Here is a 72,089-nt window from a genome sequence, read left to right as displayed (position 1 = left end):
CATTGCTATTTGGCAGTTAGTTCCTTCTATCTAATGTGGCTTTTATTTCTCCTATTCGCCAAGGTAACATATTACAATTAACAGTCGTAGTTATGGTAGCAAATAAGAAATACCAAAATATCTATAGGGGGAGCATTCATGTTCAAAAACCGATACTAAGACATTTTTATGTCGTATTTTTTTCAGGAAAAATGGTATTGGTTGATATGATTTTACCATACCTCTTGTGTGTAGCATTATTGTCGGAGGGATATTTGACAGAGGTTTCAGGACCTGCTGATCAACCACAAATGAGTAAGGGAGGATTTGATTTTGAACCTCGAAGGAAACCGTTCGCTGCCAAATTCACCAGGAGAAGAGCTGCTGAAGAATTAAATGCACCTCCAATGGCCGGGAAATGATGACTTGTAACAAAAGGAATAAATTATTTCAAAACTGAAAATGTTGATGTTGTTTTGCTGTATATATCTGAGCATATCAAATTTGTTCATATGATTGTTATGTTATTGCTTGAGCACACTAATTACAAAACGTTCGTATGGGGGATATGGCATATACTTACATCCTGAAGGGCTACAAAGTGCTCCTGATTGTTTTCAAAATTACTGTGAACACTGAAAATTAACAGTTAAAACAAATAAGACAAAAATTGTAATTTTTGAAAAACGTGAAAATAGAAGACAGTTTCACTTTACCATATTTGATGAGCAAATACATCGCGAGGATTCTTATCCTTATCTAGGCATACTATTTAACTATAACGGTTCATTTGCTAAAACAAGGACAAAATTAGCTGAACAAGCAAAGAAAGCTTTATTTGCATTGTATACAAAAATAAGAAACATCCCATTATCTATAGACTTACAACTTAAATTGTTCGATTCACTGGTTACCCTGATTCTACTTTATGGCTGCGAAATATGGGGATATGAAAACGTAAGTATAATTGAAAAAAATCATTACAATTTTGTAAGAAAATTTTAAATATAAGAAGTAGTACACCAAATTACATGGTTTATGGCGAACTTGGAAAATCTCCACTTGAAATTGAAAGAAAATTAAGAATGTTAATGTTTTGGCATAAATTAATCACAGGAGGCTTCAAACTTTCTTCTACATTCTACCGCTTAATACTACAAATGCAAGAAAATCAAGTAGCAGATTTTAAATGGCTTAGCTATGTAAAACAAATACTTAATGATACTGGTTTTAACAACATTTGGATATACCAAAACACTTGTACATTAAATAAAACTGTTTTTAAAACATTGCTTAAAAGACGTTTATGTGACCAATTCATTCAAAACTGGTTTTCTACTATCCAATCATCGTTTCGTGGACAATTTTACTCTATCTTTAAAAAACAGTTTAGCATTGAGTCTTATCTATGTAAGCTGTCCCTTTTTGTTGCATTTTTAATAGCGGGCATTGTGGTAGCATAGACACGATTCGATATGTCTTCAAGCAGGCACGGGGCCTCAAAACATTTCTCAGTCTGTTAGCATACATTTTATAATACATATATCGAAATTCCTACGGGTGACCAAGTATGTGTTTGACCTTCATTTTTAGACAGATGTAACAGCAATAGAAATTACATGAGCGAAATTTGTTGTTGTTCTGATTAAAGCAGGTAACTTGTCATCGTGTTCTATTAGATGCAAGATTGGGTAGATTTCTGATCCGTTTTGGAAAACATCACCATATATGTGTTGTGATCAAACACAAATAATCGGGTGTAAAATTAATATGTATTTAATTAGAAACATCAGAGAATACCGACATAATAAAATTACACAATCTATAGTTTTACTGCCGCACCAGATTGAATAGGGGTTTATATAATAGTAGGTATCACAAGCTCATCACTCTCGTGCGCGCGTTTTCTGGTATATACTGGGTGAGTTGATTTGATTAATTGTCTGACTTGACATAATTTGTAGTGAAGCTCTATTCATGTGTCCAAATTATGTAGGTATTAATAGAGTTTACAGTTATATTTTATTACATACTTTTTCATGAACATAATCGGATATTCATTCTTGACCAGTTTTTATGTGCAAATTAGGTCTACCTCTTTGATACGGTTTTACGTTACCTGAGATAATCGGTCATTTTTGATCGCCTTTTGGCCGTGATTTAGGAACGTGTGTCGTCCGTGGTATACCCGTAATTTACATTTCCGACTTCATGGCTAATGGTCAACCAAAATTGTGAATTATATGGTCCCCGCCTCCTCTGGGAGATAGAATAAAAAAGTAGTCAAATAGACTGATATTTCAAAACTCTTTTTATCAGTACCTACATATGGTAGAAGTATTCTTCATATATGAAAGGGTCTTAAGATGCTGTGCAAAAATTGCGAATTTCATGACCATCGGGTCTCCCTTGTGAGATGGTCAGCTTTAATGAAGTTTACGTAATAAGGAAAAACATTTTATCGTCATTTGTTAAGTTGTTCAAACTTAGTTGGTATTATCAGTATGGGCAGGCAATTTGATGGTATGCACATATTGGCCCTGACTGACATCCAGGAGCTAATGGGTGGGGCCGAAATGGGGCAAATTTAATTAAATTTCAACCATCTTCTTTTACATGCCTAGATATATTAGAACAAATATTTTTGTTGTTAAAAGTGTCGAGATCAACTTATATATCAGAATTCTGAATTTCATTACCCCCGGGCTCCATATTCAACCGTAAAGTGGGTGGGGGTATTTATATTGGGAAATGATACTTTTAGGTAAATGTATATTATGTTCAATTCGACCTTGATTCGTACGTATATATCATTTAAATTCTTTATAGATCAAAGGGTTTGCATCCATGTTGTTTGTCAATTTTATCATTACCCGCGTACTTAATGGAATGAAATTACATGTTATATGCCTAAAAAGATACTTAGATTATATGAATAGTTTACTTGAATTATGCCCCAGTCATGCTGGAGCTGTGGGGCGGAACTCAAAATAGTCAGATGTGCTGAAATTTCTACATTTTACTTGTTTAGACACAGATAGTGTTGTTATATATATGCTAGGTTGTAGATAAGGCAGTTGTATTGTTTTGTGACATTAATTTTATATCTCAATAATACGTTTGTTAATGTTTAAAAAAAATAGATAAAATCAATAGATAAAGAAAATATAAAGATAAACTGTCGTAAATATACCATAACTTATGTGGCCGTTAAGGCGCAAGGGCCTCTGGTTATTTCCTCTTTTCGGCAAGATAACACAGATTAGAATTAGCAGTCATGTTTCAATAAACGTATAGAAATAAAATAATATTGTGTATTTTCTTTCAGGATAATGACATTGGCTACTGTCGTCTTGCCTCTCCTCTTGTGTGTAGCGATAGTATCAGAGGGATACTTTGTAGTTCATCATATTGGCGGATGTGATCAGCAGCAAGATGAAGTTGGAGCTCGAAGTTTAAAAGGTGTCAAAGCTATGAATTGGTTTGGAAGAAGGAACAGGGCTGCTGAGGAATTTGTTATGCCTCCACCCGGGAAATAATGACTTGTAACATTACGTGCAACATGTCAAATAACAAAAGAAATAAAATCAATCGCATCGCTGATAATGATATTTTGTTTCTATATTTAGTTTCTCATCCAATCGCAGCATCTCTGTAAAATTCCCGGCAACTCTCGGAAACCGAAAATTTCCCCGAGATGTTGCGATTGACTTCGCCCTATGATTGCTTTGCTATGTAATAAAGACACCCATTACAAAAGTATTCGTATACATGTGAAAGTCACTGTTGAATATATTGTCTTTACAATAAATTGAAAGTATTCGTAATCATGTTCTTAAAATATTTAGATCCGTTTAAAGCAATATCATTACAACTCGGTAGATCCTGTTTCCACTCGTAAACTGAACGATACGTGGACCACAGGGGACTGTCTAGTCTGATATAAAAAAAAATTGCCAGAAATACCTATATATTAATATATAGGTATATCTGGCTATTTTTTAATATAAAACTAGACATGCCCCTGTGCATGGACTCGTCATTTCCACCCACGTCCCTTAATTTGGCATTCTCCCTGTAGTATTTTTTACAAACACCAATTGGGGTAAACAATGTAAAAAAAAACAACCTTAAAACACATATAAAACATGGTTCATGGTATAAGCTCGGGCATTTCAAACCTATTTCGCTATTTATAAGACGAAATCACCGTTTAATGAGTTCACAGGAACAACTCCAATGATCTACGTGTTGTGGTAAAGAAGAAGGATGGAAGAAAAATAAAGACATCAGAATAAGAACATTGTATTGTCATCGTCTTTCAATTTATTGTATTGTAATATATTAAGGTAGACGCGATGCAACAAATTTAAAACGTAATTTAATGAACGCAGAAAAAAATCCCAATTTGACTGCACATTATTGGTATTGTCAACCTATCACTAAACTCAATACAGCCTCACCACAGGAGGGGTGCAACGCCTATGGAGATTTAACATTAGCATATGCCCCGCTTGGAATGTCAAAATGTGATAAATACAAGAAGGTATGGACAAATGAAAGCTTGAATCCGGAAAAGTTAGTTTTCGATTTAACTCTACGGAAAATGGGACCTCCTTGACTAACACCTGTGTGGATATTAAAGGTGCTGTTATTTAATTCCTCCTGGAGTATTTGCATAACACAATTACAATACAATTATTCCATCATTGTGCATTGTTTCACAATATTAACAATGAATATTCCAGCTAACATTTTGGTACCAAATATTACACTATTTCAGGAGAGATTTTCTTCTTCTTCTTCTTCTTCTTCTTCTTCTTTAATGAGAAAATTACCATGTTGGACACTTTAATTTATATACTTCCAAAACCAATATATTTTTTATATTAAAAGTTGGCTACTTATGATATTTGTCTGTGTTATTCCAAATAGCGCCATTCCTCGATCAATCTTCTAGATTCTTAATCTCGTAATAGAAAGATTGCATAAAGAAGATAAAAACAGTATCCGTCAAATTACTTGAATTTAGCTAAAGACGCTTATCATTCCGGACCAACTGTTCTTATTCCCCTTCAGCTTTCCGAGGGTTTATTTATAGATCTTTAAATGCTGATTGGAGCTAGAACTGCGATTTTCTTTACATGTGGGCATTCTTAATGTTTTACTTTATTTCCCATTCTGATGATGCGTTGGTGAGGATATATTTTCTAGAAGCCAACAATATGAAACTTACAACGAATACATTTTCCTCAAACAATAAAACCTAAATAGGAAATCTGATCTCGTATTATTCGTAATCGTTGTCGCATATAATAGTTCATATTCTACCAAAGAACTCAAATAAATGTATATCTGACCGCATGCATCATCTGAAAGCCAGTCTTTCCGTTAACAAAAAATATATACAAATTAAACCTGCATGTTCACGTTGGTTGAATTTTTTTTTTTTTTTTTTAGTGCTCTCTCTCTCGTTGAATTTTCACAAGTTTGATGTTTATTACATTTTTACCAGTGAAATACCAAAAATTATTCATTCTATAAAAGTGATATTTTTCACAAGTGAAAAATATCACTTTTGATGAAATAACCAATCAAATTAATGATTAGAAAATACAAAAATAATTGACCAATCAGAAAGCCCGACATATATGTCATCACCTGGACAGGGGGAACTACTTATTTTGTTAACAAATTATCGCTGTAGGCCTAGTTAGCATACGGGGTAGGTTTTTCGTTGATAAAAAATGTCATAAACAGAATATCTAACAGTGTCTTCATTAATACCAAATATATTTCACTCGTGTTGCTAATATTTTGATATTTTTCACTCGTGCTGCGCACTCGTGAAAAATATCAAAATATTAGCCCCACTCGTGAAATATATTTGGTATTACTGAAGACACTGTTAGATATCCTCTATTTCTTACACAAAAGGTTTACTTTTAATTTCATTCTTTTTTTTAATATTCAATAAAAAATATTTCTTTTGAAGGATATGATTTTAAATCATTTCCTTAATATTAACTTTATTGAATCAACTCATTCCATCCATACACAATACACAATTATACAACAAAAATTCGAATGTGATTTGGAAACAAGTATTAAACCGACAATCGACATATTTAAGTAGGTAGGATAAGTTCATCACATGTGCTGGTGATAGACTCCTGTGTGGACATTTCCAGAATATACTGGGTGAGTAGTTTTCATTCATTATCTTAATGATTGACATCACCTATTTTTGATAAACGAAATGTAGGATTTTTATATGCAAACGTGAACATGAAAATATATCGAACGATGATACTCGATCATGTATACGTTGTTATGTAGCAGTTACTTTCTTCTAGTTAAAGTGACATTGCTTTCTCCTATTTGCTATTCGCTTTGTTAAGATTATGTGGTTTGTATTTCTCCTATTCGCCCAGAAAAAAAAACAGATGAAAATTCACATACCTGATGATGTAAGAAATAAATGAATAGCAAATAATTTACCATGGAGCAGTATACATGTTCAAAAACGTATAACAACAACATTTTTGGTGTTATATTCTTTCAGAACAATTACATTGGTTGCTGTAGTTTTACCTTTCGTCTTCTGTGTAGCAATATTGTCTGATGGATATTTGACAGAGCTTTGTAGTCGACTACAGGTTGGAAACGGAGGATGTGCAGGGATAGTACGTCCGTCACAGACAAAATCATTAGGAGGAGCAGGAATGCTGAAGAATTAGCTATACCTCCAAAATAATGACTTTTAACATCACGTGTAACACGTCAAAAAAAGAATAAATAAATAAAGTAGATTGCTGGGTTTTTTTTTTATTATTATTTAATTCACCAATTGCAAAAGTGTTGGCGTGAATATATGTGACATGACATATAATGACGTCATGAAATGCTAATGAATCGAATGAAAGAAATCACGTTGCAGGTGTGTAAGCATCATCTGCTGTATTGCCGACACGGGTTGTTTGATCTAACAAAATAAAGCCTGTATCGGTGGCGAGTATTATTCATACATTGTGCTAACGTGGCTATAGCAGAAGGACCAAGAGGGCAAAGACTCAACTCAAAACCTTTGTTCCAACGTAGTCTTGTATCAATCACTCATGTCTTGTAATTATTAGTTTAAATCATAGGGTTTGCATTGAACATACCTAGTCTTCCTCTCTACAAATTCACCAACCGGATTCTTCAAGTGACTACAAAACATTGTGGGTCACAGCCATATACTGGTGAAGCAGGTATCTTACATATTTAGAGATAAACATATTAACATTAAGGAAAACAACATCCTCACACTACCGTTCGGCTTTGTTGTAAGCTGTCGATGCTGTGAAGGCATGAAATCTCGTATATATCAATTGTTGTTCATTCCTACGAGTGACCAATTCCCAGACAGCTGTAGAAGCAATAACAATTAACATTTTTGGAAATAAATGATCTGATAAAGCAGCTAGCACGCCTCTGTTCTATTAGATATTCGATAATGTAATACTAATGACACGAATTATTTCGAAAACATAATCATATTTTTGTTGTAAATATAGACACTTTTTAAAACAGCTGTAGATGCTTTACGAATACCAAATTTGGACTTAATTGTCCTCATCAAAGCAAGTAGCATGCAGATAGGATCTGTTAGATGTACGATTGTGCAATATCAATAATGCTATCGCCATATTTGTGTTGTGATCAAAGATAAATAATCGTATGTTAAATCAAACTGAATTTTAACGGTCGTGATCTATGGTTTTACTGCCGTACCAGATGTGAAAATTAGCTTATATAATAATAGGAATGACAAGTTCATCTCATCTACTACTGATTCCTGTGCGGACATTTCTGGAATAATTATACTGGGTGAGTAGTTTTGATTCATTATCTTAATGACATCACCAATTTTTGGTAAAACTTTATTCATTTATCCAAACACTGTAGGAATTTAATAATAACGTATACATTATGTTTCAATTACATACGTGAACATGATAATATATCGAACACTGATTCTCGGTCAAGTATACATTACTATTTGGCAGCTAGTTCCTTCTATCTCATGTGGCTTTTATTTCTCCTATTCGTCAAGGTAACACATATTACAATTAACAGTCGTATTTATGTAAGCAAATAATAAATACCAAAATAAGTATAGGAGCAGTACTCATGTTCAAAACCGATACCAAGACATTTTTATGTTGTATATGTACTTTTTTCAGGAAAAATGGCATTGATTGCTATGATTTTACCATTCCTCTTGTGTGTAGCATTATTGTCGGAAGGATATTTGACAGAGGTTTCAGGACCTGCTGATCAACCACAAGTCAGTAAGGGAGGATTTGATGTTGAACCTCGAAGGATAGTAGATAACAAACCGCTCGATGCCAAAATCACCAGGAGAAGAGCTGCTGAAGAATTAAATGTACCTCCTTCAATAGCCGGGAAATGATGACTTGTAACAAAAGGAATAAATTATCTCAAAACTGAAAACGTTGTTTTGCTGTATATATATAAGCATATCTAATTTGATCATTTGATTGTTATGTTATTGCTTGAGCACACTAATTACAAAACGTTCGTATGGGTAATATAGCATATACTGACATCATCAAAGGCTAATGAATTGACTTCACATACTGACAGATAAAGTGCTGAGGAAAACAAATTCGTAATGATGGTTCATTTCATATTGAGTTTTCAAATGTTGTCGCAAGTTTTTGATTGATGCAAACTGTCGGAATGAGAGATGAATTGAGTAAAACAACTCCTTTGCCAACTGCTGTATATTTCTGTTTGTTGTAACAGGCTAATTTAGGAAATCTAAGGATATTATTAAAAGATTCAAATCATAGGTATTAATGATTGATGGTAGAATCCTCATTAAATAATACTAAATAAAATCAAAAGAAAATAGACGTCTAAACAGATTTGTAATGTGAGTTCCAAACAAGGAGAAAATGATTGAAAGAAATTCAGGAAGAATAAGAATTGATGTTCTAGGAGTATAGGCATATTCTGTTGATTGATCTAGCCAATTAAAGCATATATATTTGGATATCAGGCGTTTACAGTAGGGTCAAACGAAGGCCTTAATTAAGACTTAAACTGATAGCCCTTGTTCCATCAAGATACTGCAGTATAGCCCTAGCAATAAAAACTATATAATCCAGTTATTCAATATTAAGGTCCTATATATTTTGCGTTATTTTATTGAAAAAATGAATTTTAGTGTCAGTTTTTTTCGTTGATGTACAATTTTTATCAATCGCTCCCTTGTAGCAAATACGTTACCAAGTTTTTTAAGAAGGTTGATATAATAGTAGGTGTCACAGGCTCATCACAGCTACTACCGATAGAATCATGCTTCACATTTTCTGTAACACACTTCTGGGGCCGCGGTGGCCGAGTGGTTAAGGTGTCCCGACACTTTAACCCTAGCCCTCCGCCTCTGGGTTGCAAGTTCGAAACCTACGTTGGGCAGTTGCCAGGTACTGACCGTAGGCCGGTGGTTTTTCTCCGGGTACTCCAGCTTTCCTCCACCTCCAAAACCTGGCACGTCCTTAAATGACCCTGGCTGTTAATAGGACGTTAAACAAAAACAAGCAAACCAATTCAACACACTGAGAAAGCCGTTTTATATATTGTGTCTTATTTAGCCTTTGGAAATGGTGTGATTAGACAGCTGGAAATATACTATAACTGATACGAACAGACGTTAAAATAATTATGACTAGATTTTTGGAAACACATATAATATGCCAATCAAAGACAAATTGCCGTATGTTAAATTAAAGTAAGTTTTAATGAGACTGTCCTGTATTTTTACTGCCATGCCAGTTGTTATTAAAGGTTCATGAAATATTCCATTAAAAAAAAAAAATGCGAATGCTTTCTGCGATACACTAAGTAGTTTTACCTATTAACTAACTATCGAACTTATGAATTACTCTTCAAATTGAATTGAACATGCTAGACTATATTTATGAATCAGTCTGTTTAAATAGATTTGAATGGAAGACAACTTTAGCTTTTGAATAGATTGAAAAACTCTATGAAATGCTGGATCATTTAAATGTTTTCTGAAAACATGATATACAGTATTTAAGATGTGAGTTAATTCGTTCTAATAATGATTTATTTTTCCTAGTGCTATTGACCTGTCTTCAATCGGGATATCATAGCGTGTTCTACCCTATAGCAACGGTGTATTTTTTACAGTATCCTTAAATTTATACTGGAATACATTCAGGAATGTAATTTATAACAGAGATTTACTTTATTATCAATATCTTCTTACTCATGGTGGTGTATCCGTCTTCATTGAGCGGAACTACATATTACCTACACCAATAGGAAAAGCATTCTGATCTACAATGTATATAATTTCTCAATAAGCATTGGTTCTCAGGAACCGTTTATAGCTTTTAAGTATGGTTTACATTGCTCCATTTTCATTAAGATATACATGTGCTAGAAATAAACAATAACAAATTATAGAGATCTAGATGGCCAGAATACGTATGGAAATAATATTGTGTTCATATTATTTTTTTTAAATGCATTGATTGCTGTCGTTTTGCCTTTCATCGTGTGTGTATCGCTAATGTCAGAGGAATATTTGGCAGAGGCTTCATGACTTGTTAATCAACTCCACACCATGGTGAGAAAACTGAAATGATGGAGCGTATCGAAAGCAACCGTGAAAGGGTAATTCGGAGAAGCATTAGGGCTGCTGAACAAATGGTCAGACATCCTTGTTGAAAATAACTATCAAGGCTTAGAATACATCGCCTGCGGCATTGATGACCAGCAGCTGAAAACGAAAGTACAACAAAATGAAACGTTTTCGTGTTTTTTTTTTGTTTTTTTTTGCTTGTCACGTGACAAATGAACAAGAAATCAAAAAAGTCTATTCCTAGTTCCATTAGCTGTTTGATAAGATTGATGATTTCCATTTTGCTTATATCTAAAACAATCAATGAAACGATGGCAATATAACAACAAAATACCAGGGAATAAGACCACGTATAAGGTAAGGGTAAGGGGAACCCCTATATCAATATCTAAAATATTATCTAACGTCATCTAATATTATCTAAAAGTCCTGAAATAAACTGAATCCTATAGTTTCGCTGAAACACCAATTGTTTCATTTTAAACGGAAATAAAATTTAATTTCCTTTCAATTAAAATTACTTTTCATGTGATGATGGTTGTGGTATAAACAGAACGTTAAGAACTTTTGCTTCATAAGAAAAAAATTAAAAAAAAGTGTCAATTTCATCCTGCTGATAAGACATACAACGGAAAATTAACGGCATGGTAAATTTAAAAGCCTAAATTTACAAAGATTTGTTTAAGTTTTCCCGTAGTACCCGCTGATTGTTTCCCAAGTCTGCACGTTCTTTTAATATTGCTAATTTTTTGCTTAGTTTGCAAAGGATTAACAATTTTAAATGCTTTGCAGTGTCGAAATTTCAAGTTATTATTATATGTATTCGTTCAAAATCCTTAGGTACTACAAACGGACTGGAATCAATCTCCGATGACGTAGATGTTCATTTCCGTCTCGGTATTCCGTGTGCCAACTTCCACCTGTCTCCCGAACTCTCGGAATGCTTCATGTAATTGCCCGTCGTCATATCATTGTCTTCTCCTTTGCTCAACGACAGCATTTTGATTTTTAATTTTTTTTACACCATATATTGACTTCTATTTCACATACTACGAAACCTGTTCAAATCTATTTTCGTGACAAAATTTAATTGGTGATTCATCTTCATTAAAAGAAGCAAACTAATATATCGGAGATCAAACAATGCGTCCGTCTCCATTTAATTATCTCCCATGACTATTTGCGTCCATCTCTGTTGACATATTGCGCCTATTTCTCTTGAAACCTTGTGTCCATCTTCCTTGACACCTTGCGTCCTCCCTTGACACATAGTGTCCGTCTCCCCCGACACATTAGTCAATCTCCCTTGACACCTTGCGACCCTCCTTGACACATATCGTCCTCCCTTTACACATAGTGTCCGTCTCCCCTGACCCATTAGTCCATCTCCCTTGACACCTTGCGTCCCGTCTTGACACCAACCATCATCCCTTGACACCTTGCGTCCCTCCTTGACACCTTCCGTCCTCCCTCGACAACTTACGCCCCTCTTTGACACCTACCGTCCTCCCTTGACACCTTGCTTCCCTCCTTGACACCTACCGTCCTCCATTGACACCTTGCGTCCCTCCATTGACACTTACCGTCTTCTCCTGACATCTTGCGTCCCTCCTTGACACCTACTGCCTCCCTTGACACCTGGCGCCCCTCCTTGACACCTACCGTCCTACATTGACACCTTGCGTCCCTCATTGACACCTTGCGTTCCTCCTTGACATCTACCGTCCTCCCTTGACACCTTGCTTCCATTCTCCTGTCAGTAGTCTGTATATTTCAGCGAAATCGTGATGCTGGGGACAAACTCCTGAGTATTAAATCATCCGACACACGGATCCGCTATCAGTTGGGTAAGCAGGAATGTTGCTTTACTAAATGGAACATTTATGATTTGGGAATTGCCATCATCGCTCTTATCATATAGCTTGAAAGTAAACTTTCCCTTTTTGTTGCATTGTTAAAAGCGGGAATTGTGGTAGCACGGGGCCTCAAAACTTAACTCAGTCCGTTTGGATACATTTTATAACATATTATGTTCTTGACCTTCATTTTTAGACAGATGTAACAGCAATTAAAATCACATGGGACACGATTCGATATGTCTTCAAACAGGCACGGGGCCTCAAAACATTTCTCAGTCTGTTAGCATACATTTCATAATACATATATCGAAATTCCTACGGGTGACTAAATATGTGCTTGACCTTCATTTTTAGACGGATAGCTGCAATGAACATCACATCAATGTAACAGCAATGAAAATCACATGAACTAAATTTGCAGTTAATTGTTCTGATTAAAGCAGGTAACTTGTCATCGTGTTCTATTAGATGTACGATTCAGTAGATTTCTGATCCATTTTTGGAAAACATCACCATATTTGTGTTGTGATCAAAGACAAATAACCTTGTGTAAAATTAATATGTATTTAATTAGAAACATCAGAGAATACCGACATAATAAAATTACACAATCTATAGTTTTACTGCTGCACCAGATTGAATCGGGGTTTATATAATAGTAGTTATGACAAGCTCATCACAGGTACGACTGATAGACTCTCGTGCGCACGTTTTTTAGAATACACTGGGTGAGTTGATTTGATCTTTTGTCTGACTTGACATAATTTGTAGTGAAACTTTATTCATGTGTCCAAACTATGTGCATTTATATTTTACATACTTTTTCATGAACATAATCGAATATTCATTCTCGACGAGGTTTTATGTCCCAATCAGGTCTACCTGTTTGACACGGTTTTACGTTACCTGAGTTTATTCGGTCTATTTTGATCGCCTTTTGGCCGTTATTGTGGAACGTGTCATCCGTGGTACGCCTGTAATTTACATTTTCGACTTCATAGCCAATGGTCAACCAAAATTGTGAATAATATGGTCCCCGCCTCCTAGAAATCTGGGAGAGGGGATAAAAAAAGTAGTCAAATAGACTGATATTTCAAAACTCTTCTTATCAATACATACATATGGCATAATTAAGTATTCTTCATATATGAACGGGTCTTAAGATGCTGTACAAAAATTGTGAATTTCATGACCATCGGGTCTCGCATTACCCCTGGTGAGATGGTAAACTTTATAAAGTTTACGTAATAGGGAAATCACATTTCATCGTCATTTGTTAAGTTGTTCAAACTTAGTTGGTATTATCAGTATGGGCAGGCAATTTGATGGTGTGCACACACTTTTAAAACATTTTTTTCGCTAACGGATCAGAAATCGGAGATCGCAGTGTGTTACGCGTGCGTGATCGTTTATATATATTAAGCTTCAACTTTCGGCCATATTATTTTTCGATTCGATTAAAACATGTTTTATTTGCATCAATATATACAAACGGATTGGGCAAAGGCTTTCAAACTGATATGAAGCCATTTCCCAATTATATATATATTTTTAGATCAATCCACAAATGACAATCACAACATGGGATCATCGCGAGCATACATTAGAGAAAATTAATTTCATTATTTTCTGTGAAATTAAGATATGAACAGCATCCATTTTCAATCTATTTCTTGTTTAGGCAGCCGCAGAGATATCCTCAAGAAATATGACAAAACCATCTTTTCCAGGCGCGGATCCAGGATTTTCGAAAGGTTGGGGGGGGGGGGGGGGGGGGGGGGTCCAGTAAGTTAGTGATAATGCGAGCGCCACAGGCGCGAGCCGAATTTTTTGGCGAGGGGTCTGGGGGCCGCCAAGGCATTTTTAAGGCTATATTTGTTTTCTCCGAACAAAAGGGTGGGGGGTCTTGACCCCCAGGACCCCCCAGAACCACCCCCACCCCCCTGGATCCGCTAGTGATAGTCAGATGTGCTGAAATTTTTACATTTTACTTGTTTAGACACAGATAGAGTTGTTATATATATGCTAGGTCGCAGATAAGGCAGTTGTATTGTTTTGTGACATCTTATAATTTAATAATACATTTGTTAATGTTTTTAAACAAAATAGATGAAATCAATAGATAAATAAAATATAAACTGTCTTAAATATATCATAACTCAGGTGGCCGTTAAGGCGCATGGGCCTCTAGTTAATTCCCCTTTTCAGCAAGATAACACAGATTAGAATTAGCAGTCATGTTTCATTAAACGTATAGAAATAAAATAATACAGTATTGTGTATTTTCTTTCAGGATAATGACATTGGCTACTATCGTTTTGCCTCTCCTCTTGTGTGTAGCGATAGTGTCAGAGGGATACTTTATAGAGGAGACTTTTGGCAGATCTTCTGATCAGCAACAGCAGGATGAAGATGGAGCTCGAAGTTTAAAAGGTGACAAAACTATGAATGTGTTTGGTAGCAGGAAGAGGGCTGCTGAGGAATTGGTTTCTCCTCCACCCGGGAAATAATGACTTGTAACATTACGTGCAACATGTCACATATAATAAAAGAAATATGATCAATCGCATCGCTTATAGGTGTTTTGTTTATATATCTAACTTCGCCCCCAATCGCAGCATCTCGGGTAAATTCCCGGCAACTCTCGGAGAGTTACCGGAAATTTCCCTGAGATGTTGCAATTGACTTCGCCCGATGATTGCTGTGCTATGTAATAAATACAATACAATAAATTACAAAAGTATTCGTATGCATGTGTATACTGTGGAATTTTAAGGTGCCTACGACTGTGAGAGTCACTGTTGAAAATATTGTCTGTACGAAAATTAAAAGTATTCGTAATCATTTTCTTTAAATATTTAAATCCATGTAAAGCAATACCATTACAGCTCGGTAGATCCTGTTTCCACTCGTAAGCTGAACGTTACGTGGACCACAGGGTCACGACTAGTCTTATATTAAAAAATAGCCAGAAATACCTATAGGTATTTCTAGCTATTTTTTAATCTAAAACTAGACATGCCCCTGTGCGTGGACTCGTCATTTCCACCCACGTCCCTTAATTCTCCGTGTAGTATTTTTAACAAACACCAATTGGGGTAAACAATGTAAAAAAAAACTAAAACATATATAAAACATGGTTCATGGTATAAGCTCGGGCATTTCAAACCTATTTCGCTATTTATAGGACGAAATCACCGTTTAATGAGTTCACAGGAACAACTCCAATGATCTATGTGTTGTGGTAAAGAAGAAGGATGGAAGGAAAATAAAGACATAAGAATAAGAACATTGTATTGTCATCGTCTTTTAATTTATTCAGTCGAAAAGAATCGAAATTACATTCTTCTTCTTCTTCTTCTTTGAAGATTGCAGCCAAAACGCTTGTAAATGAGAAAATTACCATTTTGGACACGTTAATTTATATACTTCCAAAACCAATATATTTTTTCATATTTGCTTAAAAGTTGGCTACCTATGATATTTTTCTGTGTTATTCCAAATAGCTCTGTTCCTAGATCAATCTTCTAGATTCTTAACCTCGTAATAGAAAGATTGCACAAAGAAGATAAAAACAGTGTCCGTCAAATTACTTTAATTTAGCTAAAGACGCTTATCATTCCGGACCAACTGTTCTTATTCCCCTTCAGCTTTCCGAGGGTTGATCTATAGATCTTTAAATGCTGATTGGAGCTAGAACTGCGATTTTCTTTACCTGTGGGGATTTTTAATGTTTCATTCCATTTCCCATTCTGATGATACTTTGGTGAGGATATATTTTCTTGAAGCCAACAATATGAAACTTACAACGATTAATTTTTCCTCAAACAATAAAACCTAAATAGGAAATCTGATCTCGTATTATTCATATTCGTTGTCGCATATGCTAGTTCATATTTTACCAACGAATCCCATTAAATGTATATCTGACCGCATGCGTCATCTAAAAAAACACATACAAATTAGTACCTTGCATCGTTGCGCCATAAGCACGCCTGGCATTTTCAGGGGAAAATATTCTGGTTATGACAGTGAAAAAGAAAACCCTAAAAACCATGTTCACGTGGAATTTTCACAAGTTTGTTGTTTCTATCACAAAAGGTTTTCTTTTCGTTTTTTTTTAATCTTCAATAAAAATATTTCTTTTGAAGGATATGACGTTTAAATATGCCTTTAATAATAACTTTATATGATTAATTCATTCCATCCATACACAATTATACAATCATAATTTGGTTTAAACAGTATTTTATTGTTCAAATATTTACATAGAATATTACACAAACATAGAATAGTAAATAATTCGGAAAGAAGTACTTTCGTACTTATATAAATCCGTCTTCTCTTTGAGACAGGCAGATAACATAATAAGCAGATATCATGGTGAGCTACAGACATACAACTTGTACGTATATAGATCGGCATGACTCTGGCCCGTACGCATATAAATAAAGTAATCTCAGCAGAGAATTTGCAATACTGTCGAAATTAACATACAATGGTAATAAACAGTGATTACATTAATACATAGGTTAAGAAATGATCTCATTAATTACTAATCTATTTGAGTAGTGGGGGAGCGGAAGGGGAGGGGGATGGGGAGGGGGGTAGGTGATGGTAATCATAATTTGAATAGGATTCGGAAACAAGTATTAACCGCCTTATCTTTATAACACATTTAGTAACCGCAACAAGTGGGAGAATAGATAAGTGTGCAATGTAATGCTTGTATAGATGAAAAATGAAGAAAGTGAGAAAAAAAGGAGAGATGAAAAGATTAGAATAAATAAAAAAGAGGATATATTTCCTTTAAAGTTATATAAATGCGAAGTAGAAATAAACAAGAAATATCTTTAAAAAGATAAACGGCATAGTTTTAATGATTATGGTTATAATGTAGAACTGCTGATGAAATAAATTAACGAAGTAATGTGTTGCAGCACGGATAACAAAATTATATCAGTTTGATTCATTTTTGGTGATAATGAGACTGGATTTGAATCAGGAATATAATTTTATTAATGTGTCATTTGAAAAGATACATCTACTTATTCAGCCTTGAATTCAATCTTAACTTTGTTTCGTTTTTAACTGCATCTGCATTTTCTATTTACCGCTACATTGACCAATCACATACTTCATCTTGACCAGTAATGCCAACTGTCGCGTCATATCCGGGCCAAAAGAATATTATACGGCTATGCCGAAAAACTTAGAATTCCTTGTTATAAAGTACTGTATGACAGGGAAATTGGGTAGTTGAATAACACAAATTTAATTGAGTCATGGAAGGGTTGAAACTCTATAAAATATTCCTTTGTGGAACTGCTCCGGTCGAATAAACGAAATTTGAAAGAACCAGCAGGTGTCAGTCCTTTTCTGTGTTTCTCCTGTGACAAATGCAAATTTTATATGTCGTGAATACTAGACTATGTTTTTTTTTTGTTTTTTTTTTTTGTAATCTCTATAGATCTTTGGTGTCACCATTTTTTCGACGAATTACATGAAAGCCAAAGAGTACATATTGGTACGCTGAAGAAACGTAACCTTCATAAAAAATGAATGAAAAATATCTATTTCACACGTATGTCAAAAAGGTACTTCATTCAAGCAGAGACATATATACAGAGAGATTGGCAGCTCTCTATTTGCCCTTGTGTTTACATAGTGGCCCCTGACCTTCCCACAATCCTTTGCGGTCGCTCGGTTCAGTCTTCACTAGACGCCATATTGGAGAAAACTTGAAAACCAGACACATAATTATCGATAATTTCTATTTGAAATCATCACCAAGATCCAATGATGTGCTTTAATTTTATTAATATCAAAGTGCAGAAGTGTCATCAATATGAAATATATCATAATTTGCTGTCCAAGTGTTTGTATTTTGAGTATGAAAGTCAAGCACAACGCAGGAAAGATCGGCGGGAATCTCCAATTTTCGAAAAGTCCCTATGGGGTTTTCGAGAATACGGATAAATGACAACAATGTGCATGATAATCAAGACCACATTCCATAAGTATGATAGTTTTTGGTTAATGTGGTAAATTTTGTAGTGGCCTAGATAAAACAATGTGCTTTTTGTGTGCGTTTAAAATTGACGATGTTTTGGTCGGACGTAATGGCTGCTTAATTACAAAACTTGGACATGTCGAATAGGACCCAATGGATTTTCGAAAATACGGATAAATGGCAACAATATGCATGACCAATAAGACTATATCCCATAAGTTTGATAGGTTTTGGTTAATGTGGTAACTTTTGTAGTGGCCAAAATAAAACGATGTGCTTTTTGTGTGCGTTTAAAATTGACGGTGTTTTGGTCTGACGTAATGGCGGCTATTTACAAACTTGGACATGTCGAATAGGACCCAATGGATTTTAGAAAATACGGATAAATGGCAACAATGTGCATGATCACTAAGACTATATCACATAAGTATGATAGTTTTTGGTTAATGTGGTAACTTTTGTAGTGGCCTAAATAAAACGATGTGCTTTCTGTGTGTATTTAAAATGACGATGTTTTGGTCTGACGTAATGGCGGATTAACCAGAACATGTCGAATAAGTTCCAATACTACGATACACACATGCGCATAGCCCGATTTACCTGCGCTCGCGTGTGTTTGATAGGAGACAGGACGCTCTCGATAAGGGATATGCTTGAGTGGTCACGAATAAAGGGAGCCACTATGTGTACGGGGAAATAGCGATGTTACTAATCTCTCTGTATATATGTCTCTGATTCAAGTAAAATAAAAAGATGAAATAGCATGGCATACTCTTTCTTGAATGGTAAAACATCCACAGGTAACCTCGATGAAACGATATATTGTCTAATAAAAAATGACAAGACAAAAATCATTTAATTTTCTTTAAAAGAAATCATGTGAATGTTTCAACTGGGAAATATTAGATCGAAAATTAATTTTACTGGCACATACATGTAGTTATTATGACTCTCTCTCTCTCTTCCCTTTCGCGACTTTCGACTTATTTGAAACAGACTATGACTTTCATGTATTCCGTTTGTTTCCGTGATCTGACGGAATTTGTCGAGTCTAAACAAAGCACTGACGCGTTCACCGGTATGCGCAGTATCCGGTAGATGAACAAATCCTCCATATTGGATAATGTGTTAGCATATTGTAAGTAACATTGATAGCTGAACGTCACTGTTTCAAGGTGAAGTACCTAAAGCAGCCATTCGAAACTAATTTATTATTCCAATGTTTGATATCATGATTGGGCGACACTGTTTTATGAAAACGCCAGTCACATGCAATTGTGCTAGGGCCTACTGCAGCGTCGGCGAGCATCCCGATGAAAACTGATTCCAGTGTGTGAATTGGAACGCCGTGATTAATTTAAACACATTGTTCAGTTTGAAAAGTAATGAATTATATTCACCAGATGCCTACTATATTGTACATTTGTTTAAAATTCAATTAAATGTTCAGTTCAGAGCTTCGAGATGACCGAAGTCCGTTTCTGTGAAATTAGATAGGCCTGGCTACAAAATCGGGGATCGTATGGGCCAGAGGAAACTTGAGCTCATCGGCAAATGGCCCTAAGTTTCATGAATTTTTAAAAGTAAATTAGTAATGTATCGTATAAGTAATAACCACAACACGTAAAAGCCAGTATTTATTCACATTCAGATTAAAAACCATGGGTACAGATTACTGGTAGCCCCTCCCAATTGTTTTAAGGCTTAATAACTTAAGAATGTATATATAAATACATGCCTTTACGTGTTGTTATTAACTGATGTCATACTGAAACCCCAGAGTATCCAATCAACTTTGACACCTTTATGTCAAGACTTTTCTACCCTCCCCGCAAATGTAATCTAAAAAAAAAAAAAAAAAAACTATTGTCTTTATATTGACTGATTTGTACTATATAAGAGCAAGAAAACTTTATTTATTTGTCAACCTATTCATAACTCCCCTAAACATTATGCTATGAGTTCTATTCCAAGGTTTTGACTAGTCATAATCATTGACTATTTTTGTCTCCGTCACAGAAGCTTCAGGTGAAGCATCTGCGATAGAGGCAAAACTAGTTGACAAATAAATGAGGGCTTTTAATATGTTGGCAAAACCTGTGTCAAATTTGTTTGCATTATTTGTTATTTGCAATAAAGTATGTTTAAATCAAAAACCCTTGGACTGGTAACACTGGAGTATGCTGTGATTGAGTTTTCTTTCTTACTTATAGATCTACTACCTTAATTACTCAGAGACAGTGAAGTGCCCAACTCATCTTATCAGATATCTTTACCTTATGTTGGTCCTCACCCCATAGTTTTAAAGTTCATTAAAAGTGTAATTGTTACTCTGCAATGGAAGGAGTGCTCAAGGAGATGTAGGTAATTTGTCAATTTTGCAATGGGAAAAGGAAAATCCATTCTTTTCCCTGAAACTTGAAAATTTTCATAGACAGATGCTAGTTCCCGTGTCCTCAGCTACACAGCCATTTCCTCTGGTGTTATTAGAAAACAGAGATAGTTTTGCTTTACACTGTGCACAACCCCTTCTTACTCCAGAGGATTTCCCTCATATATCAAGACAGGAAATGAACAGGAATTCCAGTAGACGCTTTTAGTGATTTTGACTCCACAAAATGAGATTTGACAGTACTCCAACCCATTGAATCAAAGTAGCATGTCATTAAATTACATTACCAGATCGGTATAGGTTAGGACTTTTTTTTCATAATTACAGCCAAAAGTGATAACAATTTTAAGATGCTAGATGCAAGCTTACCTGGTACTGCTAACAAAATTGAGTTGAATCAGGAAAACTCCAGTTAGATCTTGTTGAAATAAAGTCAACACATTTGGAAATATTTCTTAATAAGCTATATATGACATTAAAACGTACATCAGATGCATGTCATTTTCATATTCCTCGATCATTACAGCTGGTATCGTAATGCATGTTAAACTGTGTGGTTTGATAAGTACTTACAAACTTAATTTGGTCATCTTGGAATGTTATCAATTTCAAAATTGGTGTTTATACAAAAAAAAAACAGGAAAGTTAACTGTCAATGGATATTAAAATTAAGTTTTGGCTTGAATGTGTATTTAAGTTAAATATCATCATTAAAACTGAAAGAGCAAACAATAGAAGATGCCAGTTTTCTTTTGACAATGCAGACGGGAACCAAGTATATTTTATATTGAATCCTATATTTTTTGCAAATAATATCTATTGTTTAGAAGTTTTTGTGAGTGTTGATTACATACTGTTTTCATATTAATAAGGCTTGTTCTTGAAATAAATTTCATAGCAAGTGTGACTGCAGCTGCCCCATGATAGCTTTGTTAGTAAAAATACACCTGTAGCTATAAATTTTACTCTGGCTTGATCCAAGTTCATAACGATTAAAGACACATTTTTGTTGTACATGTGATGGTTACCAGTATGATAAAATCTTGATTTTTTTAATTAAAAATATTTATTGAAAAATCTTCTCTTTTTTTGTAGGTAAACTTTTCTAAATTCCAGTAAAAAGAATTCACATTTTTGGCCTTCCTAGATCACCTCTGAAGTGTAGGTACACGTTCTATAAATCACATTTTGCATGTTTTAATGACACTAATTAAGGGTACTGTACAAGAAAGTAAGGCTTTATTAATGCATGGTATGTTGGTAGTGGTTGTAGACATGCTTTTTAACTGCAGGCTATAAGGGAACTTAACATATATGATATCAACAGTCTCATCAATTTTATTTAACGGTTATAATATATTGGTGATTTTCTTTAATTGTAACTTGTTCTTGGGTACTATATTAAATATATGGTTTTGGTATTACAGTCAAACCATTTGCATGTCTTGATTTATTTAGTTATTTCATTCTTCATGTCATATTACAAAAGCTGAATGGGTCATCCAGTTTTGAAATTGGAGCATGAATAATACATTCGATTAACTTGTGTATTTTCCTTTGTTATAATTAGCATTTATCCAACTAAATTCAGATAGATATTGTATATTTGAATTTGGGTTTGCGGATTTCCTGTATGTTTTATTTACAACTCAACTGTAAAGCATCCATGTGTATACAATTACATTCATATTTAATATTTAATAGATATAAGAATGTGATGGACTGCATTAAAAATTATGTAGATTTCAGAGTTTTAAGTTGATTAATCAATGCTAACAGATAGCAGAATGCATGGGACTCTTTCTTCTTTTGAATAATCATATTGTTTAGTTTTTTCATAAGATTAATAACCGAAAAGAAGAAATTATTTTCCAAGTGATTTTTGAATGGAGTTGTAGTCCCTGAAGAGACTTCACTGAAAAAAATCATTGTTACCATGTTTTAAAACTATTTTGCATAAGCTATAAGTATGATATATTTCGTGTGACTGGAATGTTCTTGTATTTCCTTGTAGACCCTGATGCCGAGTGATGCAATAGAAAAAGATCGACCTGGCAAAGTATTTGTAGGTGGATTACCAACAGATGTAGACGAAAAGGCTTTAGAAGAAAAATTCTCAAAATTTGGCCGATTAACAGAAAGTAAGTCCAAACTGCTTGAGCTCTGAATTACATTACGACATGAGGATTATTGCTTTTGGCAAAAGCTAATGGTTGTTGATGTTTTGGAATTTCAGTTCAATCTAAGAAAATTTGTCAATAGTTATATATTATCATGCACAAAAATGTTTAGTTACGAATCTGATTTTCGAGGTTTGTCGTTTCTCATATAAAAAAAAACATTCTAAGAAGTGCCATTTGAAACATTTCACACTTTTTGTACTAAGGTTCTACCTGATTGTATACTTTTTTATGATTATATCATTTAGCCATTTAATTTAAATACCTTTTTGTTGAGTTCTAAGGGTGTGTGATCAAAGGCAGTATTACTGATTTTCATTGGAATTATGCACTTAGTATTACAGTACTCTATAGTAGCAATGTTGTTTTATTTTCTGCAGCAATTTTGATCAGAGATAAAGGAAATAATAAATCTAGAGGATTTGGGTTTGTCACATTTGAGAATCCATTGGATGGTGAAGACGCAGTGAAGACTTTGAACGGACAGGTGAATACATTATAAAACATGTAGATATACCTAGTGATTGGACAAGTTAATATATTATGAAACATGTAGATATACATAGTGAAGGGACGGGTAAATATATTATAAAACATGTAGATGTACATAGTGAATGGACAGGTAAATATATTATAAAACATGTGGATGTACATAGTGAAGGGACGGGTAAATATATTATAAAACATGTAGATGTACATAGTGAAGGGACGGGTAAATATATTATAAAACATGTAGATGTACATAGTGAAGGGACGGGTAAATATATTATAAAACATCTAGATACATACCTAGTGATCAGACAGGTAAATATATTATAAAACATGTAGATGTACATAGTGAAGGGACGGGTAAATATATTATAAAACATCTAGATACATACCTAGTGAAGGGTCAGGTAAATATATTATAAAACATATAAATATACCTAGTGAATCGACAGGTAAATATTATTATAAAACATGTAGATATACCTAATGAAGGGACACGTTAATTTATCATAAAACATGTATATATACCTAGTGAATGGACAGGTAAATATATGGACAGGTGATTATGATGACACTTATAATTCTCTTGTGAACAAACTAGTGATCAGACAAAACAGAAATGGGAAAGTTTTATTCAATCATACTATCCAGACTAAATTTCTCATTCATTTTGTTCAACTTCAAATTCATAATTGTTGTAAAATATTTTCATAATGTTGGAAATAAAAAATATATATATATATACAGGGCATCCAGTTGACCCTTGACTTTTAGCAATTTCAGAAGTCAAATCACCTTTTCTCAGAAATCTGAAGGGTCAAAACATATATGTCAAATAGACATGCTCCTTCAAACCCAAGAGTGAGATCTCAATTTGGAGAGTCAAAAACATACTCTCAAGGGTCTACTGGATGCTCTGTTATATATATATATAAGACTAATGTTTAGTTGAGTTTTGAGTTTGAAATTTACAATACTTTGTGCAGGAACTTAAGGGCAAGACTATTCACGTAGAGCAAGCGACCAAACCACACCGAGCAAGGGTGAGTCGCAACTCGTCTGACAGAAATAAAGCGCGTAGCAGATCTCCTGTTAGAAGACGTTCACTATCTGACAGAGACAGAAGGATGAGGGCACCTAGGCCAGGAGGCCCCACAAGGGGTGGCAGTTCAATGGGGCCCCGTCGGGGAAGTGGTGTTGACAGACGCGGTGGAGGAGGTAGCTACAGAGGAAGCCGAGGGGCCCCTAGGGGTCGTGGAGGATACAGTGGTGGAAGGTATTTCATTTATTCAACATTTAGTTCTGTACTCTATTAATTTACATACCTATTCTCATCACAGTGAAACATCTTTTTTTACAGTATATTTATGCATTACTATGTTTAAATAAAAAGTTTTTATTCGTTTAAGATAGAATTGGTTGGACACTGTGATGTCAGATTTAAAACTGTTGATTAAGAATGTTTATTTCAATGAAACAATTTATTAAGATTGGTGGCTATTATTGTTGTAGCATATCACTTGTATCTTTTGTAGCTCATATAGTTCATATGGCAGGGATTCATTTGAGGACCGCAAACCGATGCCCATGAAGAGTGGACTAGACAGATCTGAAAGACCAATGTTTGGGTCAGGCCCTAGAAGGGGACCTCCACCATCACACGACAGTCCACCAAGGAGAGGTAAGAATGAAGAAAGATTGGAATTAAATATATTGATCATGTAAACACACAGCATAGGTTGTATTTAATCACCTTGAGAGCTGTTCCTGAGACGATTTAGGTGAGAACCAGGGAGGTGCTTAGAGGCGGGTCAGGTTCTCCTAGATTTTGTTTCTGGATGTTCATTTCTGCTGATTTAAACAATAATGAATAGTTGGAAATGAAATGTGTATTAAAAGGATAACTTAACCTGTTTCTTTGTGTATATAATCATAGCTAAACAGACACAGTAAGTAAGAAAATGTTGTGTTCATTATCAGTTTATTTTCAGCATACAAAGTGGAAAATAAGGATTAAGTCGTGAAAATTCAGTTTTAGCATACAAAGTGAGAAACTTTAATGCAATTTGGAATTCCAGTTTTATATCTTATATCAATAGGGTAGATATTGTACCTTATGACCCACTGTGATAATCTGTCTCACACATTTTGGAATATTTTTATATTAGCTTCTGGTGCTTCTTTCAGGAGAAGGGGATAGGTATGCAGGGAATAATTTTGATAGAATGGACAGAATGGACAGGATGGACAGACCAGAGAGGATGGACAGAGGAGCACCTCCCCGAAGAGACTCGTATCCATCACCCACACGGGATTATGGTCGAGGGCCTCCTGTTGACAGGTTTGAACATTTTATTCTATCTTATGGTCAGTTTTGTTGAAATAAGTAGGATACTTAATGTAAATTGATAAAGTATCATAATGAATTCTTGTAAAATGGTGGGTTTTTTTTGGAAGCAGGTAGTTGTGTCGTAAAAGTGTTGGATATGAGCAGTACTAGACAGAAACTCGCATCTTTCATTAGAGCTCATATTTTGCAAAAGTAGGAAATATCAGTTTTATTGGGGTTTCTGCTTTGATGAATTTGATTCCTTGTTGGTTTTCTCCCTTTAGAAATACATTGAATCTGATTTTGAAGAATGTGTCTGCTGTTTACATAGAAAGATAGTCTCACAGTTTGATGTTCTGTAAACGAATCACATATTTTGATATCAATTACACAAATCACTTAAATTGCATCAAGTCTAAAACTTGTAGATTAAAATAGTAGTGATGGTGCCTATCACAAGAACATTTCTGTTATTGCTGCTATAGGTGGAGAGACACAAGAGAAAAACACATTTTTTATTACCTACATTATTAGAACATTTTTCAACCCTCCATATTGACGTTCTTCCTGTATTCATATCATTGATATTCATGGTCTGATTTGTAAATCATATCAAATAACTGATGTTTGTTTTTACAGCTGTTTGCCACAGTACTGTACAAGTTACACTGCTAAAAAATAATTTGATATTTAATGCCAACATATCCTTGCCTGTTCAGATTATCAGAATTAATGAAATTGCACGTTTGATTTGCTTTCCAACCAGTTGTATAAATTTCATTGCATTTCTTAAGTTAGTGCAGTCTGCTAACATTGCCTTGCCATATGTGTAGATATACAGAATGTTGCATCTGTGTTTGTTTTTCAATAACAGCATGAGATTATGTTTGTAGTGTTTGTTCACAATTATGTTTTGCAGTCGCATGCCCCCCAGTCGTGGCTCAGCTAGAGATTATCCACAGACCTCACGAGATTACCCTCCTCCAGCTAGGGAATACTCACCACCCGCCCCATCCAGGGACTATCCCTCCAGGGATAGCTACAGCAGCTATGATCGAGCTCCTGGCCCCAGGGAAAGAGCCCCGCCACCGGCACGTGACAGAGCCCCTGCCAGGTGCGTTAGGCCCCATTTTAATTATGTGTTTTCAGACAATTGTATGTGCACAGTTTGTTTCTTAATAAAAAGAAAAATGTCCTTTCCAAGGATGAAGAGGGAGCATCTAGATTTCAAAGTTGGAAGAGGGAGTAATTATTACATGTTTTCCTTTCGGCTATTCCAGTAAAACTTCTTTATCCCGAACAAGAGGACTCCATTTTTGTGAAAGAGGGAACCACAGAAAAAAGTGATTGAATTCAAACTACAGTAAATGATCAGCAAAATTTTCTCCAGCACCCAACATGTATATGAGGAAAGCATCCAGTTGCCTTTAGGTTCTATGTAATCCTCGTTGAAGAAATGAAGAATTAAACAATACACTTTTTTTGTCTGTGTCCTCCCAAAGGATATATATATTTTACTGGAATAGCCCTTTTCCTAATGTACTACATTATCTTACTGCGAATTTAATGAAAACCCTTGTTCCTCTTATTTTAACAATTCTCTTACATGTCTCCCTAAATCTTTTTGAAAACTACATTTAAAATGCTAAAGGTTCACTGTGCAAACTATGGTAGAATAGATTAGCAACTTGATCACATGCATGTTTCTGAAATATTCCAAATTTATTTTACTTGCGTTCACCCATGATGCAGTGTTTTGCTAATTAACTAACCCTTTAACAGTCTCCTATAAACAAAGGTTTCATGTTCTGTAGACTCTCTTGGGTAAAAAAGTAATTGTGTGGATGAAACTGTTGCGTGAAATGAATTAATGCTCTTCCTTTGTAATTGAAATTTCTTTCTTTAAAATATTTGATGGGTAAAAACCAGAGTCTGGTTTTTCATATATAATATTATGGCATTCTTGAAAATATATTATTAAACTTATTTTCTTTCTTCATTCTTTTCTTTAGCACGAGCTATGAATATACCAGGTAAGGGTAGATAGATTTGTCATCATTTTATAACAAGGGATATTAAAATGGATAATTCAAAATTCCTAGCTACATTTGAGATGTTGGTAGGTTACCAGATTTGAAAAAAAAAACGAGAGAAAAAAAACGAAAAAAAACCTTTAAAATCATTTTCAAGTCTGATTAACACCTGCTTGGCACTGTATCATGGTGAATGTACCATTGTAAGCTGGTGTACGGTGCATAAAGATTTCACAAAATTGTCCAAGAAAAATATGAGGGTTCTTGTTTTTTTAGTGTAATATATAGAAAATGAAAGAAAGGGATTTAAACTGCTTCCTGAACCCTAGTGCTTTCATCTTATTTGAGAATGTTCATGGTTTGAATGTTTATTTTGTGAAGTTTCACATTGATTAGACAACATATCACACATTTGTTGTCACTGTGTGCAAAATGTTTATCACTTGATAAATCTCAAAAGTGTTAAAACACTAGGAAGCTGTTAATATCCCTTATTTCTGTTTTATATTTAAATTTGATTTATATTTAGAAACAAGCTCTAACAGTCAAATCTGTTTTTCATTGCATTCCGGAACATCTTTTATTCTGGTGAAAGGGGTGGGGGGCAGTTTTCCTCTCAATATGTCCTGTACGTACATATGTCATATGTACATAACATCAATGTTTATTCATGCTCTAGCGACTTCATACTTTGGGGGATTTTGATCAAACTTCACACAGTTATAAAGAATCATCTCAAGACAAGTTCAAATTTCAGGGTTGTTGGGTCAAGGTCAAGATCACTGTTACTATTTTTGGAAAATCATTGTCAGCCCTCTGGAGTCTTCAGTCCTTGATTGATTTGGATCAAATTATTTAAGACACTTGGAAAAGATCATGATAGCTAGAGGGGATTGGTAGGGACCTGTATTTCTGTATGCTTGTTAAGATGTTAATTCATTGAATTTCCCTATATAAAATTACTTGGTGACCTCTGGTCCTGTTACCTGATGCATTCTATTCATGACATCTAGAACAGTGGAAAGGATGGAAGCGAGACTAATGTGTTATTTTTATGTCAGCATCCATGTTAATGTTATGAAGCCTTGCTTCTTGGGAAGTTGTTTCATAACATGAAATTCTCCTCATTTTGCAAGTTATCTATAACGAACCATAAAAACTTTGATACCAGTCTTTTACTGGAAGTAATATCATTCTTATTTTATCGCAAATAAGATTATTATTCTTATGAATTCCGACTGCCTTTAAGGACGGATTTGACTGTAGTTCTATATGAATCTGTTTCATAAAGCATATTACACAATACTAGACATTATTAAACAATACACTTTGACATTACAGAGATTATGGAATGACAAGCAGAGATTCATACAATAGTGCTGCCCCCAGTAGGAGTAATTTTGGAGCCCCTAGTAGAGACACATTACTGACACCCAGAGATGAATACAACAGTGGTCGCGAATCGTTCCGATCAGAACCAGCCAGTAGAGACTATGGACTTTCAAGGTAAGGATTTTCCAAGAATTAAAATAATGAATTTGAAGTAAGCAAAGCAGTGGTATTGTGTTAGGGTCATCCTTCTAGTATATTTATGGCCAATTCCTGTAAGATTTAGATATTTTTTCTGCAATTAAAATTGACGAAAATAAACAAAATCTGGAGAAGACCAAAGAACAATTTTAAATTTTTTGATTGAAATAAATAGTTAAAATCTTTCGCAATTTCAGTACATTTCCAGTATAAGTTGTGAACATGATTATTTGATGTATATACGATAACATATATATTTTCAGTAGTTCCTATTCAAGAGAATTCAGTTCAAGTCGAGCAGTATCTTCCAGAAGTGAATATGACCGGGGTCCTCCACCATCTAGAGAATATGATTCGTACAGAGGTAAAATTAAAATGAATTACATTTAATGTTGTGTCTTAAACAATCAGATTAGTTATGTTCTTTATCCCCTCATTAGTACAGAAATCTATTGTCCCTGAATATATCCTCTAAGATGGAGGACTGTAGATGTAAAAACCCCTCCACCCTATATCTGGTCAGTTCAGATGAATTGCCCCTGTATCTTCTAAGATGGTGGAGTGTAGATGTAAAACCCCCTCCACCCTATATCTGGTCAGTTCAGATGAATTGTCCCTGTATCGTCTAGAATGGAGAAGTCTAGATGTAAAACCCCCTCCACCCTATATCTGATCAGCTCAGGTGAATTGTCCCTGTGTCCTCTAGGATGGAGAAGTCTGGATGTAAAATCCCTCCACCCTATATCTGATCAGCTCAGGTGAATTGTCCCTGTGTCCTCTAGGATGGAGAAGTCTGGATGTAAAATCCCTCCACCCTATATCTGGTCAGCTCAGGTGAATTGTCCCTGTGTCCTCTTGGGTGGAGAAGTTCAGATGTAAAACCCCTCTGCCCTACCTCTGGTCAGTCCTGATGTTTACTGAATAACGCTAGTCTGTTTACCACATTTTACATCTGTCTAGTCAAGGTATATGTTACCATGTTTCCAACTAAATCTGAAAAGCAGGTGAATGGTCTTTGGAACACCACAACCAGTATAGGATTTAAGCATTAAGTTTTGGTGAATATAATAGTCTTGTCACATTCATCGGAAAAAAATTGACCAACTGAGTGTATGTTTACTGAGGTGTTGAGTGTACAAGATTGCCATCCTACAAACAAAGTGTCCAAGATTGTCATCAAACTGGCAGGTCTTTTTCGTTAACTGTTTGCCATCAAATTCTTCATTAATTATTCTGAATATCTACAAAGAGGAATGTATTGGTCACTAAATGCATATAATCGTTTGTATGTAAAGAAACAAAGATGTTCCTAGTAATGAAGGATTTCTTTTGAGATATTGTTTCAGTCTGAATTACTCTTTCTTCAGAAAATGGACGCCAAAGTGGTCCACCATCACGACCAAGTGGGCCTCCAAGCCGAGCTTTCAGTAGTGCAAGTGGTGAGTAATGATTTTATGATGTTATGATGTTTGCTTTCTTATATTTGGCTTTCAGTAACAAATTGATGTAGAAGGACCACAAGGATATATATATATATATATATATAACATCAAACAGGATCGCTTCGACCCACCTCGTAAGAAACTGTGGAAAACGAGAGTGTGAAAGTAGCTTTTTATCACAATTCTGTGAACCATCAAATTAAAAGAATGGAAATTACGTTTTCTATCGGACCAAAATATTTGAGGAGGAAGGATTGCTACTTTATCACGGTGCAATATCCGATCATTCATTTTCTACATGAAACACCTGAGGATTACAAGACAAACAAATGTTAAAGGATTTCATTGTCAGGAGTGTAATATCAACATGGCAGTTGTATGTCAAAAGACATAAGGACGCGTGTCGTGGTGAGGATGAGGTCTTGAGGACCCATCATGGCCTGAAATATTTTTTAATGGATTCTTAAACATCTCGGTGAAATTTGAAAGGAACATCAGCTGTGATCTTTCTAAGATTCTCGGAACAGATAAGTATAAAAATATGACCATGTTTAAATATTTAAAAAAGGATGGTCAGTAACATGCATGCCTTTGCTATAAAACTGAAAAAGGTGAAATTGTAGCATTAAAGTTCAATATATAGGTTTGGTACTAAAAACCTTCTCTTGATAAATTTTGTAGAATAAATTCTGAATTATTATACATCATATTTGACCCAGCTGATTGCAATGGCAAATATTTCTAAACAGAGTTCATTCCAGATGTGTTCATTATATATAAAGAAATATCAAATGCAAATAAATTATTGATATTGCTTTAAAATAGAAGTGGGAGAATGAATTTTTGCATAGTTATGTCTTTTTTCATATTATAAATTATTCATTTTACAACAATTATGGAGCAAGTTGAAACTTGCTGGCCTGGATGAAAGATTGAAAGTATGCAAAGGATCTTTATATGTGGAAAGATACCAGATCACTGGGAAAACATACTTACTCGGACAGGTGACCCATTATCTTTACACATCTGATTGGGATATTAAACTCCTGTCACATAGATGAAAGATGAGGTTGGATTTCGCCTGACCAGTTAAGGTCATGTGAAGGTATACGTAGATGCAGTTCCTGTTAAATGTACATTTAGTGGAATGAAACAGGACAACTCTATACTTTGCAGAAGAACCTGTACTTAAATAAATGAAATCACATCATACATCAGCATAATCAGAAATCTCTTGCCACCCGATGGCCAAAATTCAAGGAATGTATTTCCATACCCATGACGTTATCGAGTGATATGTAAGAGTCAGTTTTTCTACGTTTTTTTTTTTTTTTTTTTTTCAATTTTGACAGTTATTGACAAAGTTTCAGCTCTTTCAGTAAATGTGCCATTGAAATATGTATAATGCCTAAAATACCGGTCATTTAGTGAATGTTTATATGTGCTAGTGAACACGTTTAATAGTTTTTGACACTTCTGGTAAAAAAAACCTGTTGAATTACCTTTTGACAGAAAAGTTTGTCTGATTTAAAACTAGATTATTAAAATCAGAACAAATGGCATTAAGTTTGAAAAACTGTATTTAAAATTAATTTCTTAAGTAATGATTTTATGATTTATTAAACTACAAAAGCTGTGATTGGTGTTCGGTTTAAAAACACAAATGCTTATTTAGAACAAATTATCTAGAGATTTATGTTACAGCATCACTTTTAAACAATTTCAAAATAACATTGTTCTCACCTTATGTTAGAGCTCTAAATATGTTAAACTACATTTAAATACATTTCATTATTTAAACTATAGGGAAGGCAATTAAGGACTGAAAACTTCAAGTTAAAATAAAACCATGATTTCTTCGACAAGCAAACATTAATGTACCTTTCCAACTGGAATGAACTCTGCATCCTAGATATTTGTGACTTTCTACATAAATTTAAAAAATTCAAATCACATTTAATTGCACTTGTTGCATTTTGTTTCTCCCATCTCCCATCAATATAGGTTCAGGCAGAGACAATGGAATGTCTGGAAGACAGACCTCCTCAAGAGGAGGACCGTACAATTCTCCCACGTCACATGGACTCCCCCAATCTCGGGGGCCACCCCAGAGGGGGCCACCAAGTGGTTCCCGAGGAGCCCCTCCTAGAGAGGATCGGGGCAGAGATGGATTTGGGGCAGGTAGTAGGCGCCCACCACCATCGGATTCACGAGGACCCCCCATGAAAAGGCCACGCCCGGGCGTTCCATCAAGGGGAGGTGGTCCACCCTTCAGACGTTGAAACAAGGATTAGTTTTAGACTAGGGAAATTAAGAAACATTATGGACTTCAAGAGTTCAAATTATGATCACACAAACTTTATTGCGCTCTCTATTGACTCTTGAATAAGACATTTTAATTCTTTTTATATACATTGTTTTTATTACCATGGTCATAATAAGTAATTATGGAACTTTTACTGATGTTTGTTCAGTCCTATGATCAAACAGTTATGTGAAACAAACGGAAACCCAAGGAGTTCATAACAGAGAAGGAATAAGTAACGGACGCTGCATCTTAAATGATGAAATATTCTGTGTCGGTTAACTTAATTTTATATGTATAAACTGTTGTAACATTTACCATTCATTATAAATCTTGTAATTGTCAAAACTCATTATGTAGTGAAGGATTAGAAATAAATGGATTGTCTTCGTGTACAAACAACCGTTGTTATAACCGCTCGTCTCAAAATGGAAACATCAGCTGTTACAAGGAGGATTGCAGCACTGGAAAACAAGAAATGAAATATATTGGTATTGGAGAATTTTTTAACTACCGCAAAGGATGAAACATAATACGTTTTAGAATAAACTGCCTGAAAATAACATATTCAGGTTACTTTGTAACAACGATATGACGCATATGACAAAGGAAGTCTAGTATGGATTTTAATATTTTACAGTACAGTTACTGATATCACAAGCATAGCACATCGCAGGATATTGCAACTCATTCTCAAATACAGCGTCCATCATCAAGCAGCTAATTCTCAAATTGTATGCCTTGTCCTGAATGAAGCAAGTTCATCCTGCAGTATTCTCGAGCCCACATACCACAAATAATTACAAAGTTGTATCATAGACAGGGTTTAACATAAGCAAATTCATAATTTTGTACTAATGCGCCAGTTTGACATTTTAATTGGCAATGTTTCTTTAGATAATATTTTTGGAACACAAAAATCTTGTTTTGTAACATTCAGAAATTTTAAAATTCAAAGGGGGAAAATCCTAGGAAAAAATTTACTGTTAAATTAAAACTGTCTGAGCACGAGAAATTATTTTCCAATGATGAACACAGAAAATTAAGTGAATGATACCATGTATCATATAAAAAAATTATAGAAAAAGAACGCTCTTGATAAATACCGAGTCGCCATCAAAATGGCAACGCTGCGTGAGGAAAGTCAGAGAATATTGGCATTGTCTTTGTATTGTTTTGGCGGACTGCAAGTAACATGCGTCTCCATAGGACATAGAGCATGAGTTATAAGCTACATGGAACAAACAAAAAAGGAAAAAATCATCAGTCGATACTAATCATTGATTTCTAGATGGAAAAGATATAATGATTTTGAGGTAAGTATGTACCTACAGTATGTGTATTTGGTAATTTGCTGTAGCATTTTCGTGAAGTCATTACTTTTTACAAATATGAAGTTTTCATTAAATCTTTGACCTTAAAATCTCTCATAGTTTCTATTTAATAGTCTGCATTCCTGTTATTTTTATCCTGTAAAATTCAAGAGCATACTTGATCTGAAATATTCTCAAGCTTCTGTTGCTATATAGCAATATTAAGTAACTTATTCTATTAAAAATACTTTATACTTCATTTCTATGGTACTCGAAGATTACACATATTCTGTAAAACTCTGCAGATTACTTATTTCAGCTAAGTAATGTTTTTATCTGCAGTATAATTTGTAAAATTGGCTCAATTTTTTGCTCAACATGAAATGTTATTCATTTTACATAGTATCTGAATATTCGAAAGCCGGATGTTAATTAATAATGCGAAAATATGCAAACATGGGTATGGAATCCAAATAGATATAAGTAATCTGCAGTTTTACTTTGCATAGTTAAGGAGAAAATGTTCAGCATTTTACCAAATACTTATATGCATCATCAAAGGGTGCTGAAACTCTACTTCAAAGCCCTGGAAGAAAAATACTGGATGCTTAATAAACCAAGATCGGAAAATGACTGCATAGTTTTGCAACTTGAAATTCTAAATTTCATCATGAAAAAAGATATGATTTTTGTATATTTTATTTTGGCATAAATTATGACCATGATCAGTGATTAAGGAAAAAGGTCAATTTAAAAACTGCTGATCTTGAGCAGTTGCAAAACTATGTCAAATTTATGGAAAAAATATTGAAAAAAGTTGCTGAAAAACTCAACAATGTGAGCTCTTGGAACGAAAGATGACAATTTTACAATGTACAACAGCCGTGAATAAAGCACGTATGGAAGGAGTGTTGGAAAAGAACTGAAATTTGAAGCAAACAAAGGCGAAATATCATCTTGTCACAATGGAAATGAAGATTTCACTTTATAGGAAGGACGGTAATATTTCCTTATATAATGTCTTTTAAAGGTGTGCCAGTGCACCCCTTCACCCGACCATGTTGGCCATGTTGAAAAAAACCGTCAAACAAATGATCCATTCAGCAGTCATGATAGATGTTGTCAAAGTATAGGGTTTTGGATCATTATATTCTGATTGGAAAGTAAAACAAAAAAGATTTCAACATTGAAACAAAATTTTAGGTAAAAGATGTTAAAGATAACCGTTATATTAAACATTGCAGGTTATGTTTATAAAACTAAATTTCCTCTTCCTTACTTTTTAACCCCTTGTGCTTTTCATGTTTAAGAAATTCGAAGTACACTGTATGTACATGTGGTTTTGCCATTGACTGTGTTTGCTCCACAGAACAACTTAAAACGGAAGGAAATCAACAGGATTTGATAAGAACACGGAAAGCAATTGCATCAAAAAGACTTCCTTGGAATGGAACAATCGAACAATCAAATCGCAAGAGGAGCTCAGATAAGACATAACACCTGTCTGGCTCCCAGAGAACTTCATCGGCATGATATCGCTTCATTTGGACAGGTAACTCCTGCGGATGAGCATCATTTTGTAAGTCTTGGGTTTAAAATATGTGAAAAAAATACACGCTACGAAATTCCAGTTTGTCAATGTCATGTGTATCACCATATATTTTATTCCTGAAAATTTGCGATGCTCTTCTCTTTGGAAACATTCAGAATTCAAATCGGACAACAAAACTTCACAGCACAATATCGCTTCGTTCGGACAGGTAAATCCTCTGGCTGAGTCTCGCGTTGTAAGTCAGTTGTTTGAAATATGTTCAAAAATGAACACTACAGAATTCCAGTTTTATACCATATTGTGAATAACCGTATATTGTATTCCTCAAAATTTGTGATAAGCTTCTCTTAGGAAAAACAAATCGGAATACTATTCGGGCAGCAAAATGTTTAATAAATAATGTCCGTGATTTTTTAATTGCTATCAGCAAAATGAGTGTGTTCTTTTTATGTGTTTAAATGTTTAGATAAATCTTAAATGATAAATCTTAAGTGACTTTAAAGAAAAATAAGTGCAACCAAAAAGAAGCCCTACCAACTTTACACTTATTGGTTATGCGTTTTGAAAATGTAGGTGAAAGTAATGTCCGTCGCAAGTCGTTAAATACCTATGTATGCACTGCTGCAATCAATTTTTAGCCCAGACTGCAATCCAAACAGGAACAAATCGTCTTAAAAAAACGGAGAATAGCTGCTATGCTTCACAGGAATTATCATTTCAAGCTGGCCAACGCCATGCTTGCGTCAACAACAAGGAATTCAGAATCGGAAGGAACAAAAGGATTTCAAAGTACAGGCAGATTTCAAAGGGGATGAGAATTGCTAATCGACTTTGTTTCTCTTTCAGATGTAGAGAAGTGGAATTGCTTCAAAGAAAAAAGTCACAGCACCTCAAAGTTTTTATTTAGACATATTTAAGGATGACAAGCAAAAAAGAAGAAAAAGAGAGATTTCATTACATTTTAAAGTAAACACTATAAAAAAGAACGAAAGCCTGTAAATTTTGTATTTGTCTAAATTGAAAAAAATTTGAGATGCTGTTGAATGTTAAAATGTTTGCATGTTTCAGCTGTTCCAGAGGACACAGAATTTCCATTGTCATTTTCATGAATTGTGTAATCTGAATTAATTTCTGGAAGTTATGATGAATTAATTTTAAAAAAATATATATATATATATATAAGAATTGGATAGTAGTTTGATATTGATATGTAGTCCAAAAGTTGGAAGAGGTAGAATATCATCTTGGTTCTAGATAAGCATGTAAAATTCAAAGTTTGCAAGAAAATTAAATATTTGTTGTTTTGTGGTAGTGTGTGTATATACAATATGTTAAACCACTTATAACATATTTGAAGGTTGATGACACATCCTTCTGTACAACTTGGATAGTTGCTAGAAAAATCCACCAAACTTTAGCAGAACATTTGCGAACTTCCTCTCCAGGAAAAGGTGAGTCAATATTTCTGTGACTATGAGAACTTTGAGTATTTTTGTAGTGTTATATCAGTGTTACTGGTTTGGAAAATACTTGTATCTCCTATTTTAATGACAGTTTATCACTTTATAAATGTGACTGGCTTTATTATTGAGAAAATTAAATAGATGAATGATGATATAATGACGGATCCAACTGAATATGTAATACTATTTTCATTCCTTTGATTTTCAGGGGTTGCATGCTGTTGATGGAATCATAGGATAACGTAACCTGCTGAGAAAGACAATAATGGTAACAGGTCAGTTTCTCTAGAAGAGCTGATTCATAATTTGTTGTGTCAAGCAAAATAGGAAAATATTGCTGTCACATTAAAAAATTGCAGATACTCCTCAGTGTTGCTTGATTTGGTTAGGAAATGGAGGATCTTGTATAGAAGAATGTTCAATTATCCATACTACTTTCCATACTGCTGTTGTGATATATTATATCTGAACAACAGCGTGCATAACCAACAAATTACATGTTCTTCATGAGGTTCTGAAATGTAATATTCGACTGTACAAGTTTTGTCTGATAAGTGTTACGTCTATTTAATTTTCTGCCAAACAAATCTTAGATTCATGCATGTAAATGGTAAAAGAGTTTTTAAGATGTTTCTGGTCATTTCTTTGTAGAGTCACCAGAAGCATTGGCAGAATTTCAAGCTATCAAACTTCAGTCAGTGATTCAGGATCAGAATACTACAGTTTCCTTGAAAAGGGAAAGTTATGACAGACACTTGAGTGCTACAAGGAGATCTGAAGGTTCATTGAATACCAGAACACACATAAGATAAACATGGACTTCATTCTGTGATTAATTGAAACTTTCTTTAAAAAACAGAAGTAATTGTATTGTTGGTGATACTGAAAAAATTATAATTGTTAGACAATGCATGGTTAAGAAAAACCCATCGACACAGAGACTGAGAAGAATTTGAAAGGAAATGGGAAGATGGTAGAGAATGATTTGTATACAGCTGAGCAGGCTTTTGTAGAACAGGCATTCTGATATATGAGTTACTTCCCTTCATTTTACTTTGTGTCAAATGGTAAAAAGGAGAAAAGACGAAAAATTTGTCTTGAAATGTAGCTAAATAGCTTCCGTATTAGACCTTACAAAACTTTCAATGATTATTTTAGTAGAAATACAAAGGTTACTATTAAATTGGAACATTTCTTACATTGATACTATATATTGAACATTTTATGTAGAATTTCAATCAGGGTCAATTTACTTCCATGTTGATTAGAGATCAACCTTACATTGTGTAATTTAGATATAGGTATAGAGGCAATTTATATTTGTGTCCATTTCATTACTTATTACTTATAATCAAAAGAGATCATATTGTTGGTGTCAACAAAATATTAACTGTCGAAGGCAAGACAATAATATAAGTTTTTATGTATATCCTGTCTACATAGAGATGATAGGAAGTTACAAATAAAGGCTAAATGATGTATCTTATACAATATGGTGTAAGAAAATTAACAAAATTTTTTATAACCAATACCGTCAAATACTTTTTGTGAATTTCTGTTAATTGGCTAGTATGATAGCAGGTTGTTTTAATTATGTGCCACACTGTGGCTGTACATGTAATTAGGGTTCCTTGTGGAGACTTGACACTGTGATGTGTGTTAGGGGTTGTCACTGTTAACTTGTTAACAGGACTAATTAACTATAAGATCTGACATGTTAACATTTTGCAATTAGTACTTTCTTAATCTTATACTGACTGGTAATTGCTACTCCTGCTAAATGCTCATCATTTTGAGTGTGGGACGACTGGTTCGCCCATTGTCAGTATGACGTGACCAGGTGATGCGTCCTGCTGGTTGTCTTTGACAGTATGCTTCAGTGAGATCTAGAGTGCACTATGACAAGAAGATAAACTCAACATAACGCAACATCCCAAAACAAATGTACACTACATGTATACATCTCGGACAAAGGTGAGGCTGTACATAAATGACAATAACTGTTAATACAATGTTAAACAATGCCAATCAAACTGACTAGTTGTCATTGAACACACTTGGTAATTAAAATGAAAAGTAATCATAGTAAAATATACCAAACTTGGGTAACATAAGATGAGCAGCTGACCACTTCTCATGATAAGGACTCGTGCACAACTATTGAGAACTGGTGATGATATACCCGAAATAGAAAGATAAGCTAAGAAAGACAAAATCTACTTTGACTTGTTAACTACCCCATAATGTCGTCCAGATAATTATTTTGGTGCCTTACAACCAATTGTCAACAAAATTGAAATATGAATGAAAAATTTAGATGGTACCTTGAACTAGAATTTTATGTACTCCAATATGGTGTTTAAATTACTGGCATTATATATTAAACAATCAAACTTTTATTCAGTGTATCCAGTGTTCTATCTTGTGTTTATACTTTGATGGCTTGATGAAAGATGGTGGCTATAACAGCTCAGTCTGTTAGAGCACCGGCCACACAGGTGTGTGGTTCAACACCTTGTTTATGTTTGTGTTTTTCGGGAAACTGAAACAGGGCTGTATGTGTTGGCGTGGTTTTGTTCTTGTGCAAGACACCTAACCTTATTGCTCTGGATAACCTGTGAAGGGACTCCCGTATGTTGGAGTAGATCATAGGATGCTATCAAGAACTGTATATTGCTGTCCTTAACAGCAATTTCCTGGAAAATGCAAATCACCCAATCCAATTCAACCCCCATAGGTCCAGCCGGGACCATACAATTCAATTCTGTTGCATCTATGGCTATGGAAGGCTCATACAAAATTCATAGAAATTATATCTGGGGTTTCAAAGAAGTCAACAGTGTAAATTGTTAATGGTACAAGGATGGGCAAAATGCAAGCAGAAAAGGATAGCATCCTTCGATTTACTCCAAAAATGTTTTTGCACGGCCAGAAACTTTGGACGGGCGCCATATTGGCGTCAGAACCAAAAAAATAGCGAAGAGACCTTTAGCTAGCTGAAGTACCTACGATCCTCCTGTAACATGTTATATTCAGGTAAGTTAGGTAGCTACCAGCTTTCAGACAGGTGACCATCTCAGAATTTGAGGTTTTTCGGGTAGTTGTGAAAGAATGTTTGATTTTGAGATTTTCCTTATTTATACCTGCTAAAGTGCAGGAGTGGACGTCCGATATCAACTTGTAATTTCTTTGTAAGCAACTGGAAACTAATGTTTGTACAGGGGAAGAGAACATTAAAGTTTCTTCATATACATGATCATGATATTTTCGATCGTTCATCCTCCGTTTGCCAACAATTTAACAAAACCAGCTTAGTACTGATTGGATTTCAACTTAATTTTACTTGGAACATGTTAAGATAGGGACGAAAAAAACTACAAATGGTGAGGCTGACCTCAAGGGGACTGAGGGGCGGGGCCAAAAGGGAGCGGTATGACTATATCTGCTGTAAATGACGTCTTCTGCGGAACTAAGCAATAGGTATCGCTCATATATGACTGGTTGCATAATTCTGGGGCTACATGTGGGACTGGGCCAAAAAGGGAGAATTTGGCTATATTGCTATAAACGGCTTCTCTAGTTATGACATGATGAGGCAAAATTGATCAGAATTAAACAAAGAGTCAAATGAACAAAAGTCATGGTCATTGGATCTTGGTCAAAGGTTAGGGTCAAATTTTGCATCTTTTCTCTGGTGAACATTTTGTCATCATGAAACGGAGTTGATCAAAACTCAACAAGATGTGAACTGACCAAAGGTCAAGGTCATCAGATTAGAGGTCAAGGTCAATTTTTTAGCTCGCTTGAATCCGATGAATCACAGGGGTCAAATTGGCTAAATATTTAAACACGTCATGGTATTTGGCTGGTAGGTTCCTATGATGAAGCCCCGCAAAGATGACAAAAAGAAATGACGAACCATATCATAGCTCACAGAGGTAAGATTTGTTCAAAGATGAAGGACTCTTTTTGATTACAAGAAAAGCCTAGATTGAAGTTCATTTGATTAAATGAAAAGATCAGGAGTTCCGTTTAATTTAACAAAAGCATTACACTTGAAGAGTGAACGGTACACTTTATTTCCACCTCTCTATTCCAACAGAAACACGGGATTTTATCTACGTGTCATGTTCCACAAGGTCGAGCTTGTCGGGGACAGGGACAAGCTCATTGTGGACGGGCAAGTTGTACACGGGTCCCCTGGTAAGCAGTGACGTCAGAGCGAAGAACATCAACCCACGACAGACCAGAACTTACAGTGACGTTGCTCAAAGTCCGACTAACGGGTCTCCCAGTGAGCATGCCCAACCCACTAAACGTTCACGCTTTAACAGCAACAGCGAGTCGCCACGGAGCAGTGCTCGGTTTTTTTTGGCAAATCTACGACAACCTCGTCATCAGATGAAACCATCCCAAAGACTTATAGGATGAGGAGGAGAGTGAACTCCCTACTGTTAACGTTCTATCATGGAACGTTTGCAGATCACTTGTTGATAAACTTAATGATCAAGACTTCTTGAGCATTTTATGTAAATATGACATTGTATGTTTATACGAATGTTGGATTAGCAGTGAAGATGACATCTCTATCACAGGGTATACTGATTGTGTCATACCTAGGCTCCATGGTAGAGGAGGAGGCATAGTAATATATATCAAATCTTGCATAGGCGAGAAATGTTGTGTAGGGGAAACTGTTATAGACAGCATTAGTGTAATCAAACTGTCATATACGTCTAGAAGGGATATCTATGTAATTGTTAATTATTTCCCTCCTGTGAATAGCACATACTATGCAAAGAATGATTTAGATCTGTTTGTATTACTAGAGGAAACTAGGTAAATATAAAGAGTTTGGTGATGTTTTAGCAATAGGTGATTTTAACAGCCGTACCGGTCAATCTGAGGACTATATTGCCTTTGATAAAGTTAGTGAATTTTCAGCATTATCCAGTATATTCGAATACCTCCCTGATTCTAATGTTTGTACACGGGCAAATATGGACCTCTATGTTAACCAGTTCGGAAGACAACTTTTGTCTCTCTGTAAAACCACTGGTCTCAAAATTTTGAACGGTAGACATGCTGGTGATGGTAATCGCCATTATACGTTTTTCAGTAACAATGGAGCCAGTCTTATTGATTATGTTTTAGTTCCTGATGCTTTGATAAAGTCCAAAGCACATTTCGAATCTGGTGTATTTAATCATTTTTCTGACCACTCCCCTGTGTCGTTCGCATTACCTTCGTTATTTTCCGTTATGAAAGAAACTGTTGATATAGAATCCAAATCCTATAGAATAACTAAAATGGAATGAGAAAGAAAAACAGTCGATCAAAGAAACACTTCTGGCAAATTCCACTGAGCTATTTGAACTATGTAATGACACTGATCTTAGCGAAAGGGGTATCAATAATGCTGTAAATAATTTTTCAGATCTTGGAAAAACTTTAATGTCACCATACTGTTGTTCAAATGTCACAGAACATGTCAGAGATAAGAAAGCAGTGACTGAAGATAAGCATTGGTTCAATAATCAATGTAAGCAAATGTTCAGAGAATACAAGATAACACTCTACTTTTAATTTATGTAAATCAGTCGAAAATCGTGAAAATTTCGTCAGTTGCAAGAGGTCTTATAAAAAACTTGAAATAAAGTTGAAGCGTGAATATAAGCTTCACCAGGGAAATATGTTAGAATATCTTAGAAAATATAACTCAAAACGGCTTTATAAGCAATTCAGAAAAAAGGAAGTCGGTTAATTCACAGAAGATAACTCTAGAAGAATTTTAAAAACACTTCAGGCTGCAATCTTGCATCCTCTGAAATAAAAACTGATGAAAGTATTAATAATTATATGAACCAGTATGATGACATACCCATTCATACACCAGTGTTTGATGAACTTGATGTCGATATTACAGGTTTTGAAATAGAATGTGCAATGAGTATTTTATCCATTGTTCTGAAGTGTTTGTACCTTGTCTTGTTATACTTTTTAACAATATTTTTAAATCAGGTATTTATCCTCGTACATGGTCAGTTGGAAATATTGTTCCAGTATTTAAGAAAGGCGATCCAAGTAACCCTGATAACTACAGAGGTATTTCAATCGTCAGTTGTATTGGTAAACTTTTTACGTCTGTATTAAATGATAGGTTAGTGAAAATCGACATGGAGCACAATAAGATAACTGATGCTCAGTTTGGATTCAAGCGGAATCTTTCAACGACAGATGCTTTATTTACATAACAGGCGTTGATTAATCGTACTCTTAAAAGTAAAAAACGTCTATACTGCTGTTTCATCGACTATACCAAAGCTTTTGACATGATAAATAGACAGAATTTATGGTACAAGTTAATAAAAGAACGCATCGAAGGTTAAATGTTAAATATTATCAGATCACTTTACAAAGATGTGAGATGTTGTGTAAAAAAAAATGGCGTTTGCTCAGATTTTTTTGACTGTAATATCGTTTTTTTTCAAGGAGAAATTTTGTCTCCTCTGTTATTTTCATCATATGTGAACGATTTTGAAATGCAATTTATAGAAGGCAACTGTCCTTCAATTGACTTACAACTAATTAACATATTCTTACTTATGTATGCTGATGATACTGTTATCTTTGCCGAAACACCCCAAGGCTTGCAAAAAATGCTAGACTCCTTGCTTAATTACACTACAAAGTGGGGCCTAACTGTTAACACTTCCAAAATTGTTGTTTTTAGAAATGGGGGGAAATTGAAAGATAATGAAAATTGGAAATATGATGGGTGTGTTTAGAGATAGTGAATGAATTCAACTATCTAGGAGTTTTATTGAATTATAATGGAAAATTTAAACAAACACAGAAAAAAATATATGAACAAGGTCGAAAAGCACTATTTGCATTAATGAGGGTATGTAAGAAACAGTATTTTAATATTAAGACTCAATTAGCAGTGTTTGATACATATGTCAGTAGCATAGTCAATTATGTGTGCGCAAATCTACTCCAAATATGATGGTATGTTTCGAATTAGGCCGTTATCCATTGTACATAACAAGGAAACTTAGAATTTTTAAATATTGGTATCAATTGCTCAATACTGAAAATTGTATATTGAAATCGTGTTATGAAAATATGCTCCTATTTAGGGACCAATGGGTCTGTGAAATCAAAGATGAATTAAATCGCTTAGGCTTAGGTTATATTTGGGACGCCCAGAATGGAAACGATTTTACTTTTGCAATAATTAAGGAAAGATTATTTGACATTTTTAATCAAAATGGATACAGTGCTATTATAGATATGTCGAAAGGTTTGCTTTACAGGTAATTAAATGATAAAATTCTATTACAATCGTATCTAACAAAATCAGTTAATATCAGCTATACGAAAGAAATTGCTCGGCTCAGACTGTCAGCTCACAAGTTGAATAGTGAATCTGGGCGATATGTTGGCATTGATAGAAGTAAAAGAGTTTGTACTCTATGTAATCTTAATGATATAGAAGACGAATTTGATTTTGTTTTAGTTTGTACTAGGTATTCTGATTTAAGACAGAAGTATTTAAAATATTATTATAGAAATAATCCAAGTGTATATAAGCTTACTCAATTACTTAATACAAATAATGTTAAAAGACTTATGTAATCTTGGGAAATATCTGTTAGCGGCAAATAAGTGCCGATCACAAGCATGAGATATATATATATATATTGCAATAATAATATTGATAGATGTTACTATTATATTATATTATTGCTTTGTTCATTCTCCTGTGGCCAATTTAACATTTTGTATATATGTAAATATCCTGTATATCATATGTTTACACTGATGAGTCGTAAGACTCAAAGTAATAAATGAACTTGAACTTGAACTTGTTCCCCGCACTGGAGGGCAAACCTCGCCACGTCAACTTGTATCCTCGTACGCGTTCCGGGAGTTCAGCACTAGTCTGGTCCTTTGTAATGGCCGATTACCTTTCCGGGCTTACGCAATACACACAATTGTCATCTTGATGCTATGTAATTAAACCCGTTTCATCGTCAAAATTGAATCCAACCTGCAGATATATTCATAATAATAGAATGTTGAGAATTTCTATAGTCATAGAAATTGTCGTTGCTTTTATTTGGTACAATTTCTTTAATTAACAAATAAAGCTAAGCAAGCTTGGATGTGCATACACCACGTACCAGCTTTCATTTGTTATTGATTCGCAAATAAAATATGATTCTGATACATAATCCAGGTTTTATACATCCATCAAATTTGACGTGAGTATTGTCCGCCCGTACTCACTCAACATCCTTGTGGGATGCATTCACTGATTCATTTCATCAAAATATCTTTGTCGGCTACAGGAGACGAATTTTAAAGTATTTTTTTTTATCCATAATTCAATATCAAATCTCACTGCGCATGTGGTGGCTTTTTTAGCGATGGAATGAACGGAAATCAAAACCGATTTTTAAGTTTGCACCCCGCAAGTCGACTAACAAAACACTACAGCCCACAAGTTGACTTAGCCATTTTTCCGTCTTTGAGGCGTAAACTTTCGTTTTTCCGGCAATTTCTTACATTTTTCGACAATGATTAAAAGGTTATTTATCTAATTTCTTAGAATATAACAGTTATGATTCCTAGGCGAAGAAAAAAGAAATGCAATATCGACATATACTAAATGGTTCGGTCATAAAAGTTTGGTCACTTATGGAGTGTGAATGGTACACTTTATTTCCGCCTCTCTATTCCAATAGAAACACGGGATTTTATCCACCTGTCTTGTTCCACGCACTGCAGCGCAAACCTCGCCACGTCACCTCGGGGCATCGCCATCTTGCATCCTCGCACGCGTTCCAGGTGTGACGTCTGTATTGGTAGATCTGAAACAACCAATGGAAATGTGATATTATACTACGGCATCACATTGATTTCATAGCAATATCATTTAAATATTTAATCATCAAGGAAATGAAACTACCAGCAGCCTAGCGCCAACCATTGTTTTCGTAAAATGGGTTTAAGCTTATTTTCACAACCAGCGAATTGTAATGCGTTTGGGCATTGTTCATCTGGTTTTTTTTTTCAAATTATACAAGATATGGTACAGCGTATAAAGGATATTTCTTAAACATATATTCTTTACTACCCTTAGAAATCTTGGTTTTTGAAATGATTGGTAGTAAAAACTGTTTATGTACGGTAATATTTAGTATATAGGTCTCTGGGTTGTATCGAATATATTTTGTGGTTCATACCTTAATGAATTGTACCGAAACTTCCTTGTTTGCGTCGAGCATTTGATTGGTCAGAAGGTTTTGTCAATAAATATAAAAATAAACAAAAGCGAACTGCAACCAGGTAAATATTTGAATACATGGTGTATCTTACGACATACAGGAAAAGAATAAAACCGTGACCGGTAACGGGTTTATTATGATGAAACTAATTTTACATTTTCGCACATTGAACTACGGACTGGGGAGAGAGAGAGAGCGGAGAAGGAACAGGTCCAAATCTATTTGTGTCTACCATGTATTGCTGTTAGCTTATCGTCTATAGATAAGACATTGCTTCCACGTAATAAAAGCTGCAGGCCTAGTGGTATAAACTCATGTTACAGTACAGTTTAATTCTCTGGTCTACACAATTACTGCAATCCTCAATAGGATGTCCACATTGACAGTGACGGAATCTATGAAGTTTGATAGAAACATGTCATTTTCTAAAGTACTACATTTACAGTGTTTCTTAAAGGGACATCACGGTAAACCAATTTTTATTTTGTATTTTTTTCATATTATTGGGTACATCTTTTAAAAAAATATCCTTATGAACAATAACCATTCGAATTTGATGAAATATGTACATAAAAAACATAAATTATTAATTATAAAAAGGTTATCACAATTCGTTGATCAATAGTCTAAATATGCTAATTTTGTGATATATACGATAAAATGGCTTCCAATGTGAATCGACTGCGGTTGAAAACGATAACAGCTTCCGCAATGAAGAGAATGATATGAAAATGGGTCAAACACAATCCTAGAATTAAACTGGGGAAGCAGTACAATACAGTTCAAAAATGAAAACAGCAGTAATACGGATACTGCTTGTATTCTGCTTGATTGCTGGAAAGTAGGTCAAGACAATCTCGGTAATATTTACACAAACTCGGTAATAGTTACACAAACTCAGTTATATTTACACATAGTCGGTAATAGTTACACAAACTCAGTTATATTTATACAGTCTGTACCAGTACATCGCTACTGTCACTATACTATATGTACAGTGCTTACACATAGATATGTGTGCCGGAAGATATACAGAACATGTAATTTAACATTTAAAACACTGTATAATATTGTTATCCAACTAACCCAGATGGAATATTTGTGTTGCCTCGTTTTCCAAACAGTCACGTGATGATTTAAAAATAATTTCCGCGCTAAATTTAGAGGGGTATTCCCAACTACATCGAGTGGTCAAGCTGGACATAGGGATCGACTGTGAACATTGGGACAGCGCAGAAACATAACTGGAAAGGAACAAAACACGTACATTCAATGAAAATAACAACGTTTTTACCGTGATGTCCCTTTAATCTTAATCTGGCAAGTGTTATGTTAGATTTTCTCTCTAAAAAAAAAAAAAAAAAAAAAATAGGTCTTGTGTACGGCTGTTAATGGAGATCAAAATACTTTGTAGTCTAGTAAGTTACAGAGTCGAATAATAGATGGAATTTATCTTTAATTGCCCAACTGATGTCGGAAATTTGGTAAAGAGGTTATATTGTGAGTTAACTGAGACTTGAAGAAGAAAGAAAAATAAAATGGCTAGATGTTAGTTTTTAAATGATTTTGTAGACAGTAGAAGTTTTCTCCTAGAAAGACGATGAGCAAGTTGTTGTAACCCGCTTTGTGAATATAATGAATTTCTAATAACATGAGATGGAAAACAAGTCATTATTATTAGTGTTATATTTTGATTGCCGGAATGTTTGGAAATAAATCCAAAATTGTAATAGTACCAGTATAGCGAGTCGATTTCTGTTTTACATTTTTAACCTGAAAATAACGAACTAATAATTGAACCGGAAGTGCTTACCGGATGTGTCTTTGTTCAGAAGACCTGCAGGTTTGATAACAGTATAGTCTATATCGGAGCAATGCCTTTCCAGATATTCTTCCATCTCCAGCATGTTATCCAGCAGTTTTCCGATTGGAAACATCCGCATGGTATTCTCCAAAACCGGCGGCCCTAGATTTATGATTATATTAATATGTCAATCAATTGACTATACGTATGGTTTTATCACGATAAGTACCCTTTCGACATTCACATAAGCATTTTCGAAAATCCAGGACTTACGTTCACTTTTGCTCTTTGTCATGACAAAAAGTCGAAAGTTATAGCCACCGCAATCTTTTGGGTACACGAATAGCACAGTTACCTCGAGGTCACCATACTGTTAAATGAACTGGCTTAATTTTAACTTGGTTCTCTCTCCTCTTTGATATTTGAAAGAAATAAATCAACTTAGCGATTGGCTAGGATTCTGACAACGATGGAATAGTTAGTCATGTATCTTTGATTATTACTTCCAATGGTACAAAGAGCGAAAGCGAACAATTCCTTGAGTATAGAGGATTGCACAGGAACATCTTATTGAAATACACAAGTCTTAAACGTATTTGAAAATAAGTGAATCACATTTAAATTGTTTAGCATCATCAAGGATTTTACAACATACGGCTGATATACATTTGACATGGACTCGATATCTTACATTGAACTGAGAAAATGAGGAAGCTTCCTTACGTTTTGTTCCCCATGACGACAGGCAGACAAACCGCTTCGTACCAGTCATGCGCATAGCATCAATGATGCTCTGTAGAGATTCTGTGTATAATGTGATCTTTGATCTGTCGAATAACGAAAGCTTCCTGGTTCCAAGACACGATACTACCGCGTCACTTCCGCGTAAATGTGGTGATATTTCCTCGGACTTGAAAATGTTCACTTTAGATTTCTGCAAAAGGAAAGGCAACATATGCAGATGTTATATTCTTTGATGGGACCAGACAATGCGGTTTGTTGTACTAGACCTGAAGTTTGAGTTCTTGTGCGCCTTGGATTATTGCATAGGGAATCAATGTATTTCTCAAATATCGCATCTTAAACGGCTACACTAATCCATATGTGTGCTCTACCCCTGAATAAACACTTGACATAGTTTACTGTTGGGTTTATCACCCTGTGAACATGAAGGGTTCTTTCGAGGCGAGGTCTCATTGTAGTAGTTGGTGACTACATCACTGACAACATACAGACAGGCCTTCGCATGTCATCCAGAACAATCAGGTCTTAACCAGGGACAAAGCAAGGCCCGCAGAGACCGGGCTGTTTCCTAGCGTCCCGAGAATACAAACCGACGCGTATAGGGAACGTCAAACCATGGCACCTAGGATCTTCATCGGAGGTTATATGACCAGCGCTCAAACAAGCATTCTGATTGGTTATAGAAATAAGTTTAACCAATCAGAATGCTTGTTCAAATTTACCGCGGCTGACACAACATGGCTACTCAAGGGGAAAATCTGCTATCAGTATGCATAAAAAGTCCCGGGGCCGTCGATAGGGTGCTCGTATACAGAAAGTAAGTGTATGTAATAGTTGTACTCGGTGATCTGATGAAGCGTACCTCTTGATTAATAACCCGTGGACTTCGTATTTAAAGCTATGTCCAACAGAGTCAAAGTGTGGTGACCCCGATACGTCAACTTGTCCGACTGAACAAAATCGAGGGGATTTTGAAGTTTCACGCCCGATTTCGTAAACTTATATCGAGAAATCGACAACATGTTATGGCTTAATTTAAAGATTGACCATTTCTCTTCAATTTAAGTCCTACTTCGAAAAATTCCACCCAATACAACCGAAGCTACGGTACTTAGAATTAAATACATCAGATTTCAAGCTTGGGGGAGTTCAGAACCTTTCTCATTTACATGTATATGTACTCTATATGTTATTATTTTATAAAACGAGTCTGGCACCTGTGCTCAAACCGACTGAACTATCGTGGCACCTCTTTCATACATGTAATTTGAATCTTTTTGATCCAATTATGTTGATGTGGAAATGAACCGAATGAAGATAAAGTTACATTTGACATGTTTGGACAACTGGACCCTTGCATAACTATTATGTACAATATGTGTTTTTAACAGTAGTCAGACACGTAGCTGCCTGTACGCAGGTGAATCCACTTGATTAAAAAATATGAAGATATGTCCATTTAAAAATCCCAGTTCTGTAAATACAGAAAGATTATGGATGTAGAGGGATGGTTGGCTCCGTGTAGGGAAACACATATACATCTTAATAGGTCTCTTTAGTCGACGGTGATATAAGTAGACAAAGGAACAAATAGAGATACTGACGTAGAGAATGTGTCACAATGAAACAAGACACACGTCAACTCCGACCCGTACTCCTTCCCCAATGCCCGTGAAACAGACAGGGAAGCTTGCTGTTTTGCTATTTCGCAAAAAGTATTGCGTTTATTCGCAAAAGTATTGCGTTTATTCGCAAACGTATTGCGTTTATTCGCAAAAAGTATTGCGCTTAATCGCAAAAGTATTGCGTTTATTCGCAAAAGTATTGCGTTTATTCGCAAACGTATTGCGTTTATTCGCAAAAAGTATTGCGTTTATTCGCAAAAGTATTGCGTTTAAACGCAATATTTTTTTTTTTTTTTTTTTACATATAACATTTGGCACCAATGGGCTTCCGTACATTACACATACCGCTGTCATAAAAAAATAAATAAAAATCGAAAGTGATATTTTCTATGCAAGCGCCTGTGGGTACTTACGGCTGATTCCCTGAACGCCTACATTTTGAAATAACACCCTACTGGCTATGTTTGTACAGTAATTATAGTCTGTTCTGGTGAAGTCACTTTTGTTACCTGTGTTTTACCTGTGTATGTTACCTGTAATTTTCATTGAATTTCTCATCAAAATCAAATGTCAATATTCAATGAATATACTGCACAAAAATACAATATATTGAAATTAACTATGCACATGATAATTGTCAATACTTATTTAAACAATTTAATAATGATCAAATTATTAAATATCAATAATTAACAAATTAGTATTTATAAATGATTCGTTGAAATTGATATTTATTGATAATTCATTGAAATTAATATTTATTAATAATTCAATGAAATTGATATCATAAAATACCTTTTGATAATTCTATCAATTTCATCAAACTAAAAATTATATCAAATACTTTCCTTTTTTCCTTAATACAAGTTATAATCAAAATGTTCTTTTTTCTCATTTGAACGCCTCTCTGATACCTGATATCTGATAACTGAAGATAATGATGTTGTTAAGTAAAAACCGCTCACTTTACTGAGATCAGTAAAAATGATGAGCTGTGTTAATGTAACCCAGGCTACGGATGGCGTGACACTTGGATATTAAAACCGAAGCTACATGTACATGTATGTATCTATATCAACTTCAAAATTATCATCAGGACTTATCATTCCACTGTTTGTACTCATACCGTTATTACCATCTTTGGCTAATACTCAGTTAGACTTTAACTTTATTAGGAATAGGTTATGAGACAGATGTACACCATCAACATCGGGACAGACTCTTCACCGTCTTCCCGGGGACCAACATCAAGGGATGCTTTTCCATTTCACCCCATGCAACGACGACACTATAGGAGACTGGTTCGCCGCGCAGCTGTATTGCCACTTGTACCACTACACCAAGTAGAAGACGTAAGAGGACATCCAGGAAGCTGACCTACACATTGACGTTACGCCATTCACAGACTACGTTGTTGACCGGTGGATAGAGGTGGAAACAGTTGGGAACCACTACGACCACGACGGACCTGAAGGACGACCAACCACTTAGAAGCCTGGCACGGGAAACTCAAAAAGATTGTACACCATACACATCCTAACATCTTCACAATTATACGGACATTCAAGGACATACAGCCAGGCTACTAATGAGATAACTAGACTTCAACGTTGCGCTGGACCCCGACCCAGGAAATACAGAAACATTGACACTCGCCTTGTCCTTCAGAAACAGAGACTGGAGAACCATATAATATCCTACACCGACGCAGCCTCCGAATTTCTTCACTTAGGTTGTACTGATGTAACATTTTGGACAAGGTTGTACTGATGTAACATTTTGGACAAGGTTGTACTGATGTAACATTTTGGACAAGGTTGTACTGATGTAACATGGACAAGGTTGTACTGATGTAACATGGACAAGGTTGTACTGATGTAACATGGACAAGGTTGTACTGATGTAACATGGACAGTGCTTTATCGTATTTGTATTGTACTACACTGTGATAATAAATTTGTAGATTTGTTCCAACTGTGTACATGTATACATGTATTTGCATGCCTGTTACAGTTTTCTGTGTATATTCATTGATTTCAATTTTGTCCGTTGTATAACATTATATTATATAAACATAATGTAAGATTCTAATAGTCCTACCAAAATATGTGATATTATATTAACATGTAATATTCTATGATTATAATAGTGATATTTCAAACTGTGTATCTTTAAATTAGCATACATGTACATTTCTAGTGCTCTATATAATTAAGATTCTAATGATGTTATTCCTATCAAAATAATGTGTAAATTTACATTAACGTGTATAATTGTAGTTCTCAATTTATAATAAAGATTCTGATAATGTCGTTTTCAAATTATGAAAAGATATATTAACTTGCAGAATTCTAATGTTCTTACTTTTTGTATAACTTATCTATATCAATGTGATTAATACTATATTATAGAATTTTTCAAATTGATATGCTTGTGTTTTGGTTTTCTTTAGTTGTCAAATGATTTCTACAGGTAAAATATCTTGGTAAATACAGAACATGTATGAAACAGACTATAATTACCCTCCCTTTGATGTCTCTGCCTATTGTTCTAAATATGCAGGCGTTCAGGGAACACACCGTACTTACCGATAGTCGTCTGTCCGAAGTTATGAGTCTGTCTGGGCTTCTCACCAATGAGTGCACGTAATGGCCATTAGCAAGTGCCTGTTTTACAACAAACTGACCGGTAGGTCCAGTAGCTCCAAGTACTATCAAATTCATTATGTAGCGTAGTTTTCACAAACAAATTAGCCTACCGTCATTATGTATTAAGTAAATCGCTATAAGTAAGTATATCGTCATAGCCATAGATAATAGCACTGTATATACTTGAGATAAATATCAGCGTGGGTATGTCTGTACGTGTAAATCTGTATCTCGTTTTATCACAACACTAATATACCTTGTTATCAGTACAATGGATATATTTGATAACATATACCGTTGATGTGATTGACAGTAACCTGCTACTTGGTCATTGAATACTGCACACATTTTACAAGGCATGACCCCTTCCATTTGCACTGCGGTGGTTTAAAAGATATTTAGAGGAAAGTATTCATTTAGATTTCATGTCAACACAATATAGCGTTCTCATAATACTAATATTAAAACTTCTTTTCGTAATAAACCGTTTCATCTTCTGGTTCATATTTCACATGAGCTTTGAGATACTCTCCGAGGGATTTTGTCTCGCCTGCGACGAATCACAAAGCAATACTATGGTGTTTCATTATTGGCGTCGACGCTGGCATCGTTATCAACATTGTACTTGGCGGTATTGAGTGTAGACCCGTTACTCAAAAAGCATAACTCCAACTTTGACAACTCTTGGTATGTACAGTATGATATGTAGTTGGATCACATAATGGACATCTCAACATATCACCCTTCATTTATGCAATATCGTCCAGAATTTGTTGTCCTCTTACTCTGGAAATTTGAATATTGGGACTTCAATGGGACTTTTTTTAAGCCACTTTCTTGAAAAGCATTAATGTTGTAGTTTCATTGTAGTATGGACATACCAAAACACTATTTTTAAAGTGAATTTTATTTTCCGTCGGTATCCTGGATTTTGAGAAATTTATGTAAAGAATTGTTTATTGCCATTTCACCGGGTGATACCGGAAGTTACGAATCCGACGGGGAGTATATACAAATCCGACGGGGAGTATCTACCCGAAGGGCGTGAAGACATGGCTGGGGTATGTTTTATAGTGATACATGACATTTTAACATACTATCGGAAATATGATGATACCCACGGAATTCTGCGCTATTTCATTTATACACATCAGTAATCCGTTAATCTCATAAACTTGCCGTGTTTGATTGATGCTCAATAATATCCGGCTGCCCTACTGTCAAACGACGAATTTACTAAGTTTTTTGTCAAAAATACCTAATAATCGCGATCAAAACACGATGGACATTGTTTTGGTAATAAACACTGACTACAATAAACTATTAGTAATCAACAATTCGTTTGGATTACAGCTATAGAGTACATTAATTGGCTAATTATAATGGCACGAAAAATTCCGACGGGGAAAACCTCTCTCCAATACTTGAGTCCGACGGGGAAAATCAATACACAAAGTCGCGACTGTGATACATATGTAAAAGTTGAGGAAATTATAAACTTTATTGAGTAGATTATATGGTGACTGTTTACTTACAAGTTACCACTGTATTGTTCGATATACCGGCTGCTTATACTTTTCGGAACTCCTTAGTCATTTGACAGTGGAAGTGTTCCGAGTACACATAATTTGGCGCGAATATTGCACGTGCGGTTGCCCTGGTACACCTTTGTAGATGCAGATGGAAAGTAAATAGGACTTGATAGGAATAGCTGTAGGTAGATTATGTAGGGTACTGCTAGAAATGATAATGTTAGGCTATAGAGGATAGAATAGTTTACCAGGCACAGTCATAGGGGTAGGTTTCATGTCAGTCATGTAGAAGTCAGTATATTTAGACTATGAATTGTAAGTTTTTATACCGTCGTCTATTATATAGGAGTATGGCCGTGTAGCCGTTGGTATTTCGGAGGACTAGGGCCATGTGGCCGATATTTCACTAAACGCTACTGTCAGGTCATATAGCATGTGTGTTGGAGTGTGTGGCAGAGTTGTATAATTTGTCCTTTACATATTGTTGTCTTAATAAAACTACCTGAACTTAATATATCTTCAGTTTGTGTTTATTTGCCAGACTTCACGTACAAATTATGACCAAGAATGTAAGACCCTGACGGACCAAATATCAGCGAACCTGGGTATAAATAGTTTAAAGGTGTCGTTTTGAGATGAAAAGCCGCTCCTTTTACACACACATGTACAAGTATGTCAAGCATCATACAGTGTGTGTATTGCGCCACACGCGTGTTCAGGGCTCAGTTTCCAAAAAAGTCTAACTGAAAAATTAATTGGCCCAGTTGCTTTTGATCCTATGAAGCTCATTTTCACTTATGATATTGCTCAGAATTGACGAAACTGCTAATAAACTGAAAAACTGTATACAACAATTTGATTAATAAAGCTCCACGGAGCATACGAATCTAACAGAAAATGTTTCTAACCTCCTCCGTAAGCTAAGTGAAATCATTTGAATTTGCAATTGTGCTCGTCAATTACTCCATACGTTAGATGCATTGTTGCGCTGTTCTACTCCCAGGAGCTACTGCCTCTCCCGGACGCTTAAACGTCGTATTATACATTTCAAAACAATTTACTGTCAGATATTCTGTGAAACTTTGATTTAATCATGTATGTAACGAATTACTGATATGTTGTATGATGACAGGAATTGTAACCTATGAGAAGCCAGAATTTTCCTGTATTAAACTTGTTTTCTAGTATCTATTTTTGGAAATCGGATGTCATGTCACAGCAGAAAATTAATTAAATCAATTTGATTAATAACATCACGTTTGCGAGTGTTCCATGTACTTTCTCATGGCGATTCAACAAATACTTGTGCTTAAACACTTTCCCACATTTTGGGCATTCAAACTCTGATTTGTCTGAATGAGACGCCAGGTGTCTTTCAGCCCTTGTTTCGTTCCAAGCACTCTCTCGCAGATGGCATACGTATATAACTGTTCTGATGTCACCTCGACCTCTGTCGCCACATTACCTACATCATATGCATCCATTCTATTCTGGAAATAATATAAATTATGTGGAATATGGATTACAAATAGTTGATATCTGAATGAAAATCAAATGAAACCCTGTGTATTGATTTTCCCCGTCGGACTCAAGTATTGGAGAGAGATTTTCCCCGTCGGAATTTTTCGTGCCATTATAATTAGCCAATTAATGTACTCTATAGCTGTAATCCAAACGAATTGTTGATTACTAATAGTTTATTGTAGTCAATGTTTATTACCGAAACTATGTCCATCGTGTTTTGATCGCGATTATTAGGCATTTTTGACAAAAAACATAGTAAATTCGTCGTTTGACAGTAGGGCAGCCGGATATTATTGAGCATCAATCAAACACGGCAAGTTTATGCGATTAACGGATTACTGATGTGTATAAATGAAATAGCGTAGAATTCCGTGGGTATCATCATATTTCCGATAGTATGTTAAAATGTCATGTATCACTATAAAACATACCCCAGCCATGTCTTCACGCCCTTCGGGTAGATACTCCCCGTCGGATTTGTATATACTCCCCGTAGGATTCGTAACTTCCGGTATCACCCGGTGCATTTGATTTACAAAAAAAAAAATAAATAAATAAATAAAAATAAAATAAGGTATAGCCGAATTAGCAAGAATTCTATAACATTTTTCAGAAAGAATTTTTTGTAGGGTAAGAATGTTATAGATAGGACTGAAAATTGTTGATTTTGCGATATTTCTTATTGTCTTGCGATGCATCAATATTTATACATGTCTATAATTGTTATTTTGTCGCTGTTTGTTAGCAGAATGCTATCGGTTTTTGTTTTCCCGTTGTAAATAAGATATTAACCATAAACATTGAAATTTCGTTTCCTAGGTTATGGAAGCAAAAAATGTGCGCAAACTGTATGAATCCGCGGAGAGAGTTCTAACATAAGTTTGCAGTCATTTTTTTTGATAAACTGATTACGTAATACATCAGTGATTTGCTGTACTTTATCCCCAAAAGTGTTAATGTCTATTTTTATTGATTATTGTATTGTACGGAAAGTAAAAATTGGATTGTTCACGTGAAATAATTAATAAACAATGAAAAAAACACAAACAAACAAAAAACACAAAAAAAAAACCACAAAAAACACAAAAAAAACCCAGGTCGATGAAGGCTTGGCATTCAAAATAGACATCAATATATTGATATTGAATGGTTTCCCGTTTAATATAACATATACTTCACGAGTATGTCAGAATATCGATATTTTCACGAGTGCGAAACATGAGTGAAAAATATCGAAATGTTCTGTCATACGAGTGAAATATGTCAAATAACTACAGTCGCAAACTTTCTGTGTTTGCTTTAATATGTTCCAGAGAACGAAAGTGAACATACCCCTGGGGTATCAAGGTTTTATGATACGGACATTTAAATATTGAATGTTGAATATCGCTTGTCGAGATGGCTCAACATTGGAATTCTGGAATACAGCTTGAGGAGAGTTAAATCAAGCTTCACACAGCTCCCCTTTTTGACGGATTTTGTGTCATCTGTTCTATTATTTACATTACACATTCAAACTGGAACCAGAGCTGTAATTTTAATCATTCATTTATTTTGTAAAGCTTATCATGCGTATTTTCTTTCTATATTCATACAACATGTGTAAAAAGCAAAGAAACTACGTCGGATGGTCATTACCATGACCTTCTTGGGAAATACACATGCCGATGCTCGAATACAGCGTCTCTGTTTATTTTGAGAGCGTGATCTACGTGTTCATGGTCAGTATCGTCAATGAAGTAGAAGACGTTTACGTTTCTAGAACACATGGTCTGATTATCACTATATGACGTAGAAGACGGTTACGTTTCTAGAACACATGGTCTGATTATCACTTTATGACGTAGAAGACGGTTACGTTTCTAGAACACATGGTCTGATTATCACTTTATGACGTAGAAGACGTTTACGTTTCTAGAACACATGGTCTGATTATCACTATATGACGTAGAAGACGGTTACATATCTCGAACTCCTGGTCTGATTGTCACTATATGACGTAGAAGACGATTACGTATCTCGAACTCCTGGTCTGATTATCACTTTATGCAGTAGAAGACGGTAACGTTTCTTGAACCCCTGGTCTGATTATCACTATTCGACGTAGAAGACGGTTACGTTTCTAGAACAGCTGGTCTGATTGTCACTATATGACGTAGAAGACGATTACGTATCTCGATTTCCTGGTCTGATTATCACTATACAACGTAGAAGACGGTTACGTTTCTAGAACAGCTGGTCTGATTGTCACTATATGACGTAGAAGACGATTACGTATCTCGAACTCCTGGTCTGATTATCACTATACAACGTAGAAGACGGTTACGTTTTTAGAACAGCTGGTCTGATTGTCACTTTATGACGTAGAAGACGGTTACGTTTCTAGAACATCTGGTCTGATTGTCACTTTATGACGTAAAAGACGGTTACGTTTCTTGAATCCCTGGTCTGATTATCACTTCACTCTTTGTGTAGAAAATTGTCCTTGCTTCATCACTTTGGGATTGAAGTTATTCCAAAGGAAAAGGCGCATTGACATTTGCTTGCAGCAATATTGACAGTATATATGGATTATTTAATATAACTATCATACTGATGTTCCATCCATCTTGGTCTCGTCATTGATGCTGGGGGCGAACATTCTTAAAGTCAGTAAGCGGAATTACAGTTTTGTTGAATTAGTGAACGCTAAGATGTTGCGTTGAGTTGGCATTCTTTGAATAGAAATGTCGGAGAACTGATTTTGAATCAACTTTCTGTCGTGTATAATGTCATCCAGATTCATCTTTTGATGAATACGGCTAACACATCTGCTTCTCGGTGAACTGTAAGTAAACAATGATAAATATCAGGACCTGTATTTACAGTCCAAACAACAACATAACATAAACCAATGTTAAATACAGACGCAGAAGTTGATCAACCTTATACAAATGTACTGTATAATATAAAATGTTTGTGTGATTTTTCATTTGTGAGCAAGCCCATGCAACAATAATTTAACAATACTAGATAACCCATTCCTTATACATATTGATATCTATATATACAAATACTAGTGGACAAAAAAAGTTTATTTTCGGTAGTTATTGCTTTACATTATTCTTTGATGATGTATGCATGGTGTGTGTTTCTCGATTTTTACCTCATTACTGAGTACATTTTGATGTATTTTGTTGTCCTATCATAGCGTGAATACCGTTGAAACAATGGTACCCTACGCTGTTTCCTGATCCAAATCAGTAGCGTGTGTGACCACCCCTGGCATCAGTTGCTGCTCTAATCTCGGTAACAATGACCCCATTAAGGTGTTGATTGCCCCTTGAGGGATACTATTCCACTTCTGCATAAGGGCCTGGGTGAGTTGAGCGACGTTATATGGGACCTTGGCGCGCTTCCTAACCCTTCTGTCTAGCTCTATTGGGGACGTATCTGGACTGAATGGTGACCAATTAATAACGTTGTTTTGAGTCAGAAAGGAACGACAAATCCTAGTAACATGGATAAGAGGAAAAAACGTGTGGTCTCAAGAAATCATGCCGGTATCTTACTGCTTTGAGATTACCATCGATAACCACGAGAGGTGTATTCACGCTTTAAGATATCCCTGCCCATACCATAACATACCCTCAACCGAATCTGTCGTTTACCGTTACGCAAGCGTCAGAATATCGATTATCACGACATTGATAAACACGTTGTTGTCCATCTGTTCTGTAAAACGTAAAGCGTAACTCGTCAGTGACCAACACGCGCCTCTAATGGGCCAAGGGAAACCAATCAGGTGCACGTGCAAGCAGCCCCTGCATTCGACGTTGGCGTCGCCTCTGCGTAAGTAGGTAACCAACATAGGGACGTCGTGGCGTTAAATAAAACTCCCACAACCGATTCCTTACCGCTCTTGGACTGGCCGACCGTGACAACTTGACGTGCCGTATGCTTCTATCTTGAAGTAGCGACATAACGTGTAGGCTTCCCCTTCTGGGATGGTCACCTGTGGCTCAGAGACGCCCAAATAAACGGAATATCGTTTTCTGATGTACACTATGTTGCTGAGCTACAAGACATTGTAATGTCCCTGTATTAACAGAGCAAAGGCCCCACCCTTATCGACTTCACTCATTCACTACAATACATCACAATGCATTTCTTTGAATGAACAGTCTAAAAAATCGCCACGAAAGTTTACGAATCTGGAAGCGTTTCTAAGACTTTTTTTATGTCGACTAAAATGTTTCGGAATTAACCAGATACCAGTTTTATCAATATTCTTTAATTTAATCAAGTTTAGGAATTTTCTTGATGAAACCGCGGCTTAATATTTAGTAACATTTCTGGAAATATCCTTACCAAAGTCTATCCATCTTGTTACGTCTTCCCCCGGAGCAAACAGAAAGACCGGTCTGTTTGACATGGAGTCCCAGACACATGGTTTAATATTTGTATCAATGTCAATCACCACCATCCATCCTACATCGTAAGGACAACCGCCATAGTTCTGATTGATGAAAAACCTCCTCTCGCTCCCCCTAAACAGCATCAAGATGGAATATAAAACAAGATTTGTTTGGTCGCATGAGGGTTAATGTTAATGCAAAGTGAAAGTGTATTCTTCTGTATCTACATTCATACACAATATGGTTTTATGGTTTTTAAATCTCATCGACTTAAACATAATTCAAATACCAAAAACACTGAAGAAGGCCCAGACTCCCAAGGGACGGAAACCGACAGGGTTAGGGAGAACCACACACCTCGGATCTTCATCTGAGGTTTCACGGGCGCGCTCTAACCCACTGAACTATCGCGACCCAAGCTTTATAAACAAAAAAAAAAAGCAAAAGAAAAAAAAGACTCAAAAAAATAGAAAAAAAAAAGAAAAAAAGAAAAAAAAAAAAAAAAACTTTGGAAGTAAATGAAGTGAATATCAAGATGAAAATAATAAGATATATATAACTAATGCAGAATCTGATTAATGTTTGAGTAGGCAGAAACTAAAACTGTTGTTTTGATTACAAAACTAAACATAAAAAATGACGTAAAAATAACATATGTCTTTAACTTACGCTTTTAGTGAGAAGGAGTTGAACGTACGACTTTGAGACATGGTACTCCAGCCACTGTCTATCAACCTGTCGACGCTAAACCAGTTGGTTAAAGTGGATCCTGTGCCATTAAATCGAATGTATACAACTCGGCGGCCTTTGTGGTACATGTGAAGTTGTACCTACAAGTGAAATGAAACTGCTGTTATTGTGTCTCAGGTATCTTCTAAGGAAACAAACTTAACAAATAACACATAATGATTACAATAGATTAGTACGTGACCTCCGACACACCACTTAGGAGTTGAATGAGGACAAAATCGCTACAAACAGGTGAAGAATCAGGACTCAAAGCATAACAAACAGGTGAAGAATCAGGACTCAAAGCATAACAAACAGGTGAAGAATCAGGACTCAAACAAAACAAACAGGTGAAGAATCAGGACTCAAAGCATAACAAACAGGTGTAGAATCAGGACTCAAACATAACAAACAGGTGTAGAATCAGGACTCAAACACAACAAACAGGTGTAGAATCAGGACTCAAAGCATAACAAACAGGTGAAGAATCAGGACTCAAACAAAACAAACAGGTGAAGAATCAGGACTCAAAGCATAACAAACAGGTGTAGAATCAGGACTCAAACATAACAAACAGGTGTAGAATCAGGACTCAAACACATCACACATGTGTAGAATCAGGACTCAAACACGACAGACGGGTGTAGAATGAAAATATCGCTATACACAGAAATATACTAAAGTTTTAGTCCGGAAATGAAGTACTTTTTGTGTTCTATCTCTGAATTCGTGTGTTATGTTACATTCTATCTATGAGCTCGTGTTATAGATTGACGATTCGTGAAATATCAAATAACCGGCCGTGCTTTTAACTCACCTCAGATATACTTTCCGAATCCCACGTGGTCAATACGTCACTTCTATAAATGCTAGTGCACGTGGACGTCCCTGTCATGAGTCGACAGCCGTCCTCCACTGGATTCGGTGGAGACGAATTCCCCATCCAGGTTTGATAGGGACTCAGACTGTTGTTAGCCTGAGCTCTGAAAACCAGTTCCCAATCTGTGTCTGTAAATAGATGATGTTATCAGTTTTTTAGCTCACCTGAGTCTAAGGCTCATGTTCAGTTCAGTTCAGTTCAGTTCTACTTAAACCATTTGGTTTATCAGTACAGTGCATATATATACAGTGCAGACAGGAAAAACAATAGCATATGTACAGACACACAACACACTCGCAGCGTACACGTTTGTATAGTGTAGAGAGACATCTCACATAATTATTCTCGATACAATATGTTCTCACATTAAGTTTCTATGTCACACATGTTTCAATATTCCCACCTTACACTATACGTTACTTACTTAATTTCTATGTCACACACAACGTTATAATATTCTCAATTTACATTTATACGTTACTTACGTAATTTTTCATTATTGTTCTCACAATATATTTATACTTTCCTTACAATACATTCATTTATTATACTCCATTATATTTAAACGTTAATCAATTTACATTCACTAATGTTCTTACATTACATCTACCCGTTTCTCACCTTACATTCATTAACCATCTCACAATACATTGAGACGTTATATTATATTATCTAATCTAATTATCATATTTAATACAACCACTGCTTCGATACTACATTAATATTATTAAGATATAAGACTATTTGTGCTCAACTCTCTCGCTTTTTGTTGCTCAATCTGATAAATTTTGCTAAATTTGACAAATCTTTTCTATTATCTGTTTTCATTAATTGCACAAATTTAAACATACTAGGATTTTGAGTATAATACCTCTTAATACACTTACTTCTTATATCTTTAAAACATTCGCATTTAATAATAAAATGATATTCATCCTCGATATCCCCGCTATTGCACGATGTACAGATTCTACGACATCTATCTGTATTATTATAACGACCTCTCTCAATATTTAACTTATGTGACGACAAACGAATTTTCGATATTTCTTTCGAATTTTGAGTCCCTATAGATTTTGTTAGATATTTCTGTAAACCAAAACCCTCATTAATATATTCGTATAATGAACACTTAGAAGATGACTCTATCTTTTCTATGCAGTCTTGTTGGAATATATCATACATTCTACGTTTTATAATATCAATATCTTTGTCTATTATATTATCACTATGCCAGATATATCCTAAACCCATTCTATATAATTCTTCTCTGATATTATCTGACCAATCACTTCCCTTCTCAAGCATTTCTTGATAAATAACATTTAAAAAAGTTATTTGTAGTCTTTAATTTAATTCAATATTTGAAAATTCTCAAATTTCTTACAATTGCCATCGGTATTCTTCCTAATTCCTGATATATAATATAATTTGCTGTACTTTTCTTAACTCCTAATAATCGTTTACAATGACTCAAGAGCAATTTTTCTATACTTGGTGCTTTGTGAAACCCCCACACTTCACTACTGTAATTTAAAATACTAGCAACATAAGTATCAAATACATGAAGCTGTGTTTCAATATTAAAAAAGTTTTTCTTACATACATTTGACACTGCGAAGAGAGCTTTCCTACCCTGTTCAGAAATTCTATCTTGCGCTTTCCTAAATTTACCATTAAAATTGAAAAGAATACCCAGGTAATTAAAATCATTTACAGTCTCTAACTCGCAGCCATTATAAAACCAAGTATCATCTTCTCTTAATTTCCCGCCGTTTCTGAAGACTAACACTTTAGTTTTATCAGTATTAACAGTTAAGTTCCATTTTTTGTATACGTTGAAAGTGAATCTAGCATTTTTTGTAAACCCTCTGCAGTTTCGGATAAAAGTACCATATCATCTGCGTACATCAATAGAAATTAGATTAAGTGTTTGCAGTTCAATAGAAGGACAATCATCTGTTAAAAAACTCATCTCACAATCATTAACGTACATTGAAAACATTAAAGGTGACAAAATTTCGCCTTGAAATAAACCGTACTTGCACTCAAAAAAATTAGACATTGTATTGTTATACTTAACACTACATTTAACATCATTATATAGTGAGCGAATTATACGAAGCATTTTCCCTTCAACTCTCTCTTTAATGAGTTTAAACCATAAATTCTGCCGATTTACAAAATCAAATGCTTTCCTATAATCAATGAAATAACAATATAACCTCATTTTGTTTTTTAATGTTTTGCTTATTAAAGACTGTAAAACAAAAATAGCATCAACTGTTGACATATCTTTCTTAAAACCAAACTGTGCATCGCTTATTTTTGAATATTTGTAATCAAAAAATCATGTGAGCTTTTGCTATGGGGTATCATCCGGCGTCTGTCGTCCGGCGTCCGTCGTCCATCGTCCGTCGTCCGTTAACTTTTTTTAACCGAGAGTGTTGAAATTTGCATTGAGTGATTAGTTAGAAGGTCCTGACTAGATATTTGTATTCATTAAGTGAAAATAAAATTCAAGCTGGCTGCCATGATCGCCATCTTTGAAATTATGTTTTTCCTTATAACTCCAATACTATTTGCTTCGTAGTAAGAAGACTTTCTAGGAATGTTCTAGCTGAATAAGAGGTGTTGTTTCAAAAATTCATTGAATTTACAAGATGGCCACCACAGCAATTATCATCTGATGAGCTATGGAAAAGTACTTTATTTTTTGTTTGTGAACAAGATATCTAATGACTGGAACATCATTTAGAGTTGAATAACAAGGTTCAGATAGTGATGATAAAGAGACGAGTTTAATTTGGAGTATGTATAATGAGTGGTTGATTTTTAATTAATTAAATCGTATGGTTTGTACCTGTCTGTATACACTGTATATATCTTCAGTGTGAACATTGCCGCTAGGGGTCCATAATGGGGGAACTGGCAGCTGACTAGCTTGGCTGCTAACAGCACCAACTGTATATATCTTCAGTGTGAACATTGCTGCTAGAGGTCCCAAATGGGGGGTTCTGTAGAACATTTCTTTGTTTAAGATAACTAGGCTTTTGGATTTTCTACTCTCTGATACCAATTGGTTTTGATGAGAAAACCTGTTAGCTTAATCTCTGCATGAAACCATAGGAAAACAATAAAATTAAGTAGATAAAGGGCAGCAGAGGTCAGGGAATGGAGCCCTATCTTCAGAGCTGCCCAGTTACCCAGTGTCAAGCTTTAATGTGTAAATATGGTAAATATCAGAAAACTTCTGATAATTTAAATCAAATTTGGAGAGAGTCTAAAGGTTTATTATGTAGTGATACTGTGCAAGTGGAAAACATGTCACATTGATACTATTTATGTCTTTACATTGCTCTAAGTAGGAATAATGATAGGACAACATCAACTGACATCTAGGATGATAATTGCATGCTGAAAGCAAATATTTTTTTCTATGATTACATTAGGGCAACAAAATTAGACATCAAGGATGAGGAAGGCATGCCGATGACAAATATTGCAAAATTAGGTCACCGTGACCTACTTTTCAATTATTACATTATGGCAATAGAAATAGACATCTACGATGAGAAAGGCATGCAGATAACAAATATTGCAAAATTAGGTCACTGTGACCTACTTTTCAATAATTACATTAGGGCAATAAAAATGGACATCTAGGATGAGAAAGGCATGCCGGTAGCAAATATTGCAAAATTAGGTCACTGTGACCTACTTTTTCAGTAATTATGCTAGGGCAATAGAAATGGACATCTAGGATGAGAAAGACATGCCGATAACTAATATTGCAAAAATTAGGTCACTGTGACCTACTTTTTCAATAATTTCATTAGGGCAATAGAAATGGACATCTAGGATGAGAAAGGCTTGCCGATAGCTGATATTGCAAAATTAGGTGACTGTGAACTAATTTTTCAGTAACTATGCTAGGGCAATAGAAATAGACACCTAGGATGAGAAAGGCATGCCAGTAGCAAATATTGCAAAATTAGGTCACTGTGACCTTTTTCAATAATTATTTTAGGGCAACAGAAATGGACATCTAGGATAAATGCATGCCGATAACTGATATTGCAAAATTAGGTCACTGTGACCTACTTTTCAATCATTACATTACGGCAATAAAAATGGACATCTAGGATGAGAAAGGCATGCCGGTAGCAAATATTGCAAAATTAGGTCATTGTGACTTACTTTTTCAGTAATTATGCTAGGGCAATAGAAATGGACATCTAGGATGAAAAGGCATGCCAATAGCAAATATTGCAAAATTAGGTCACTGTGACCTTTTTCAATAATTATATTAGGGCAACAGAAATGGACATCTAGGATAAATGCATGCCGATAACTGATATTGCAAAATTAGGTCACTGTTACCTACTTTTTCAATAATTATATTAGGCAATTATTTTGTCTAGATTGCCTCAATAAGTTGACAATATACTGTAATGTCATTACTTCTTCAACTTAATATGTATATGTATATCGAAATATTGCAAACATGCCAATCGACATTTTGATGATGATGAAAATGATGAAAACAAAAACTTGATGAATTTTGTTGAAGCTTCCTGTGGATGATCAGCATCGGACACAGATGGATTTCCATTGTGTTTGAAATAACTACATCATTCAAGATATCCACCATTTTTGTATATAAAAGCAATGCAGATTTGATCACAGGTGAAAACTTATTTGATTATCTTAAAAACGCCTCTACTTAGTATTTGGCAGAGTAAAGTGAACATAGACTCAAATAGGTATCTCAAATGTGACTTTCCTGAATTACCGGTACATTCTGGCGGAACTTTCATTCAATTTAATCCACTTAACTTTTCCAATTTGGCGGCAAGTGAAAGGAATTAGATTTAGTCTCTTGTCAAATTTCATCCCTAAACCATTGACGCCCTTTTATCATACATTGTGCTAAAAATTAGATGTTTAACATAATTACACAAATGACAAAGGAAGACAATTTTATGAATTGTCCGCTTACCCGTCCTCGAGTAAATGTATCTAAACATATGCTTGACGTTTTTTTGAAATTCGATAATACAAGTAATGCTTTTCCCCATCCCATAGAGACAGGTATTGCCAAACATAGTCTTTCATTTTAATTCCTTTCCGTTCTTATTGTAATACGTATATAACAGCATAATACATGTAACACATGTAAATGGTTGATTATGATTGGTTGACGGAAAGTGACAGTAACGGGTAAAATATGAACTGATACGGCACGTGATTAAATTCGTAACAGTATGTTATTTGTTTTGCTTACACACAGTGGTATATAACTACTTTCACTTTCAAACCACTGATTTGTCGTTTCTGGCCCCAAGAAATCTGATTAGCTAACCTCTGACCTTTGACCCCGGACTACTTTTACCATCGCTCATTATTTTTGTTGTCGTCTAGATGTTTTATTTTTGTTGTCGTCTAGATGTTTTATTTTTGTTGTCGTCTAGATGTTAATCGAAACATTAGCACGGGCGCGTTTTCTCGATTTGCCGGCGGTCAACGTTGGCGTAACTGAGGGATTTCGTTAAGGAAAGATCGAATGATATTGAGATTTGAGTCGTATGAAATATAATTTGAAGATAGTACCGGAAGTGAGACATCGTATTGATCATGACAAAACTAACTTCATATCCGTGATTTTCGATATGAACAAATGACGTGGACTCTTATAGTCATAAATCATAAAAACATCACAAACGTACGACAAAATGGTTAAATCAATATCCGTATTCGAATTTACAAATATATTACATTAGATATTAGTCGTTCATCTAAAAATAATATAATTCCCTCATTACGAACTATATTTTATCTCGTTACAATTCGGCCCACAAAATTTAGTTGCTACCTTGGGAGAGCTCGATAGCCTACATTTGTAAGTAAAAAGGGATAAACATGTTTACAGAAAGGCCTGGGATTTTCTCCCATGAACTTATGAAAAGGCTGATATGATCTTTCATACAAAGAAAATAAACTAATAACATGTAATCAGCCTATTAATAAGAAATGAAGCATGGAAGATTGGTAATTCATTATATCTATAGCAAAACATAATTCATTTGTATGCATGGTTAAAGAGGGATGCATACACGTTCTCGTTATTTTTGTTCATATAGCTAGTACAATGCCCAGGCGAAATATATCCCCTAGCTTTATGAATAATGAACGTATTTATCAAAAGTCGATGTACTCGATGTTCTTTTTTATCTACTTATTTGTTGATGGTTGACGGCCTGACACCAGCTTGATAAATTGATTGCTTATTTTAATTGAAACTTTGCCTTAATGAACCGTGACTATCCAATTTTGCACACCAATATATCAACTAAATTCATATAACGGATTCGTTGACAACATAATTTGAGAAGTTGAGGCTCAAAATACAATATGTTATTGACAAGAAAATATATGATAGGCCTATTCATATCATATATCTACAGTGGTTTTGTCAGGGGATAGATTACAACAATATGTGTAAACCTGGGGTCGTATCATCAATCAAACTTGATTGCTAATACTTTTATATGTTACATAGGTCTGTTACGCACAGGTAGCATTTAACTTCTTGCTGAATTTCTTACGAATATCAGAATGGTATGGATCAGTCGGAATAAAATGGAACTCGCCATCTAAACATTTAACTTCTTGCCGAATTTCTTACGAATATCTGCATGGCGTGGATCGGTCGGAATAAAATGGAACTCGCCATCTACTTGATTTTGGTTACAACCTATTTGCCTTTGAAATATTACGATACCGACCATTGTACGTACACGACTGGTGCTATGACAATCGACATTGAGCTTAGGACAGGTGATGGACTTGGTTAGGTAAATTATAACGTAAAGCTATCAATCAGGAATCTATTTAACGATATTTCCACGATCCTTTCAGCAAATTTATTCCGTGTTTGAATATAGCTCTCAAAGTCGGCTAAAAACAACATAAAATGCTGTTTTGTTATTAACAGTGAGCTACAAGACCCCAGACATCCCCCAAAGGTGATAAAAATAGCATTTTTTTTAACCTGACCAATTTCAATTTCTGTGATTGCATTTGTCCATTTCTCCAGAAACTGACTAATAACTGATAATAATCACATTAAATAAGAATACCATCAAGGATTGCGTGCATTTTTTTCACTCTTTTTATGATTTAAAAAGAAAATCAACATGTACGTTTTCTAGTTTGTACTCGGCATAAAAAAACCCCCACATTTTCCATAATCAAGAACGGACATAACCTAGACATCAAAAACATTTAGTTTAGATTCCAAAAAGATGGACAAAGATGGACAAATTATTCTCTTTCCCTGGACAGAGATATCCGCAATTTTAACGATATGAGATTTTCTTTTATCACATAACTGGTCCCTTCTGCCATGTCATACGGCCATGCCATACATAGATATTTTCAGAAAGGGAATTACGACATATTTGAATTACATTAACTATATTTCAACAACAATAGTTCATTTACCTTAACAATGCAAAGATAAAGATAAGATAAGAGTTTTTATTATATTTTTCAAGAATAGTGATTCAAGTACAAGAAGAATATAAATCAATTATGGATATATCAGCTATAGTTTCTGAATATCCATTGCCTAATAAGAACCATACTTAGGGGGAAATGAACATATAAATGCATTTATTAAATGTAGATATTCCAACAACATTTGTCTTTCTTAAATATATGTCAATTAAATCAAATAATTTTGGAACAGTGGAATGATAAACACACTGGTATTTTTATTTCTAATATCTTACCTCTTTGTAGATGGTAGAGGGCCCATCCTGGTGCCTCCAAAACATCCAGTGGTTTGGTATAGGGAGAATCTGTATTGAACTGGCACTCTTGAGTCTGTACGTGATAGTTGAAGGACAGACAGGTTGTGCTCTGGAAACAGGTTATAGCACAATTCCGTCTGGTGTAATTCAGTTTGGAAATCGTACCAATACCAGTTAACATATATTCATTTAAGCGAATAAATTTTCCTGTAGAAACCTGGCAAGATATTCCTGAGATATTGGATAATATCAGACAGACTACAAACAAAACATCCATGTTTTCATCACGGAATCTACCAATAGCTATGACCACCTCGTACACTGCATATGGCGAGTGTTTGCGTGTTGTGAAAAGGCTGTATTATATATAAAATAATATGCAGGTATGGCATTGAATAGTATGGTGGCTCGTTAGGGCCAAGTATCAAATCTCACATTCTCGCACTCCCGACCTTAGGTCGAGAACGCGAGAATGCGAAAACGCGACGGCGAGGGAGCGAAAACGCGAGATTGCGAAGGAGCGAGAATGCGAAACTCGACGGCGAGAATGCGAAAACGCGAGATTAATCTCGCACTCTCGCCGTCGCGATTTCGCTCCCTCGCCGTCGCGTTTTCGCATTCTCGCGTTTTCGACTTAAGGTCGAGAACGCGAGATTGCGAGATAAGTCATTAACGGCCGTCCTCGCACTCTCGCTCCCTCGCGTAAGGAAGTTCCCATAATTTCACATGCGTATTTAACCCAAAGCGTCTGGAGGATCGGGATGCTTCACCGTGCGCCAAATTTACAAAATGGCTTCAACTTCTGAAAGTACAAGTATTTAGTAAGTACCCCTATCAATAATTTGCTACATATTACACCTTTGCATTGAAAGTATTTCAACCTTCGTTGTTACTACTAGCTAAGGAATGTATTCCCTGCGATCAGGCCATAGTAAAACGACCAGAATCATTCGGGCTACTCGACCACGTGTCCACGTGGCTGGACTGATTTTTAAAATCAAACTTAAGATGTCATACCGTGTATTTAGTTCGTGTAATATTTTTCCTTAGGATTCATTGATGTAAAAAATACTTTGTTAGATTTGTCGGTTTGAAATGACTGTTGAATATATTGGCACCGACTGCCCGCAGAGGCCTGCGTGCTGAGAGGCAAGGCCAAAAAAGTCAAATTAGCATTTCAAAAATCTTCTCTGCTCCCAAACAGTGGATTCAAATACGGTACTCTTCATAGATTGAAAGGTTAGATTGAAAGGTCTTATAGGCCTATTAGGTCTTTTACCAAATTGTGAATTTCATGACCCTGTCCCTGGGGTCTCGGGTTTCCCCCGGGTAGGGGCAAATTTTACTGTAGTTTATATAGGGAACACATAATATTTGGCATTATTTATTCAATTGCCATAGAAAATAATATAGTCTAAACCATACTAGATTTATCAGTATGGGATAGCTGTTGAATAGTACATACATATTGGCACAGGGGCTTGGCACGATTTTCCAAATGATGGTCCATATATTCTATATGTATCATAG

At 35.1% G+C, this 72,089-nt stretch overlaps 3 protein-coding genes and 1 long non-coding RNA gene across 10 annotated transcripts; 2 read left to right on the top strand and 2 right to left on the bottom strand.

The window, feature by feature from the left end:
• Positions 1-7,779: 7,779 nt before the first annotated feature.
• On the top strand, positions 7,780-8,478 carry LOC117341683. Its single transcript, XR_004535700.1, has 2 exons — positions 7,780-7,851; positions 8,208-8,478. It is a non-coding gene; the product is annotated as an uncharacterized LOC117341683 (long non-coding RNA).
• An 11,106-nt stretch (positions 8,479-19,584) lies between these two features.
• LOC117342943 (RNA-binding motif protein, X chromosome-like) lies at positions 19,585-39,971 on the top strand. Of its 7 annotated transcripts, XR_004535928.1 has the most exons (15): positions 19,585-19,673; positions 22,023-22,088; positions 22,942-23,068; positions 23,488-23,594; positions 24,583-24,872; positions 25,132-25,277; positions 25,784-25,937; positions 26,845-27,039; positions 27,938-27,958; positions 29,300-29,464; positions 29,752-29,852; positions 30,856-30,927; positions 37,458-37,551; positions 37,772-37,838; positions 38,215-39,971. XR_004535928.1 is itself a non-coding variant. In XM_033905244.1 (13 exons), the coding sequence occupies exons 3-13, from the start codon at positions 22,948-22,950 to the stop codon at positions 33,210-33,212; spliced, it is 1,650 nt and encodes a 549-aa protein (XP_033761135.1). In that variant the 5' UTR covers positions 19,585-19,673; positions 22,023-22,088; positions 22,942-22,947; the 3' UTR covers positions 33,213-35,214. The 7 variants fall into 7 exon arrangements, 6 of the variants coding, with proteins under 6 accessions (XP_033761135.1, XP_033761136.1, XP_033761138.1 ...); XM_033905244.1 differs by lacking the exons at positions 37,458-37,551; positions 37,772-37,838; positions 38,215-39,971 and adding an exon at positions 32,935-35,214; XM_033905245.1 differs by lacking the exons at positions 37,458-37,551; positions 37,772-37,838; positions 38,215-39,971 and adding an exon at positions 32,935-33,798 and having other exon boundaries at positions 29,755-29,852.
• Positions 39,972-45,647: 5,676 nt separating this feature from the next.
• On the bottom strand, positions 45,648-53,847 carry LOC117342753 (uncharacterized protein At2g34460, chloroplastic-like). Its single transcript, XM_033904991.1, has 4 exons — positions 53,621-53,847; positions 49,387-49,597; positions 48,673-48,825; positions 45,648-46,442 (listed from the first exon to the last, which is right to left on the bottom strand). The coding sequence occupies exons 1-4, from the start codon at positions 53,753-53,755 to the stop codon at positions 46,291-46,293; spliced, it is 651 nt and encodes a 216-aa protein (XP_033760882.1). The 5' UTR covers positions 53,756-53,847; the 3' UTR covers positions 45,648-46,290.
• A 4,419-nt stretch (positions 53,848-58,266) lies between these two features.
• LOC117342936 lies at positions 58,267-70,794 on the bottom strand. The gene is made up of 5 exons (XM_033905234.1): positions 70,539-70,794; positions 62,680-62,870; positions 61,803-61,963; positions 61,087-61,265; positions 58,267-59,561 (listed from the first exon to the last, which is right to left on the bottom strand). The coding sequence occupies exons 1-5, from the start codon at positions 70,738-70,740 to the stop codon at positions 59,518-59,520; spliced, it is 777 nt and encodes a 258-aa protein (XP_033761125.1). The 5' UTR covers positions 70,741-70,794; the 3' UTR covers positions 58,267-59,517.
• Positions 70,795-72,089: the final 1,295 nt, after the last annotated feature.

The sequence above is a fragment of the Pecten maximus genome, chromosome 14 (assembly GCF_902652985.1).
Source record: "Pecten maximus chromosome 14, xPecMax1.1, whole genome shotgun sequence".
NCBI classification, from domain to species: domain Eukaryota; kingdom Metazoa; phylum Mollusca; class Bivalvia; order Pectinida; family Pectinidae; genus Pecten; species Pecten maximus.
This window is presented reverse-complemented; position numbering and strand designations above follow the sequence as displayed.

Coding starts and splice junctions, on each gene's coding strand:
- LOC117342943 (XM_033905244.1), top strand. CDS start 22,948: ATGCCGAGTGATGCAATAGAAAAAGATCGACCTGGCAAAGTATTTGTA. Junction 29,853..30,855: donor AGAATATGATTCGTACAGAG/GTAAAATTAAAA, acceptor CTCTTTCTTCAG/AAAATGGACGCCAAAGTGGT. Junction 30,928..32,934: donor AGCTTTCAGTAGTGCAAGTG/GTGAGTAATGAT, acceptor CCATCAATATAG/GTTCAGGCAGAGACAATGGA.
- LOC117342753 (XM_033904991.1), bottom strand. CDS start 53,755: ATGAATTTGATAGTACTTGGAGCTACTGGACCTACCGGTCAGTTTGTT. Junction 48,826..49,386: donor GTCGTCATGGGGAACAAAAC/GTAAGGAAGCTT, acceptor TCATAAATCTAG/GGCCGCCGGTTTTGGAGAAT. Junction 46,443..48,672: donor TCTGAACAAAGACACATCCG/GTAAGCACTTCC, acceptor TGGTTGTTTCAG/ATCTACCAATACAGACGTCA.
- LOC117342936 (XM_033905234.1), bottom strand. CDS start 70,740: ATGTTAACTGGTATTGGTACGATTTCCAAACTGAATTACACCAGACGG. Junction 62,871..70,538: donor CCTCTACCATCTACAAAGAG/GTAAGATATTAG, acceptor ATCTATTTACAG/ACACAGATTGGGAACTGGTT. Junction 61,266..61,802: donor AACTCCTTCTCACTAAAAGC/GTAAGTTAAAGA, acceptor GATGCTGTTTAG/GGGGAGCGAGAGGAGGTTTT.